Here is a 70,728-nt window from a genome sequence, read left to right on the forward strand (position 1 = left end):
TCTTTGGCCCATACCCAGTTGAGTCTTGTTTCAGAGGATGCTCTCGGGCTCCCTTGGATCATACTAATTCAGTAGCATGTTTAGTGGCACGGCTCCTAACTCCTAATTAAGTAGGGTGTTCCTTCCGCACCATGGGAAAGTTGGCGATAACGTCCCAAACGCATCCGGAAACACACACCACGGAAGTACTAGCCAGTATTTTTCACGACCCAGCTGTTAAATCAAGGACCAACCTCTGGGAGCCGTGCGTGTGCTCAGCCTGTGGGTGGTCCAGCTTCTATCCCTGGAAGTGCCCCCCTCCCCCCAAATAAAGGACACATCATTATCTACACATGGATGTACTAGGAAACCCTTCATTCATTCTTTCTCACAAGTGCATCTCCTCGGCCATTCGAGGCATTCTTCATAGAAATGTCCGTTTGATTTGGGGAGAATCCAAATCCCATAGCAATCAATATCTACAAATAAATTGAACGTCGAAGCAAGATGCCAAAATAGCTGGACCCACTGTGAGTCACGCCACGCACGGCCCCCCGACTCCAACATCCGCTTCTCTCAGAACCTGATGGATGGTCCCTGAGTCACGTCCTGCCAACCGAACCTCTCGTTTTGCACAAATGAAGGAGAAAAGAAAATCCGAAGAGGCCAAGCAAAGCCGGAGACCGACTCGATGGGGACTGTCGGGAGGAACAAGGAACTTTCCGACAACGGAAATGGGCTTCAAATCTCTCTAGACTCAAGGAAAGAGGAGGATGGAGCTTTTGTGTCATTTTGATTTCAAGCGGGACTGTTTACGAAAATACTTGAAAGAAGGAAAGCAGGCCGGAGCAATAGCACAGTGGGGAGGGCGTTTGCCTTGCCGACCCGGGTTCGATCCCTGGCATCCCATATGGTCCCCCCGTGCACCGCCAGGAGTAATTCCTGAGTGCAGAGCCAAGAGTGACCCCTGAGCATTGCTGGGTGTGACCCCAAAAAAAGCAAAAAAAAAAACTAAGAAGGAAAGCACTTTTGTCAGGGGCGGGGTATGGGGGTCTTTGCTGATTATTAAGAGGGGGGTCTTTGCTGATTATTACCAGGTTCTAAAGAAAATGTAAGCAAACTACATTCTTCTGCAGGATTAAAATGGGGGAGGGCTCTATAAAACACACTTTTGAGTGAGATTATCCTATTATGAAAGTGCTTTGGCTGACTGACTTCCTCTGCTGTTACGTAGAAGCACATTGAGACATCTTGGGCCATCCCTGACATTTCTTGGCAGACCAGAGTAAGATCGGAATAGCATGTAAACGACTGGTGGCACCGAGCTTCCCGTCTGAGGGTGCGACCTTTAGCCGGCCAGGCAGGAGGTTGGGGAGACACTCTGAGAAGGCAAGAGAACTGCTGGGCACTGGGCGCTGGGGACGGGGGACGAGAACTTTCTCCCTTTCGGCTCCATCTCCGTGCGTACAGAAATGGGCTTTCGGGAGTTGGTACTTAACGACTGCGTTCACACTTGCACATGTCGGTGAGGAAGGCAGGAATTTACAGGGTCCCATATTTGGCAAGTAATCTGCATCTCTTTTCTTTTTTTTTTTTTTTTGCTTTTTGTGTCACACCCGGTGATGCTCAGGGGTTCCTCCTGGCTCTACACTCAGGAATGACTCCTGGAGGTGCTTGGGGGACCCTAGGGAATGCTGGGGATCAAACCCAGATCAGCCATGTGCAAAGCAAATGCCCTACCTGCTGTGCTATCGCTCCAGCTTCAATCTGCATCTCTTGAAGCAAGTGTCCGATGCCACGGCTGCTGCTGGCAAAGGCACCACTGGCCTTTAACGGCCGGATCAGAGCACATCCACGGGGGAAGCCAGTCTACTGATACCTTGTCTTTGGAGAAACGGCTGGGTAGAGAACCCAAAAGCTGTTGGTTTACCTGTCTCTGTTTATCGAAGGCAAGGTTTTTTTTTTGGGGGGGGGAGAGTGGGAGGTGAGAGGAATGATCGAGGTGGTGATGGAACGTTCCAGAACTTGTGCTCTTTATTAAGCTCTGAACAAATTGAACAGGAGAATGTTATTAGGTGGATTTTAAGAATGAAAACGGAAACCCAAAGATTATAAATCAGGAGGGAGAGAAAGAACAAGGGGGGGAGGAGAGGGTGGGTTAGGGTGCTTGTCTGGCATGCAGCCGACCCTGGTTCAATCCCCAGCACCATCAGTTTCCTCAAGCAGAGCTGGGTGTGACCCAAACCGCCACCCCCTAACCCCCCCTCCCCCAAGATCCTACTATTTGCATAGATGTCAAAGAAGCAAGGGTGGTTTTTGTCAGATCCTGTTAACACTGGCATCTGGGAGTTTGATCAGTTTAAGGTAGATGACATTTAAGCAGTACAGTCCTCCAATCTGTTTACATGATGATAAAAATTCATTTTGGGACTCACTTCCAAGAGTGTCAGGACAAAGGAGGTCTGAGCGACAGTGCCACGGGAAGGAGCTGGCTCGTACACCGCCTCAAACCCAGACCTATCCCCTGCATCCCCCGTGGGTCCGCCCGCCTGGAGGAATTCCTGAGTGAGGAGAAGGCAGAAGCCAGGCATTTGGGTGTGGCCCCCCAAACCAAACACCTCAAGAATGTCTGGACATGGGGCTGGAGCAAGAGCACAGCGGGAGGGCAGGAGGGCGTTTGCCTTGCACGCGGCCGACCCGGGTTCGATTCCCAGCAGCCCATAGGGATCCCTGAGCACCGCCAGGAGTAATTCCTGAGTGCATGAGCCAGGAGTAAACCCTGTGCATCACCGGGTGTGACCCAAAAAGAAAAAAAAAAAGAATGTCTGGGCACTGGACCCATACTGGGAGAGACAGTACACTGGGGGTTACTCTGTGTGTGTGTGTGTGTGTGTGTGTGTGTGTGTGGTGGGGGTGGACATAATACAGAGATCATGGTGGAAGGGAGTGGACGGTCTGGTGGAGGACATGGCGATAGACCGTGTTGTGTGTGAAATCCCGTGTCCACGGGGATTCAAACCAAACCCCACTGGGCCTCAAATAAAACTTAGAGCCTGATGAAAAAGGGTACCACTACGACGATGCAGCCGAAGGCGTTTGAGGTGTGTGTGTGGGGGGAAGGGGGCAGTTCAGAGGGCCACAAGGGTATGTTCGGCACCAGAGCCCAGATACCATCCTGGCACGTCTGGTCCTCTGATCATCCTGGGGGTGGGTGGTGGGGCGGCTGTGCACCCCACCCTCAAAAAATACACTTTTGGAATGATGAGAAACAGCTTGTCTGTACAAAATAATACACAAGGTCCTTTCTGTAATCAAAACATTTCCCCCCACCCCTATTTTCTCTAAAACAAGCATCCTTTTTTTAGAAGGATAACTGGGAATCAAACCCGGGTTGACTGCGTGCAAGGCAAATGCCCTCCGCGCCGTCCAATCTCTCCAGCTCCTGCCAAGCATCCTTTAAAGAGTCCATGTTCATCAGCTTTCTGTGTCTGACTATCCTTTGGGGGTGCGGGTTGTGGGCAGGCCTGGAGTGTGCTTCCAGGTGACTTCAAGTTCGAGCTGGGGGAGGGGTGCAGGCCTGGTGCACGCCCCCCTTCATCCCTCCCCTGCCCCCCGGCAGTGCGCTGGGGACCAGGCAGAGTTCCTGCATACAAAAGACCTGGGCAGTCAAAGGACAAGTGCAGAAAAGAAAACGAAAAGCAAAAGCCTTTCAGCCAACAGTTCGAGAATTTCACTGTCCAGCAGTCACCGCTGCCCGGACATGGCTCCTGAGAAGAAAGAAGGGGCTGATTGGGCTCTCCCGGGAACTGGGGGGCTGGCGGCGGCGGGTGTGTGTGTGTGTGTGTGCGTGTGCGCGCGCGCGCACACACACGGGGCCCGGCAGTGGGACACTTTCCTCGCAGGAGGAAGGCCCTGGGATCACCACCGAGAAAGTAACAAAACTCCACCCCCTCCCCCCCCAAAAAAAAATCCACAAAAAGGGCAAAATGACTTGTAAATCAACTTTTTATACTGGTGACGTGATAAATCTGACACTAGGGGATTGAGGCATCCTGGTCTGGACCAAAATATCTGTGTTTCCTAAGATTTTTTTCTTCCTGACCCGAACTACGGCAGCTCACATTTTGTGATTTTTTTTTTGGGGGGGGGCAGCGGGTGGGGAGGGGGGCCGCCGGTTACTCCTGGCTCAGGTCTAGCTGGGGGGAGGGGTCACCCTTGATCCCGTAATTCCAGGGATCAAATTGGGGTCTCCTGCAGGCCAAGCGGAGTCCAGTTCCCTAAGCTCCCCGCAGGGCCCTTCTGCTTTCCGTGTGCATTTTGGGGGAGCGCCCAGTGGTGGCAGGGCCCATCTCAGGCCTTCAGCATTCAGGGCACATGCCTGGCCCCCTGTGTTCTCTCTCTCTCCAGCGGTCCACTTTTTACCCTCCTGGATTGTTCCTCCTGGGAAGTGACAATCGCTCTAGGGCTCACATTTTGTATCTACCAGACAGCACTTGTTGAAGGACATGAAGAGCTTTGAGGCGTTATATGCAAGGAGGCTAGATGCCACCTGCTCACCAGGACACACTTAGCGGGAGTTTCCTGAGGCAACATTGTTGATGGCCAACAATGGAGTCTTGGCCGTCCTGATCCCGTGTTTTAATACTCCAGTCATTTTATTTTTAAATTTATTTGCTTTTTTTGGGGTCACACCCGGCGATGCTCAGGGGTTACTCCTGGCTCTGCACTCAGGAATTACTGCTGGTGGTGCTCGGGGGACCCTATGGGATGCTGGGAATCGAACCCAGGTCGGCCGCGTGCAAGGCAAACGTCCTACCTGCAGTGCTCCAGCCCACTCCAGTAATTTTAGATTATACACGAGAAAAGCACTAACCGTAGTGAGACGGTTGTTCACTTCCGCCTCCAAGGAGAACAGTATGAATTTTAGTTCCCAACGAGCACAAAATAGCACAGGTCATCTGGTCATTCTCTTAAAATGGCAGCTCTAAACCTCTGTTACAGTACAACTTGTCAAGGACACACAATTGGAAATTACGACTATTCAAAAATAATCGCTGCACAGATGCCCAGCTAAACAAATTTCAAATGAATTGAGCGTATGGCTTTTGGCTAATATACCAAGCAACGACAATGAAAACATGAACGTAAAAGCCTGGTCTTGGTAATTTTTTTTCCCCTCCAATAAAGTGACAGTCCAGAACTCAAGCCCCCGCTCCTGTACTCTTTCAGCTAAATTCATATGTCCATGTCTTTAGATAAAACTAAGTATCTGAGCACAGAATTTGAGTTCAAGGAGAAAAGTCTATATGGAGCACCTCGGATAAGCAACAGGAAGTTGCCCCTGGCTGAGCGGGGCTGTGTTCTGTAGACACGTTTCTCTAATACTTCTTTCCTCCTCGATTGTAAACAGTTGGGAAGCAGATCCAGTTTTTGTGAGATTTTTTAAAGAGACAAATTGCTTCTCAAGCCTTTTTATTCCCCAAACAATACGCCTTGAATAATCTGGCTGAATTGTTGGGCCTCCAATATACGACTGCCAATGTAAAACTTAGAAAAGTGTAGGACATTTTAATAACTTTTTTTTTTGGCTTTTTGGGTCACACTCGGTGATGCTCAGGGGTTCTTCCTGGCTCTACACTCAGGAATCCCTCCTGGCACACCCTATGGGATGCTGGGGATCGAACTCAAGTCGGCCGCGTGCAAAGTGCCCTCCCCGCTGTGCGATCGCTCTGGCCCCAGCTTCTCAAACGGTTCCATGACCCAAGATGGAGGCATTCTGGAACTCTCTGGTTTTACAACCGGAATGTAGTGAACAATGACCCTTGTGAGGTTCTTCAATATTGCCTCAGGCTCACAGAATGTCACAGCACATCATCTTTGGGATATCCATAACATGTCTATGATAAATGTGATTTTTTTTTCTCCATAATACAATAACATCTGTAGTCTGAACAGGCTTGGCCTAACTGAAGAGAAATAACTTAAGTTTGGGCCTGAGTTAAATATGGCAGAGAAAGAACCCGGGACCCTCCCGATGCACTCAGGACCATATTCTAGTAGAATATGCTTCCTAAGGGCTGAGGGTCTGGCTCGGCGCAGAGCACCTGCCTTGGATGCTCAAGGCTCTGGGTTCAACCCTCAGAACCAGGAAGGGACTGGGGGGGAGAGAATAATCTAAGCATCTCATTGAGTGGACTTTTAAATAAGCCAAAATTGTTTTTTTTTTAAAAAAAAAAATCTCACAATGCATTCTCTCTCTCTGGAAAGTGCAATGTTTCCACATGTGTGTATTTTCTAGAATTCCATTTTATTTTATTTTTTTTGCTTTTTGGGTCACACCCGGCGATGCACAGGGGTTACTCCTGGCTCTGGACTCAGGAATTACCCCCGGCGGTGCTCAGGGGACCATATGGGATGCTGGGAATTGAACCCGGGTCAGCCGCGTGCAAGGCAAACGCCCTACCCGCTGTGCTATTGCTCCAGCCCCTAGAATTCCATTTTCAATTAGGATACTTAACGTCGTGTGAAGGAACCGTGGCCTTTCGGAAAAGTTGCACACTTAAAAGAGTGAGAAAAGATCACATACACGTGCTCTTGGCGAGGTGAGAGGAAAGCTATAATAGTAATATTGCCTTCACGCTTCTAAAAAAAAAAAATCACATAAACACGATCATCTTTGTTTGATTGCCATTTTCATGAAGCTTTCCTCGGGGCGGGATACCATCTGTTCCTGAGTGACCGTTACTCACGGAGAACAGACGTGGGACAAATACTCAGAAATCAATCGTTCTCATGAACTTAAAAAAAGACTCTTAGAAGATTTGTTTAGCGTACAGTACTGAAATGCTGGCTACGGGAAATACATAGAAAACCTTCCGGAGAGGAAACTGCGCCATCAGAGGCCGTATTGCATCGAAGGGGTTCGGCTCTGAGCGCACGCACGCCTCGGGGGAAGCATCTCGGGCAGAGAGACTCCACGGTACAGTGCTCTCTCCGAGCATGGCGGGTTAGCAGCTTACCATTCGGACATTGTAAAAAATCAATCACTCTTTTTTTGTTTTTAATCCTTTGGTTCCCAGTGACAAATAATGCGGTTGTGACGCCCCTGGCTGTCACTTCCTCTTGAGCCGGATCTAGCAGCAGAAGTCGGATGCTTCAGCTGAAATTCGGCAGTCCGAGAAGGGCACCCACTGCTCCAAAGTAGCCCTGCGTGAGGTTGAAAGAACGATTAATGTGGTAGCATCTTGGGACTGGAGCCATGGCACAGCGGGGAGGGCGTTTGCCTTGCAGGTGGCCGGCCCGGGTTCGATTCCCAGCATCTCATAGGGTCCCCCCCAAGCACCAGCAGGACTAATCCCCGAGTGCAGAGCCAGGAGTCACCCCTGTGCATCGCTGGGTGTAACCCAAAAAGACAAAACAAGACAAAGCAAAACACAACCAGGGCTACATCTCTGAAATTAGGTGAACGCAACCCATCGCTATAAAAGCACATTTATGTGACCAATCTATTTTCACTTATTGTTTTGGGGGGGTGGTCACACCTGGCAAAGCTCAGGGGTACATTACTTTGGGCTCTGTTCTCAGGAACCACTCCTGGTACGTCCCCGAGATGCCCTGGGATGCCAGGGAACGAACTCAGGTTTCCTGTCTGTGCAGCAAGCGCCCTCCCTGCTAGGCTCTCTCCAGCCCCTATTTATTTATGTATTTATTTATTATTTTCTTTTTTGGGTCACACTTGGCAATGCACAGGGGTGACTCCTGGCTCTGCACTGAGGAAATACTCCTGGCGGTGCTCGGGGGGACACTATGGGATGCCGGGAATTGAACCCGGGTCAGCCGTAGCACTATAGCACTGTCGCTCCCATTATTCATCGATTTGCCCGAGCGGGCACCAGTCATGTCTCACTGTGAGACTTGTTACTGCTTCTGGCATATCGAATACGCCACGGGGAGCTTGCCAGGCTCTGCCGGGTGGGCAGAATACTCCCAGTAGCTTGCCGGGCTCTCCGAGAGGGCCGGAGGAATCGAATCCAGGTCGGCCGCGTGCAAGGCAGAGGCCCTACCTGCTGTGCTATCGCTCCAGCCCTGCACCTCTTTATTTTTAAATACCATTTTGGGAGTCTGAAAGGGCGCTCGGTGGGCTGAGAGCATCTCTGTATGTGGGAGGGCGGGGCCCCATCCCTGACCCCGTATGCATCTGGTCCCTTAAGCACCCACCAGGTGTGACCCCCCAGACTGAGCGAGGAGTGGTACTGTTTTCTTAAACTACACCTTAGGGATATACATTTGGGGGTGTGTGTTTGGACTACCAGGGATGGGGGTGGGGTGTGGCTTGGGGCCCTGCAGTGCTCAGCCCTTGGAGGCATCTCTGCAGCCCGGGACACGGTCTGTACACGCGGCTTTCAGACCTACAGCATCTGGGGCTGCTGGGGAATTCCGGGGCCCTCACCCCTCTGGTTTGCCTGTGCCATGGCTCTGGTCCAGGTAGCGGCCAGGACGGCACCGGCAGTTGGTAAGGAAACGGCTCATCTGGAGGGAGCAAGTGTCTCCATAGTGCTACCGGGGGTCGTGGACTCTGCTTCCTCTCCTGAGGAGGGCGCTAAGTTTGTTCGTTTGATTGGTTGGTTTCATTTTTTTAAATTTTTGTTGTTGCAGTGCTGGAGCGATAGTACAGCGGGTAGGGCATTTGCCTTGTACACGGCCAACCCGGGTTCGATTCCTCCGTCCCTCTCGGAGAGCCCAGCAAGCTACCGAGAGTATCCCGCCCACATGGCAGAGCCTGGCAAGCTCCGCACGACGTATTCGATATGCCAGTAACAAGTCTCACAATGGAGACATTACTAGGCCCGCTAGAGCAAATCAATGAACAATGGGAGGACAGTGACCGTGACAGTTGTTGCAGTGCTCAGGGCTTAGTCTTGGTGTAGGGCTCAGGATCACTCCCCGGCGGGCTCAGGGGACCCTATGGGGTGGTGGGGATCAAACCCAGGCTGGCTGCAAGGCGAGCATTCTACCCGCTGTCCTCTCGCTCCAGGCCCTGAGATTCCCTTCTTCATGGGACGCCTGCCAGGCCAAAGGCATCCCGGTTCCCCCAACGGAAAGTCAGAGGGTATACATTTATTTTGGGGAGGGAATCAGAGGGGCTCAAGCAGGAACTGGGGTCCCGGGGGCCAGCCCCACTGCTACTCAGAGGGGCCTTGCAGTCAGCTTGGGTGCACACCCAGAGTCCGGCGCTATCTTCTCGGTCCCCAGGGGTCAACGTAGGAGGCCAAGTGTAATTTTATTTATTTATTATTATTCATTTGGGCTGGAGCGATAGCACAGCGGGTAGGGCGTTCGCCTTACAAGCGGCCAACATGGCCGACCCGAGTTCAATTCCTCCGCCCCTCTCGGAGAGCCCGGCAAGCTACCGAGTATTCGATATGCCAGACACAGTAACAACAAAGACGTTACTGGGCCCGCTCGAGCAAATCGACGATCAACGGGAGGGCCTTTACCTTTATTATTATTCATTTATTTTTTCTTTTCGGGTCATACCCGGTAATGCACAGGGGTTACACCTGGCTCTGCTCTCAGGGATCACTCCTGGCGGTTCTCAGGGGACCCTGTGGGATGCTGGGAATCGAATCTGGGTCAGCTGCGCAACGCAAACACCCTCCCCGCTGGACTATCGGTCCAGCCCTGCAAGTGCAATCTTTTTGTTTGTTTGTTTGGTTTTTGGGTCACACCCAGTGATACACAGGGGTTCCTCCTGGCTCTGCACTCAGGAATTACTCCTGGCGGTGCTCAGGGGACCATACGGGATGCTGGGAATCGAACCCGGGTTGGCCGCGTGCAAGGCAAACGCCCTACCCGCTGTGCTATCGCTCCAGCCCCTGCAAGTGTAATTTTATAAGCACAGTACAGGCAGGTTTGCACGTGGGAACCCTGGGTTCGATCACCAGCTCTGCATGATTCCCGAACATCATCAGATGTGCCCACCCACCCACCCACCCACCCACCCTTATCCCCAAGGCGCCTCCACATAAAGGCTCGCTGTTAAAAATGCGCAAGACAGTTTTTCTCTTGCCGTACCTCATGCTCCAGAAACAGGGCTTTGAGCTGGCCTTTTGACCAGTAATCCAGTGCGTAGGCCAGAAGTTTCATGGAGAGCGTGTTGACCCGTAAGAAGTTCCCCACGAAGACAACTCTGTTTATTTTCTAAAAAGAGAAGAACCAAGGAAGTGATTTTTAAAAGGAGCAACTTACAAACTCTCCACTTGAGAATGCAAGTACCGCCAAAGTTTTGGTGGGTTTTTTTTGGGGGGGGAGGGGAGTGGTTTGGGGTGGGATTGGAGGGGGCTAAAGTCAAGGCAAGGGTTGAGGGTGTGTGACTCCGGGTCTTATTGTATTCCTGGCATAGACCTTTATAATGCCACGGCTGAGAACTCGTTTCAGAAGTGATCGTTACATGTTCACTAGAATAAGCACGGACCCAGGCGACTGAAGCAATAGCATGGCGGGGAAGGTGTGTGCCTTGCATGCGGCTGACCCGGGTTCAATTCCCAACATCCCACAGGGTCCCCCGAGCACCGCCAGGACTGATCCCTGAGTGCAGAGCCAGGAGGAACCTCTGTGCATCACCGGGTATAACCCAAAAAGCAAAAAAAATAATAATAACAAGAAAAATAAAAGAACACACCACAAGGCAGGGATGCGGTTCTGAGGGTCGAGCATGCATCCAGGAGTCAGCCCTGCACATCGCCGGGTGTGACCCCAAAAGAACAAAAGACCAAGGGGAAAAAAACCATATCCCAGTGGAGATGGAGTAAGGCTGAGTGCTGAGCTTTGGGGTGGTCCTGAGCTAGTGATGTGGGTGGCCAGTCCATTGGGTGTTGGCTGTACCTAGGGGAGGAGGGCGGGGATACAGGGCAACTCCCCGTACTTTCCACACCACTTTACGGTGAATCTAAACCTGTTCTCGGTCCAGTTCACGTTAGCGCTGAAGAGACCTACCACCAGGCAGGTTTGGGTCTGACATGGCAACGGTCAGTCCCTTAAGCCCTGCTGGTCCCCGCCCCCCCAAAAAAAAGGAGCTGGAGCGATAGCACAACGGGTAGGGCGTTCGCCTTACAAGCGGCCAACATGGCCGACCCAGGTTCGATTCCTCCGCCCCTCTCGGAGAGCCCGGCAAGCTACCGAGAGTATTCGATATGCCAGACACAGTAACAACAAAGTCTCCAATGGAGACGTTACTGGGCCCGCTCGAGCAAATCGACGATCAACGGGAGGGCCTTTACCTTTACCTTTATGTAAAAAAAAAAAAATCAAATGTTCTAGGACATGATTGAGAGGGTCGAAGAGAGAACACAGGGACCAAGGCGCCTCACTTGCACCCACATAACTCCAGTTCGAATCCCGTATGGACCCCAAGCACCGCCAGGAGTGGGGGGCACGGGGAGGGGGGTCCCTGTCTGGAGCAGATCCAGTGAGCGCCCCTGAGCACAGAGCTGGGAGGGGCCAAACCCAACTCCCAGCCCTGCCAAGAACAAAACTAGCACTGTCCTCCCGTTGTTCATCGATTTGCTCGAGCAGGCACCAGTAACGTCTCACAACAAATAGTGAGACTTGTTGTTACTGTTTTTGGCATATCAAATACGTCACAGGTAGCTTGCCAGGCTTTGCCATGCGGGCAGGATACTTGCGGGAGCTTGCCGAGCTCTCCGAGAGGGACGGAGGAATTGAACCCAGATCGGCCGCGTGCAAAGCAAATGCCCTACCCGCTGTGCTATTGCTCCAGCCCCAAGAACAAAAAAAATAATATTATATGTGTGTATATATATACATATATTTAAATTGAAGGGCCAGGGAGATATTTCCAAGGGCTGAAGAGAGCCTATGCCTTGCACATGGAGACCCCACGTACAATCCCGGGCATCACCTGGTCCCCTAAATGGGGCCCCCTTAGCACTGCGGGGTCAGGGAATTACAGCAGTGACAGGAGTGGTCTTGCCCACCCCCCTCAAAGAAATTATTTACCCGGAGGATGAAACCAGGTCTCTGCACAGCTGGTGTCTCTGCCGGAACATTGCTTCTCCTGCCTCCCTCCCCGGGTCTAGGCGTCCAGTCTTTGCCATGCAAGGGCCTGGCATGTCACTGCTAACACCCTCTGGTCTAGCCTCAGTTTGTTTTTATTTAGGGGCCCTGGGCAGTGGTGCTGGCAGACCCTGTGGTTCAGGGGACGAAACCCAGGCCCACCCAAACGCCAGCCATGCGCTCAGCCCATGGAACTACTGCTCTGAATCTGCTTTTATTCTTATCCTTTAAAAATTTGCTTTTTGGGAGAGGGGAGGGGCGGTCAGCAGGGAGGGCATTTGCCTTACACATGGCCGACTCGGGTTTGAACCCCGGTACCCCATATGGTCCCCTGAACACCGCCAGGAGTAAACCCTGAGCACTGTCAGGTGTGATCCCCCCCCCAAAGTAAAAATTAAAAGCAACAGCTTCTCGGGGGCCAGAGCTATAGAAGAGCGCTTGTCTTGCTCATGACTGGTCCTGGATTGATCCCCGGCATCCCATAGGGTCCCCTGAGCACTGCCAGGAGTAATTTCTGAGTTCAGAGCCAGGAGTCCGCGCTGAGAACATTGCAGGATGTGACCCAAAACTCCACCCCACCCCCAGCCCTTCAAAAACATTTCCAGAGTCAGAGAGAGAAAGTAGAGCAGGTAAGACACCTGCCTTGCACCCAGCTGGCCTGGATTGGACCCCTGGCATCCCATAGGGTGCCCTGAGCGAAGTCCAAGCCAGGGACGTGCTGCCTTCCTTAACAGATCCCAAGCGCTGGTGCTGCAATGAAGGAACAACGAACCCTTCCTTTAAAAAGCAAACTTCGGGGCTGGAGCGATAGCACAGCAGGGAGGGCCATGGCCTTGCACGCGGCCAACCTGGGTTCGATTCCCAGCATCCCAGAGGGTGCCCCGAGCACCGCCAGGAGTGCAATTCCTGAGTGCATGAGCCAGGAGTAACCCCGCCGGGTGGAACCCAAAAAGCAAATTAAAAATAAATAAATAAAGCGAACTTCCTTTGGGCCCAGGTGATACCATCAAGAGCTAAAAGCAGGCTTGCCTTCACGCATTAATATCCCAGGGGGGCATATTAATATCACCAGGTGTGACCCCAGCCCCCCAAACTCAACGATGCCAACTTTCCGAGTCGCTGAAAGGGTTTGACATGCATGAAAATCCACAGGCACATAAATCTATTCACAGGAAGGCACAGACCCTTCCCCCCACCCCTCCTGGTAAAGGCGTTTCTGAGCGCCTGCCCCGGTCCGCGGTGACGACAGCTCCCAGTGCCTTCATAGCCCTGTACAATGCTGCTTGATCCATATGCAACAAGGCAGCACTGTAAAGAAGCCGAAGGCAGCTGAGGAAACCCCCCCGGCCTTCGCCCGCCAGGCCATGAGCGCCGCCGACTTTCTCCCACCCGGGGCCTGCGAGCGGAGTCAGGTCCAGAATCATTTTCTCTCTTGAAGAGACCTGGAGACTACACGTTTGGAAGGGGTCCCGGGTGAACACGACACGGGACATATTGGTCCTGTTTCTGATGTGAACTATCGGCTGCTTTTACGGTGATCTCACAGGGCTGGAGCGATAGTACAGCTGGGAGGGTCTTTGCCTTGCATGCGGCGACCTGGGTTCGATTCCCAGCATCCCACAGGGTCCCCTGAGCACCGCCAGGAGTAATTCCTGAGTGCATGAGCCAGCAATAACCCCGAACATTGCAGGGTGTGACCCAAAGAGCCAAAAAAAAAAAAGTAAAAGTGATCTTACAATAATTAGAAACATGACCTGTACACTCTGAATGAAACTTGCAATTTAATGAATTAGGGGATTTGGTCCTAGGGCTGTTTAGGGAACAGGAAAGGCTCAGCTATGTGAACATAAATCATCAAAAAAATTTTAATAAGAAATTAAAAAATACAGAGATATATATATTTCTCAGGTGATTTTTACCTCGTTAACAGCGCACATCCGTGCCACAGAGCCGATGTTATTGGTGATAGTAACTAAAGTAGCTCTTGCGAGATCTTCTTTACTGACAGTTTCTCGCTTCTCCTTATAAATCATATTTCCAAAACTGGAGAGAAACAGAAAGACGAAAAATCAAATCTGCAAACATTTCACAGGTGGGGTAAATTTATCCTAGAGACAGCTCGGCACATAGACAAAACAGAGCAGGTAAAGAGAGATTACGCACTGGCCAGTGGGACTGGACAGAGACGAATATTTAAAAGGAGAGAAGAGGGGCTGGAGCGATGGCACAGCGGGGAGGGCGTTTGCCTTGCCTGCAGATGACCCGGGTTCGATTCCCAGCATTCCATAGGGTCCCCCGAGCACTGCCAGGAGTCATTCCTGAGTGCAGAGCTAGGAGGAACCCCCGTGCATCACAGGGTGTGACCCCCCCCCAAAAAAAAACAAAACAGGAAGGGGTGAGAGAAAGGAGAGAAGAGAGAGAGGGAACAACCAGAGGGAACAGGGGGCAGGGAGAGAGGCAGAGATTGGGACATAATGAAGACTATATACATTATGTAATATCAAGATATAGAACTACATCGCTTCCCCAAGAAGGTGAAGATAAGAATCTACATTAGTATCTTTAGGGGGATAGAAAGGGTCACTCAAGAATTAATAAAAGTGGGGCTGGAGTGACAGCACAGCAGGTGGGGCGTTTGCCTTGCATGCGGCCGACCCGTGTTCGATCCCCAGCATCTCATTGGGCGCCCCAGAGCACCTCCTGGAGTAGTAATTCCTGAGTGTATGAGCCAGGAGTAACCCCTGTGCATTGCCGGGTGTGACCCAAAAAGCAAAATAAATAAAGTAAAAAAGTGGTTTCCAAAAGAATGTCTACTCGAGGTCGACATTGTTTTTTTTTCTTTAATTTCTTTCAACCATACCTAATTTTGAAACATAATGTTCCAAACTTGGAAGTTCCAGCTGGAATATCAAAGCTTCCCCACCACAAAGCTCGATGAGCAGGTTTCACTAGGTCTCAGACAGCCCAACTTACCTGGATGCAACGGCCCAGCCCGGCAGCCCGAATCGCTCATAATCTCCCCCGTAGATATCCCGGACCAGCTTGTCCGCCTGCGTGCTGTCCCCTTTGGATGCCATTTCAAGCGCCTCTTCAAAACTTTCACAGCCAGTCAATAAACTGCATAAACCCAGGAAGGTACCGCCACCCAGGCTGGAGGAGATAAAGAAAATGGACTCGTCACACTGTTTCTCCCCCCGGAGCAAATGAAAGCATCAGACACACACGCAGCACAGGGCTGATACCAACTGCTGAACTATTATTAGCATTATGGTTGGCTTTTTTTTTCCTTTTTGGGTCACACTCCGTGACACTCAGGGGTCACTCCTGGCAGTGCTTGGGGGACCAATTGGGATGCCGGGGATCGAACCCAGGTCGGCCGAGTGCAAGGCAAACGCACTCCCCACTGGACTATTGCTCCAGCCCACTATTATTAGCATTATGGAGCAGAGAAAAATCCTCAGCAAGACCAAGCTAGGCGGCAGATGAGCCTATGGGGTGGAGAAGGAGCGGGCAGGAACTCTTCCTTCTCTTCTAGTATCTCTCCTGCTGCCTTAGTACCTGGAGATCGCTTAAATAGAAAAAAAAACCCTTTCTCTGCACGTGAAAAGCAATGTGAACCTGTACCCTATGAATATGGAAGAGGAGGGGCTGGAGCGATACCACAGCAGGTAGAGTGTTTGCCTTGCACACAGCTGACCCAGGTTCGATTCCCAGCATCCCCTAGGGTCCCCCGAGCCAGGAGTGATTCCTGAGTGCATGAGCAAGGAGAAAGTAACCCTTGTGAATCACTGGGTGTGACCCAAAAAAAGAAAGAAAAATGAATATGGAAGAGGAGAATAAGGGTGAGCCCCAGACAGAGATGATGGATCAGGGGCCGAACTGTGCAGTTACCCATGCCTGACCCCCTCCCCAGCACCACATGGTTGTCCAACAGACCCTCAAAGGGAGACCCCCACCTCAAAAAAAAAAAAAACCCACAACAGGGGTGGTGGGGGAACAGAAGAAAACTGTTTTTTCCCAACTGGCTAAGAAGGTACTGGAAATCATTCCACATAAAGAATACACGCTATGGTTAGGGGAATTTCGAATTGGGGATACAACTCAGTATTATAGTTTATACCTCATGGTTTTTAATCCCTGGCCTAATGTAAAACCAATATAAATACTTTATGATTCTGTCGAGTCCTGACATACACGAGCCTTAGAAAATTCTATCTGAAGCACTTTCATACCCATATATCTATGCTTTTTATTTTTTGGGGGGGAAGACGGGGGTGGAGGGATGGTGCCAGAAATCGAATCCAGGGGCTGGAGCGATAGCACAGCGGGGAGGGCGTTCGCCTTGCACGCGGCTGACCCGGGTCGATCCCCAGCATCCCATAGGGTCCCCTGAGCACCGCCAGGAGTAATTCCTGAGTGCAGAGCCAGGAGGAACCCTGAGTGTCGCTGAGTCTGACCCCAAAAAGCTAATAAAAAAAAAAACAGGACAGACCTCCCCTAAAGGACAACTAACGGTACTCGTACTTCCTATCCCAATTTCTTCATCTTTTGTTTATTTATTGTTTTTAGTGGCCTGAAAATGAAATATGCATTTTTTAATTTTTTTCTTTTTGGGTCACACCCAGCGATGCAGTGGGGTTCCTCCTGGCTCTGCACTCAGAAATGACTCCTGGCGGTTCTTGGGCGAACATATGGTAATGCTGGGGAATCGAACCCGGGTCGGCCGCGTGCAAGGCAAATGCCCTCCCCGCTGTGCTATTGCTCCGGCCCCAATATTCATTTAATGCAGTCATCTCATAACTTCCTTCTTTTGGGTGAGGAGCGTGGGGAGGGGGCTTCTTGGCTCACACCCGGCGACGTTCAGAGTTTACTCCTGATTCTGTGCTCCGGGGACCTGAAGGGATGCGGGGGATGGAGCCTGGGGTGGCCACGCCCGAGCTGTCCCATCGCTCCTGTGTGGACCCAGAGGAGCATCGCGGTGGGCGGGTGTGGAGGTCGGGGTGTGGGGTGGGGGAAGGGCGGCCGACTACCTACCTGGTCCCGGTGACACGTTTGTAGTTGTCTTTGGAATGCACGGCGAGAATACTGACTCCCGAGCCGATGTTCACCACCAGCAGCGGGTAGGGGTCGTCCAGGGTGAAAGGCATCTTTTGGCAGCGCTCGGGCTCTGAGGCGTTGGCGAAGTAATAGCACTCGGCCTGGCCGTTGAAGCTGACAGAGTCTATGTACAAGAGGCCCGTGACCAGGCAGTCAAGTTCGTCCAGTTTGTGCAGGTGGAGGTTTCCGATCTGTTCGGGGACAAAATACCAAAGCCGGCCCGTCATGCCCGCCCCCAGCAAACCCTGGCTTCCTGCAGACAAAAACGTTCTCTCCTCTTTACAATAGCCAGAATCTGGAAAAAACCTGAGTGCCCAAGAACAGATGACTGGTTAAAGAAACTTGTTGGTACATCTACACAATGGAGTACTATGTAGCTGTTAGAAAAGACAGAAGTCATGAAATTTAGGAACAAGTGGTACCACATGGAAAGTATCATGTTAAGCAAACTGACTCAGAAAGAAAGAGATAGACATAGAAATGTTGCATTCATCTGGGGAACATAAAGTAACAAAATAGGAGACTAACACCCAAGAATGGCCGAGATTAGTACCAGAATTTTATTCCATGGCTTGGAGGCCAACCACACATGCTAGGGGAAAAGGGAGCTCAGATAGAGAAGGGAACACCAAGTAAAGGGTGTTGGGAGGATCCTCCCAGGATGGGAGAAGCATGCTGAAAGTAGACTATAGACCAAACATGATTGTCACCCATTGCCTCTTTTGCAAACCACAACACCCAATAAGAGAGAGAGAACAAAAGGGAATGCCCTGCCACAAAGGCAGGGTGGTATGGGGGGTGGGAGAGATACTGGGATCCGTGGTGGTGGGAAATGGGCACTGGTGGAGGGATGGGTATTTGATCATTGTATAACTGAAACCCAAGCACAAAAGATTCTAAGTCTACAACTGTACCTCATGGTGTCTCACTAATAAAAATTAAAAAAATAAACAAAAAAAGTGCTCTCGAACCCACGACACTCCCTCTCCCGTCCCCTTATCGACCACCGCCACCCATGCACTGAGAGCAGAAGTGGAGGGCAGAGTCCCTGGGACACACCCCGGCGCCCGGGCCAGCTGGCTTTGGACCCTTTGGTCTGTGCCAGCTCTCTGAGGCGGGGGTCCGAGCCTAGGGAGCGTTCTGGAGATGTAGGATGGCGCTTTAATTTTCACACCCGTGAGGATGAGGGAAGGGCCAGCCTTGGGATCACAGGGGACCAGGGACACCAGACAGAGAGTGAAAGCAGAGAATTAGCACCTGTCTATGTTCTTTCTCCCCAGGGATTCTTTTTCCTTTGGGGAGAAGGGGGAGGGTCACACCTGGTGATGCACAGGGGTTCCTCCTGGCTCTGCACTCAGGAATTCCTCCTGGTGGTGCTCAGAGGACCCTAGGGGATGCTGGGAATTGAACCTGGGTCGGCCACATGCAAGGCACACGCACTCTCCACCGTACTATTGCTCCAGAGTCAAAGTTTTTTTAATGTTGAGGCCTTGACCTGTTTAGCTTCTCGGAAAGCTGTATTACCCACATAATTACGGCTTCACTTACACCACTACATTCGCTGGTGACACGTTCGACCAGCCGACACGTCCTTGCCAGTGCTCTGTGATGCCTTTTTTTTTTTTCCCTTTTTGGGTCACACCCGGCGATGCACAGGGGTTACTCCTGGCTTGTGCACTCAGGAATTACTCCTGGTGGTGCTCGGGGGACCATATGGGATGCTGGGAATCGAACCCAGGTCGGCTGCGTGCAAGGCAAACGCCCTACCCGCTGTACTATCGCTCCAGCCCCTCTGAGGTGCCTTTTCTTACCGTACCGGAGAATTCCTATCTTTATAGCTCGCAAGTGAGGACAGGATGATTAAAATTCATTTTCACACTTAAAATATTTTTTGGTTGTTCCGGCCATACCCAGCTGTGCTCGCCGGGCTGACTCCTAGCTCTATGCTCACAGATCATTCCTGGCAGTGCCAGGAACCCAACTGTGATTGGCGGCTTGCAAGGCCTACGCCTTAACCCCCCGCACTATCTTGCTGGCCCCCAAATCACATTTTTTTGTTATTATAAAATTTTTTTAAGTAAGTAGTTCACAACATTTCTTCACAGTTAATATTCAAACACCAATCCCACCACCATATTTCAGATGGTTCCATCCCAAACCCCAATCCCTGCCCCAAACCAGAACCAAAACAACGCATTTTCTATTGTTTGTTATGAAAAAAACCACTGAAAATGCTACAAAAAAGAATCCTTAGAGGAAAGAGTGTGGAGGTTGTTGTGTTTCACCCGGGGGCCATTAAGCCCATCTATAGATCACTAACGTGTTGTTAAAGGTTGAGCCTTGTGTGCTTTTTTTTTCATACATACATATATATATCTGTAAAAAAATATATATATATATAGAAAAATCCCTCTAAGATTGGTTACCTCCTACTTTTTGAACCCTGGTGTGGTAACACTGGAGTATGGGTGGGGTGTGTGGTTCAGTATCGCTTGGTGTTTGATTGTTTGGGTCACTCCCGGCTATGCTCAGGGCTCACTCCTGGCTCCTCTGTCTTCAAGGCTCTCCACTCCCGATGGGTGCTGGGGACTGAAACGGAGCTGGCAGCGTGCAAGGCAAGTGATCTACTCGCCATAGTCTCCAGCAGCCTTCAAACATTGTTTGATTTGGGGCCACGCCCCAGGGTGCTCAGAGATCACTCCCAGCAGTGCTGGCGGACCACATGTGATGCTGGGGATCAGACCAGGGTCCAGCCCCTTAAATATTTCTTATGTTTGGGGGGGAGAGAGAGAGAGAGAGAGAGAGAGGAGAGGAGAGAAGACAGGGGGAAAAAGGGGAGAGAAGGAGAGAGGGAAAGAGAGGAGAGAAAGGAAAGGAGAGGGGGAGAGAGAGAACAGAGAAAGGGGAGGGAGAGGAGAGAGACAGAGGAGGGGGGAAGAGAGAGAGAGAGAGAGAGAGAGAGAGAGAGAGAGCGTGCTCAGCAATAGAGCACTTGCCTATGTGCGCATATATGAGGTCTTGGGTTTAATCCTCGGTACAGCAGAAGAAAACCCCCAAACCGCCCCCAAACCAACTTCCGGTGCAAGCTCGGGTATCAGCTGGAGAGAAGCCCAGCGGGCTGAGCACAGCCCCAGAACTGCCTGCTCCTCTGAGCACCAGACCAGGAGTAGCCCAGTGGCAATGGTCCAAGGTCAAGATGGAACGAATAAGATTTGGATCAGGCCGGAGAGATTGGACGGCAGGGTCCCATCCCAGGGACCCCACAGTGGTCCCCTGAGCCCAGAGTCAGGATTAAGCTCTGAGCACCACCAGACAACACACATACACACACACACACACACACACACACAAACAGAGATTTGGGCCAGAGAGAGGAGGTGGTGCTGGGACACAGAGATTTGGGCCAGAGAGGAGGTGGTGCTGGGTTTGAGCCCCAGCACGGAGCTAGGAGCACTTGGTAGGGTGTTTCGTCTTGCACGCGGCCGACAAAGGTTCAATTTCCAGCATCCCATAGGGTCCCCCGTGTACCGCCAGGAGTAATTCCTGAGTGCAGAGCCAGAAGTAACCCCTGAGCATCATCGGTGTGACCCCCCACAAAAAAAATATTCTATCCCAATGACACAATACACTATATTCATATCAGTCTTCTCCATTAAAAAACAGCAGTTAACTTTCAGACCTTCTGTTACCCTGCCAACAGGGGGCACAGCCCTTAAACTTAATCCCTGGCTCTGCAAACAACTCCCCGCCCTCCCCCCCACCAATGGGCACAAACCCAAAGGCCCCAGAAGCAGTGGGTCTGAGCAGAGCCAACCAACTAGGCCCTAAATTGAACCCTCAGGACTGGTTAGCAGAGTGTCACTGGAAGTGGTCCCTGAGTCTTATGAGCACTTTTTAATTTATAATAGCACTGTAGCACTGTCCTCCCACTGTTCATCGATTTGCTCGAGCGGGCCCAGTAACGTCTCCATTGGAGACTTTGTTGTTACTGTGTCTGGCATATCGAGTACGTCACGGGGAGCTTGCCAGGCTCTGCCGTGCGTGCGGGATACTCTCAGTGGCTTGCCGGGCTCTCCGAGAGGGGCGGAGGAATCGAACCCGGGTCGGCCAGGTCGGCCACGAGCAAGGCAAATGCCCTCCCTGCTGTGCTATCTCGCTCCAGCCCTTATTTACAATAATTGTTAAAAAGGGGGGGACCAGAGCCATAGTCCAGAGGGTAGGGCATTTGCCTCGAATGAGGCCACCTGGGTTCTATCCCCTGGCATCCCATAGGGTCCCCCCAATCCCCGCCAGGAGTAACTCCTGAGTGCAGAGCCAGGAGTCAGCCCTGAGTATTGTGACCCAAAAGGCAAAACAAAACAAAACAAAAAACTGGGGGGACGGGGTGCTGGAGTGGTCAGACAGAAGGAGGGTGCTTGCCTTGCATACGGCCACCCGGGTTGGATTCCCAGCAGCCCAGATGGTCCCTGCAGCCCCCACCAGGAATGATTCCTGAGGGTACAGCCAGAAGGAAACCCTGCACACTGCTGGGTGTGATTCCCCCACCCCCCAAAAAAAAAACAAAATAAGGAGCTGGTGCTGGTAGTGCAAGTGGGTAGGGCATTTGCCTTGCATGCGGTAGATCCGGGTTCGATCCCCAGCATCCCACAGGGTCCCCTGAGCACCACCAGGAGTTAATTCCTGAGTGCAGAGCCAGGAGTAACCCCTGTGCATCGCTGGGTGCAACCCCCCCAAGAAAGCAAAAAAATAAATAAATCCATAACTAGGCCTGGGGGCTGTAGAGACAGCACAGTGGGGTCGATCGCTTGCCTGCAAGCCACTGGCCCAGAATCTCGTCCCGGCACCCACAGAGTCCTGCTACCTGCCGCCCCCACTCTGCCAAGATTGATCCCTGCCTGGCCTGGCAGCATGTGGGTGGCTGGTACAGGCTGGGCCCTGCGCCCTACTCTTTTTTTTTTGCTTTTTGGGTCACACCCAGGGATGCACAGGGGTTCCTCCTGGCTCTGCACTCAGGAATGACTCCTGGCGGTGCTCGGGGGACCCTATGGGATGCCGGGGATCGAACCTGGGTTGGCCGCGTATAAGGCAAATAGCCTCCCCGCTGTACTGTCACTCCAGCCCCCCACCCCTCTCTCTCTCCCCCCTGAGCAAACTAACTTCCTTCCTTCCTTCCTTGTCACACCTGGCAACTGTCACTCCAGCCCTCTCTCTCTCACTTGAGCTTGCTTACTTGCTCTTTTTTTCTTTCTCTCTTTTTTTCTCTTTCTTTCTCTCTCTCTTTCTCTCTTTCTTTCTTTCTCTCTTTCTTTCTTTCTTTCTCTCTTTCTTTCTTTCTTTCTTTCTTTCTTTCTTTCTTTCTTTCTTTCTTTCTTTGTCACGCCCCGTCACTGTCACTCCAGTCCCTTCTCTCTTAAGCTAGCTTGCTTGCTTGCTGTTTCTTTCTTTCTTTCTTTCTTTCTTTCTTTTTCTCTCTCTCTTTCTTTCTTTCTTTCTCTCTCTCTCTCTCTCTCTTTCTTTGTCACACCAAAGGCGATGCACAGGGGTTCCTCCTGGCTCCTGCACTCAGGAATCACTCCTGGCTGTGCTGGGGGAACCCTCTGGGATACCCGGGATTGAACCCAGGTGGGCCAAGTGCAAGGCAAACGCCCTCCCCGCTGTGCTATGGCTCCAGCCCCACCCCACCCCCCATCTTGCAATCGGCGCCAGAGACCCGTGGCCGTGGGGACGGGGAAGGCGGGAAGGCGGTGCGGGGGACCTACCGTGCGGAAATCCTTCTCGAACTTGTACGCGCCGCCCCCCGTGGCGCAGAGCACCGTTTGTAAGGTCGAGAAGTTCTTGTCGCGCCCCATCTGGATGAAGGTGGGCAGGTCCTGGGTGGGGAAGCGGATAAAGTGCAAGTTCCCTCGGCGGCCAAAGAGGGTCAGGTCCTTGAGTTCCAGGTGCACGTCCCGAATGCCCGTGGACCCGTAGGCCACGTTGGACGTCAAGTACTTGCGGATGCTCTTCAGGCTTTCGACTTCCTCTTGTTCCTCCTCGGCCGTGATGTCGATGGGCTCGAAGTACGAGAGCTTCACTAAGGTCCCCCCGATGTCCATGCCGAACCAGGGGAAAGCTGTGAGCGGGGGAGGGGCAGAGAAAGTCAATTAGGGACCCGACAAGTCGCCGCGACCCCAGCTCTCTGCAGAGCTCACGGGCCCCACTCGACAGGGTCACGCCAGTTGGGAATTCTCGAAAAGCCCTTAACACGGGACGGCTGGAACGGACCCAGGGTCTTTTAGCTCCTGGTCTGACAGGCGCTCCTTTTTCACTTTAACACATAAGTCTGTACTGGGGGCCAGAGAGGTGGCAGAGTGGGTAGGGCGCTTACCTTGCATGGGGCAGAGTCACCCCTGAGCACTGCAGGGTGTGGCCCAAACCCCTTCTCCCTCAAAAATTAAGAAAAATAAAAATGCATTGTGGGGTTAGAGGATTTGGACAAACTTTTAAAAAATAGACCAGGGGCCGGAGCGATAGCACAGCGGGTAGGGCGTTTGCCTTGCACGTGACTGACCCGGGTTTGATTCTCAGCATCCCATATGGTACCCTGAGCACCGCCAGGAGTAATTCCTGAGTGCAAAGCCAGGAGTAACCCCTGAGCATCGCCGGTGTGACCCAAAAAGGAAAAATAATAATAATAATAATCACGGTCACGGTCCTCCCATTGTTCACTGATTTGCTCGAGCGGGCCCAGTAACGTCTCCATTGGAGACTTTGTTGTTACTGTGTCTGGCATATCGAATACTCGCGGTAGCTTGCCGGGCTCTCCGAGAGGGGCGGAGGAATCGAACTCAGGTCGGCCATGTTGGCTGCGTGCAAGGCAAATGCCCTACCACTGTGCTATCGCTCCAGCCCCAATAATAATAATAATAAATAAAATAAATAAAAAATAGTCCACCACCTATGGTATGAACATCTTTTGCTTCGGAAAAGTTTCTCATGCCATAAGTTGGCCTATAATCACGTCAGACAACCAAAGGGGAAAGGGTCTTCTCGAAGGAAGTCTTTCTGGGGCTGGAGCGATAAGGGGAGGCATTGTCTGCCTTGTATGCGGCAGACCTGGGTTCGATCCCCTGCATTCCACAAGGTCCCTCTGAGCACCGCCAGAAGTAATTCCTGAGTGCAGAGCCAGGTATGGCCCTAAACAAAACAAAAAAAATCTCTTTGCTCATTGAACTTATTAGGTCTTGGGGCCGGCCTGATAGTACAGCAGGGAGGGTGTTTGCTTTGCATGCAGTCAACCCGGGTTCAATCCCTGGCATCCCATAGTAGGGTCCCCAAAGCACTGCCAGGAATGATTCCTGAGTGCAGAGCCACAAGAATACCCCCCCCCCCCCGAGCATCACCAGGTGTGACCCAAAAAGAAGAAAAAAAAGAAAAAACAACCATATTAGGTCTCTTTCTTTCTTTTCTTTTTCTTAAAAAAAAAAACTGAGCACACCCTGCAGTGTTTGGGGCCTATTCCAGGTCTCTGGACTTGGGGTTCAGCTCAGGGGGCTGAAGTTCTTGAACATTTTCTCCAATAACCATTCCCTATGAAAACGCTGTTTTGGGGTTTTTTTTTTGAGGGAGGAGAGGGTTGGGCCACACCTGGTGGCACGCGGGGCTTACTCCTCCTGGCTCTGTTCTCAAGGGTCACTCCTGGTGGCACTTGGGGACGCCGGGGATCAAACTCAGGTTAGTTATGTGCCAAGCCAGCATCCTACCCGCTGTACTATCGCTCTGGCCCCAAATGCTGGCATCCTGAAACAGACTCAAGAGAAGAAGGGGTTCTGGGGATTGAACCCACGTCTGCGGCGTGCAAGGCAAGTGCCTTCCCCGCCGCACTGACTCTCGGGGCCCCCAGTCTCTTCGGTTTCTGTGGTACATCTGGTTAATAAAATTAGCTGCTGCTGGAGCCGAGTTTATCTGGGGACAAGCACACAGGACCTGGTGTTCTGGGCTGCGATTTTGGAAAAGCCATTAACTCGATGACTCAGTCCCCCCCCCCATTCCCTTCCGCGGAGGCTCTCTGGAAACCGCGAGAGGGAATGTAAAAGCAGTCCGAGACAAACCTGGCCCTGGAGAGTCTACCAATCGAGGAGAACATCAAAATAATATTAAACTGGCTGGAGCTCCGCGGCAGAGCACCCGCTCTGTGCAGCTCCTGCCCGGGTCTGCACCCTGAGCACCGCCCAGCGGGAGTGAGGGGGGCGGGGGAACGCAGGGAGGGGAATGTACCCTCATTATGAGAAGGGATGGTAGGGGGCTGGAGCATAGCACAGCGGGGAGGGTGCTATTTGCCTTGCATGTGACTGACCCGGGTTCGATCCCCAGCATCCCATAGGGTCCCCCTGACCACCGACCGCCAGGAGAAATTCCTGAGTGGCAGAGCCAGGAGTAACCACTGCGCATCTCCGGGTGTGACCCAAAAAGCAAACAAAAAAAAAAAAAGAGAGAAGGGATACTAGCTAGGGGGCTGGAGTGATAGTACATGGAGTGGTAGCACAGCGGGTAGGATGTTTGCTTTGCACGCAGACGACCCGGGTTCGATCCCCAGCATCCTATATGGTCCCCCCGAGCACCACCAGGAGTAGTTCCTTAGTGCAGAGCCAGGAATAACCCCTGAGCATCGCCGGGTGTGACCCAAAAAGCCTCCCCGCCGGCCGCCTCCAAAAAAAAAAGATGCTAGACTCTCTGTCTGTGTGTCGTGTTGTGGGGGGTGGGGATTTACCCAGAGGAACAGAAACCTTGAGTCCCAGCTGCGGAACTAACCGGGAGTCAAAGGCAGCTGAGGGGGACTCTGGGCGGAACCAGCAGGTTCTGGAGAGGGGCCATCAGCACAGGGTGGCGATGGCAAGGTGTGCCTGAGAAATAGTGCAGTGGGCAGCACACTATTCAGGGTGAGCCCTGTGCATGGCTAGCAGTTAGCCCCCTGGATTGGCCTAGCCAGGGGCAAGCTGGCCTTGCACATGCTGGTTCGATCCCCTGCACCTGGAGAAAGCCCTGAGCACCACAGGGTGTCCATCCCCCACCTCCACCACCAATTTCTTTTCTTTTTTCTTTCTTTGGTCTATACAAGCCAAGCGGGCTGGAGCGATAGCACAGCGGTAGGGCGTTTGCCTTGCCTGCAGCCAATCTGGCCGACCTGAGTTCGATTCCTCCGCCACTCTCGGAGAGCCCGGCAAGCTACCGAGAGTATCTCGCCCGCACGGCAGAGCCTGGCAAGCTACCCGTGGCGTATTCGATATGCCAAACACAGTAACAAAGTCTCCAATGGAGACGTTACTGGGCCCGCTCGAGCAAATCGACGAACAGGAGGGCCTTTACCTTTACCTTTACCTATACAAGCCAAGCAATAGCACAGCGGGTAGTGTGTTTGCCTTGCATGCGACCAACCCGGGTTCGATTCCTCTGTCCCTCTCGAAGAGCCTGGCAAGCTACTGAGAGCATCTCACCTGCACGGCGGAGCCTGGCAAGCTCACCGTGGTGTATTCGATATACCAAATACAGAAACAACAAAGTCTCACAATGGAGACGTTACTGGTGCCCGCTCGAGCAACAACGGGAGGACAATGCTAGAATGCTACAAAGCCAAGCTATCTGAAATAGAGCTCAGGATGACTTAGGCACATTCTAAAAAGATGCTTGAGTCCTGGTCAGGGAGACAGCTTGGCTCAGAGGGGTGGTGTATATTGTGATTTGTGTGTGTGTGGGTGTGTGGGGGGTGGTTATGCGTCACATCTGGCAGAGCTCGGGGGACTTTTTTTTTTTTTTTGCTTTTTGCGTCACACCCAGCAATGCTCAGGGGGTGACTCCTGGCTGTGCACTCAGGAATCACTCCTGGCGATGCTTGGGGGACCAGTGCAGTGCTAGGGAAGGAACCCAGGCCACATGCAAGGCAAGCACCCTAACCATTGTACTATCTCTCTGGCCCCCTGAGGTCATTCCTTCAAAGCAATGACGGCATTTATAACCTGTACACACATAGGCTACAGATGCTGTATGTTTTGCACTGGTCAGGACAAAAACTTGGGATTACTTCGCTGGGCTGGCAAAGCACACAAGCGAACAGTCTAGACTAGGTCAGCTAGACTGGATCAGAATTTCAGAAACTTCAGCTCTGAGAGGAAGCTGAGAGAGAAGAGTACAAAGCTATGGCTATCACAATTTCCCTCCGGGTGCCGTCTTAGTCCAGCCCTGGCCCAGAAACTCCCTATTGAATCCCAAAATGGGTTAGTGCCCTACAGATTAGTCTCTGGAACCCAACCATCTACAATCTAGAAATTTACATTTTACAATCACGGCCCTGCAAGCTCTCATGATATTCAACATAAGGAATGGAAAACAAATTATCTAGCCCGGCAGGTAGGCTTGAATGGTGGTGGGAAATTTCTAGCAAAACATAAGGCCCAGCAGCTGGAGCACAGCGGGTAGGGCATTTGCCTTGCATGCTGCCGACCCAGGTTCGATTCCCAGCATCCCATATGGTCCCCTGAGCACCGCCAGGGGTGATTCCGGAATGCAGAGCCAGGAGTCACCCCTGTGCATCACCAGGAGTGACCCAAAAAGCAAAAAAAGAAAAAGGTAAAAAAAAAATGTTTGCCATGACCTAACATAGGTTTCTCTGGTTTAAAAAAAAAAAAGAAATATATATAGTGCCCAAAATTAGAAAGAGTATTAGGGAAATTGCCACAGAGAAGGGTGAGGACTGGTGTGTGTGTGTGTGTGTGTGTGTGTTGGGGGGGAGGGATACGGGTTGGTGGTGGAAAATGTGCACTGGTGGAGGGATGGGTGGTCCATCGTTGTATGGCTGAATCTCAAACAGGAAAGCTAGGCGATTCTATCTCACAGTGATGCAATAAAATAAAATAAAAGTAATGTGGAGTTCATGCCCAATTCAATCAGCTTAATCAATGGCTACACAAATAGCAGTACTCCTACATTATTTAACCCCCCCCAAAATAAAAACAAAAAACCCAAAGCAGTGGCTATGTTAAAGGATCCAAGTACATCCTTTTCATGAGGAAGCTCGCGGGATTTCCCCTCCTCCCCCGCCACCCTGCCTGGCACCCCTACCCAGCCAGGAGAAGCCCCCAAGCACTGTGCCATCAGTCCTGGCCCCAAATCCCCCACTGAAAGCAAAAAAACTGCGAGATCGTGTTGGCGGGAGGGAGCGCCAGCTTAGCAGGTGGAGAGAATGCTGCACGAGTGGCCGACCCTGGCGTTATGAGCCCAGGGGAGCCCCCAGTACCTCTGGGTGTGACCCCCCCAAAAAAAAACAAACAAACAGGGGGCTGGAGCGATAGCACAGCGGGTAGGGTGTTTGCCTTGCACGCAGCCAACATGGCCAACACAGGTTTGATTCCCAGCATCCCAGATGGTCCCCCGAGCACCGCCAGGAGTGATTCCTGAGTGCATGAGCCAGGAGTAACCCCTGAGCATCGCTGGGTGTGACCCAAAAACCAAAAAAAAAAAACCAAAAAGAGATGTCAGTAAAAGGGTTTTGGATTCCATGATTGTGCGGGGTTTCTGACACCCAACACATAAGCAAATTAGTGGGAAACTCGAGCCACTGCAAACACACGGTTCCTTATTTTGGCTTTCTCATTTCTTTTCTTTTTTGGGGGGGGGAGGAGTTACTCCTGGCTCTGCATGCAGAAACTGACTCCTGGCGGTGCTCAGAGGACCATATGGGGATCGAACCTGGATCAGCGGCAGGCAAGGCAAACGCCCTCCCCACTGTGCTATCGCTCCAGACCCTGATTCTCACAGTTTAAGTAGCAATATATATATTTTTTGCTTTTTGGGTCACACCCAGCAATGCACAGGGGTTACTTCTGGCTCTGCACTCAGGAATTACCCCTGGCGGTGCTCAGGGGACCCTATGGGATGCTGGGAATCGAACCCGGATTGGCTGCGTGCAAGGCAAATGCCCTACCCGCTGTGCTATTGCTCCAGCCCCAATATCTATTTTTTTTAAAATGAATGTTTGACTTCCCCCTCCGCCTGGTGTTGAGTGTGTGGTTTCAAATGCTCACCCTTTGGTTATACAATCTATAGATTCAATATCGGTCCCTCTGTTTCTGGTCAAATGCCATGCACTCGGGATAAGACCTTAAAGAGTATTCTGGTGTTTGTATGTAACTGAAAGCAAACTTCCCGACACTTTGATGAGTAACAAAGCACATGAAGCAAAACAAAGATACCCAAAAGATAAAAATAAAGAAAAGCAATTAGCAGGCCTCGAAAGGGCTGGACTATGAACTCGGCAGAATACTTGGGCCAGCCAGGGAAAGGCCTTGGGTTGGATACCCAGCATGACAAGGGGACAGAAAATGAAGCAAATACCTTCCTGAACTACACGAGAGAAATCCCTCTGGTTGCCAAAGCTGCTAAAGGGTTAAATGATGCAATGCATATAAAGTAGGGCCTTACACCTGCTCAATATTTAAGATAGCTTAAGGGGCCAGAGAGAGAGCATAGTGGGTAGGACACTTGCCTGTAAATAGCTGACCTGGGTTCAATCTCTGGAACCCCATAGTGTGCCCCCAAGCCCCACCAGGAGTATTTTTTTGAGCAGAGAACCTGAAGCCCTGAGTACCACCTGGTATGGTCCTCAAACCAAAACAAAACAGTTACTCAAAAACCTGATCTATCTTCAATTAACATGAATGTTTTCTCGAGTACTAGGAATGGCATTTCCTGTCCTAAATGTTTCTCGTTGTCCATCATTTAAATACTTCCCTATGTCACAAAAACAAACAAAAAAATTTTTTTTTTTTTTGGTTTTGGGGCCTTACCCGGTGATGCTCAGGGGTTATTCCTGGCCCTGCACTCAGGAATCGCTCCTGGCGGGGCTTAGGGATACAGTATGAGATGCGGGGTACTAGGAATCGCAAGGCATGCTCGCTACCAGAGGTACTATCTATCTCTCCAGCCCCAAGACTTTTTTTTCTGGTCTTTTTTCTTTTAATTGGAGTTTTTGGGGCGACAGGCGGCAGTGCCCAAGCTGGGGGGATGTCGTGCTCAGAAGCAAACCTCAGGGGACCATGCAGTAACCCGGACCAAACCCAGGAGCCCTGAGCAAAGCTAGGCAGGAGAATCCCGTAAGCCACCTGCCTTGCATGTGACCAGCCTGAGGCTCTGTAAATCCCTGAGCACCTCAGGGCAATCCCCAAGGAGAGAAAAAATACTTAATAGACCCCAGGGAGAAAAAATAAACAGGGTCATTAGGGTCATTAGCTGGGCTGCACAGCACTGGTCTTGCAGTGAAGGGGCCTATGTTTGATCTCTCTCTCTCTCTCTCTCTCTCTCTCTCTCTCTCTCTCTCTCTCCCCCTCTCCCTCTCCCTCTCCCTCTCCCTCTCCCCCTCTCTCCTCCATCCCTCTTTCTCTTCTTTCTGTGTTTCGGTCTCTGTTCTTTCTCTCCTCCCCTCTTCCCTTCCTCTGTTCTCTCTCTCTGAATGAAGCAGTTAAAGTCAACTTCTTGCAGGCAAGAAATTAGAAACGTTTTATTTCAGACTTCTAAATCATATTAACTGCCATGTCCCACGTGGCTCTTAACATTAATGGGTCTTCTAAAAAATCTTTTATTATTTGGCTTTTTTTTTCAGGTCACACCCGACGATGCTCAGGGGGTTCCTCCTGGCTCTGCACTCAGGAATCACTCCTGGTGGGGGCTCTGGGGATCATACCGGGGCTAGGCCAAGTGCAAGGCAAAGGCGCTAACCCGGGGGACTATCGCTCCAGTACAATATTTAATGGGTAGTAGTAGGAATAAGTAATACTTTGGGGAAAAAAACAGGTGTTCTCCACCGGATGTAGCCTGGAAGGGTCCAAGCAGGATAACACCGAACTATCTAGCCGGACATAGAAAAAATAGCCGGAAATGGTTCTGGGCTGGGTGCTCCCTGCCTGCACGCCTTCACCCCCCTCCCCCACCCAAAAGGTGCTCAGCCTAGAGTTTATCAATTTCATTTATTTATTTGGCTTTTTGGGTCACATCAGGAGATGCTCAGGGGTTACTCCTGGTTCTGCACTCAGGAATCACTCCTGCCCGGGATCGAACCCGGAACGGCTCTGTGCAAGGCAAATAAATGCCCTACCCGCTGTAACTACTGTTCCTGCCCCAGGTTTATAAACTTTAAATGATCTTCTCTGAAATATCTGACAGGGGTCATATGCTCCTGGTTAATAGTTTGCCTGAATACCAGCAACCAAATCATTATCTCATCTAAAAAGAGATCAATGCCAAAAGAGAATTATTCTGCTTTTTTGTTTGTTTGTTTTTGCTTTCTGGCTCATACCCAGCCATGCTCAGGGGTTGCTCCTGGCTCTGCACTCAAGAATCAATCCTGGCGGTGCTCAGGTGACCATATGGGATGCCAGGGGGTTGAACCTGGGTCATGCAAGGCAAACGCCCTACACAACCCCAACCCTAATTATTCTGTTTTTCTGTTTGTTTGTTTTTTGGTTTTGTTTTTGGGTCACACCCGGCAATGCACAGGGGCTACTCCTGGCTCATGCACTCAGGAATTACTCCTGGCGGGACCCTATGGAATGCTGGGAATGGAACCCGGGTCAGCAGCCTGCAAGGCAAAAAGCCCTACCCGCTGTGCTATCACTCAGAACCCAACATTAATTATTCTGAATGGAAGTTCTAAGACACACCAAAAATGCACAGATTAGGGGCCAGAGAGATAGCCCAATGGATAGGGCACTTGCCTTAGATGTGATGATGAGGGTTCAATCTCTGTACCCGTGAGCTCCGCCAGGAGTGATCCCTGAGCAGAGCCTGGAGTAATAAGCCCTGAGCACCACTGGGTCTGGACCGCCCCCCCATCAAACAAAAATAACAGAACATAAGAAAATGCACACGTTAAGGGAAGATATTCAAGTGCCCTAACATCAACTGTGTGGGTTCAAAGATTAGCTTGATTCAGCAAAAGTTTGGAAGTATTCCTACACTGTCTTGTATTCTGTCCTGCCTCTATCTATTTGAGAACCCCGTAAACAAAAACTCTTCATCTCTCACAAGAAATCATTTTATTTATTCCTTTAATTTTTGGCTTTTTGGGTCACACCCGGTGACGCTCAGGGGTTCCTCCTGGCTCTGCACTCAGGAATTACTCCTGGTGTTGCTTGGGGGACCCTATGGGATGCTGGGGATTGAACCTGGGTTGGCCATGTGCAAGCCCTTCCCGCTGTGGCTCTGGCTCTGGGCCATTCTTTTTTTTTCTTTTTGGGTCACAACCAGTGATGCTCGGGGGTTCCTCCTGGCTCTGCACTCAGGAATTACTCCTGGCGGTGCTCGGGGACCCTATGGGATGCTGGAATCGAACCTGGGTTGGCCATGTTCAAGGGCAAACACCCTACCCACTGTGCTATCACTTTAGCCTCAAGAAATCATCATTTTAAACTAATCAGATCAGGAAGGCTTCTGTGTATCAGGGCGGTTAGACTATGCCCCCAGGCGCAGAAGCAAGACCCAAGAACCATGGAACCTGAGTCGCTGACCCTGGGCCCAGCGCGCGGGAGTACCAGGGGGCCGTCTCAGAAAGTTACTGTGGGCCCATGCTCCAGGGGTAAAACCGACACTGCATGAACTGATATAACTCGATAACACTTAAATAATCCAATACAAAAAAAAATACTTTTTTTTTCCAGAATCCGTTAGCTTGTTCCTTCTCAAGGTAGACCTTGAGAAGTGCCACAGCTTTTAAAGCAGATTTCTTAGCCAAGGCCATAGTACAGCAGGGAGGGTGCTTGCTTTGCACATAGCAGACCCGGGTTCGATCCCAGGCTATATCGTGTGCCCCCCAAGCCTACCAGGTATGATCCCTGAGTGCAAAGTCAAGAGTAAACCCTGGGCATCATCATCAGGTGTGACTCCAAAACCCCCACCCCACCCAAATGAAAGGAGATTTTTTTGCCCTAAGTTGTAGGGAGGATCAATGTAAAAACTGCAAAATATAGATACAATTCTAAGACACAAGGTAACACCCCCCACACAGACACACATTCCAAGAAACTCTGGAAGCACAGCTTAAAAAAAAAAAAGCATGCCAGTCACCATAGCTGGATCACTGACACTAGTGAAAGGGGTTTTTTTCTGTTGTTTTTTTTTTGAGAGACTGAAAAGGAAAAGCCAGTGGAAGTAGATTTGCTTCCAGCCTGAGGAACACTTGAAGAACATGCATAAAGGTAAAGGTAAAGGCCCTCCCGTTGATCGTCGATTTGCTCGAGCGGGCCCAGTAACGTCTCCATTGGAGACTTTGTTGTTACTGTGTCTGGCATATCGAATACTCTCGGTAGCTTGCCGGGCTCTCCGAGAGGGGCGGAGGAATCGAACTCGGGTCGGCCATGTTGGCCGCTTGTAAGGCAAACGCCCTACCCGCTGTGCTATCGCTCCATGCATATAACTATGTATCCCCATCTCTCTACTCACCCATCCACCCACCCATCCATCCATCCATCCATCCATCCATCCATCCATCCAATTGTAGAACAAATCCCAGTGGATGCATTCACCAAAACAGTGACAGTGGCTAGCACCAAGTGAATAGGAATGAAGGCGGCGTTCTAAACCTCTCATTTATTTACTGAATTTGTTTTCAATACCTAAACTGGCTCATGTTAATCCTCCCACCACTAGAACAGCCTCAGGACCAGGGCCTGGGGTGGGGGTGGGGGGTCCAGCACGTGTGTCCTGCAGCCAGCCGACCTCACTGTGACAGGCATGCAAACTCCCTGCAACTCTCTGGGGCTTCAAGGGCAGGGAGCAGAGAGACCAGCTAACTTTGCAATTTGGACGACCCCGCACCCCCACCCCACCCCACCCCATCCTTCCCACCCCCACCCCCACCCCCACCACCACCACCACCACCACCACGCCACCCAGCCCCACCCCACCAATCCCCTTGGCGACCTCAGGAAGGGGTTTTGTGGGGGAGGCTGGGAGGACCAGCCTGGCAGGGCCCAGCCCAGAGCCTGGGTTCCCTCTTGCACCCCCAGGATGTCCAGGAGGAGGAGGAGGAAGTGAGAGGAGGAAAGGGGGAGAGTCTTGGGCGGGTGGGTGGGTGGGGGTGAGGGGTGGCCAGCAGGTATGCAGGTATAGATCGGGGTGCCAAGGAAGGGTAGGGGCCTTGGGCCCGGATCCCTGCATCCTTGCAAAGGCCTCTCCGCCCCCACCCGGAGCTGAGCACCAGCAGAGCGCGACGGGGCTGGGAAAACCAGGCCGCTGGACACGGGGGGCTGGGGACGGTGTCCCCAGGGCGCTTCCCTTCCACTCGGGACCCCCCCCACACACACCCCAAGCTGCTCCCCTCTCCAACCCCCCCTCCACTCTCAGCCAGCACCCCCCACCCCCCCAAGCCAGCCCCATCTTACAGGGTTTCTTGGCATCTTTGATCTTCATGGTGGTCTGCCCGCGCGGAGTAGGGCGGCCTGGGGTCCGGTGCACGCGCGCAGGGGCCAGGGGCAGCCAGTTCCGAGGTGGCCGGGCCACAAGGCGCCGGTGGGGGGGGGGGCCCGCGGGTTCCTCCCCCACGGGGCGGGCCGAGGGCGGGGCGGGGGAGGGGGCCGAGGGTGAGGCCCAGCCCCGGGGGGGGGAGGCCTGCAGGTGTGGGGGGGGGGGGTCCGGCAGCAGCCCCCCGGGCCCCCCGCGAGGGGCAGCCGGGCTCCGGGAGGGTGTGGGGGAGTTCACCCCACCCCCCCCCAGCACCGCAGCTGCTGCTGCTGCAAACAAAAGACCCGGGCCGGACCCCCCCCACCCCCCCAAGACGCCGCCGCCGCTGCCGCCGCCGCCACCGCACTAAGCAATAGCCCGCCCAGCCCCGCTGGCCCACGTGACAACGATTCTTCTTCTTTTTCTTCTTCTGCTTCTTCTTCGCCTTCTCCCCTCCCCCTTCTTCTTCTTCTTCTCCTCCGCGCCCGCGGGGGCTGCTGGGAATTGTAGTTCCCCGGGCGGGCCGGCGCGCTTCTCGGCCGGCAGCAGCGCCGCGGGACTACAAAGCCCAAGATGCACCGCGGCACCCTCCCCCCCAACCTCGCCACCCCCTCCCCTCACCGCCCGCGCGCGCCGCCCGCCCGTCAGCCCCCTCCGCTCCCGGAGATCGGCCCAGAGTGGGCCCAGGAGGAAGTGGGCGGGGCCTCGGTCACGCCAGTGGCGCGGCGGCCAATTAGGGGCCGAGGAGGGCGGGGCCTCGGGAGTGCCTGGCCCGGGCCCCCTTCCCGGCCTCCCCCCTCCCCACGCAGCTGCACCGAAGAGGAAGGGGGTCAAGGCTGGGGGGGGGGGGGCGAGGGGGGGAGGTTTCCTCCAGGGCTCCCTGCACAAGGCTCAGCCCCCTTCTGCCTCGCGCGTCCCCAGAGGGGGGAAATGGGAAATGGTCCCTACTGAGCAGCTCTGCAGACACAGCAGGGAAGGGGCGAGGGGGTTACAGTAGCAGCGGTAGGCACGGGTTCGAGTCCCACCAACCCCTGAGCAATGAGCCTGGAATAAGCCCCGAGCAACAACGCTGGGTGTGCCCCCACCCCCAAGCAAACAAAAACAAAAGCCCAACAAGACTGGCCCATGGAATGCCTTTTTTTGTTTGTTTGTTTGTTTTTGTTTTTGCTTTTTAGATCACACCTGGGGATGCTCAGGGATTACTCCTGGCAGTGCTCAGGGGACCCTATGGGATGCTGGGAATCGAACCCAGGTCAGCCGCGTGCAAGGCAAACGCTCCAGCCCCCATGGAATGGTTTTGTAAATCAGGCCTAGTGACCCTGGATTCCAGGGGAACTTGGAGATTCAGAATTCCCCAGCTGGAGAGGGAAGGAGGGAAGGACTGATAGTGAAGCATCTTCTCCACCACATTGCTGGCCTCTTTTTTTTTTTAATGTTCCCTCCGCTAGCTGGACATAAATTCAGTGAGTGGGGCTGGAGTGATAGCACAGTGGATAGGGTGGGTTGCGTTGCATGCGGCTGACCCAGGTTCGATTCCCAGGATCCCATAGGGTCCCCCGAGTACCGCCAGGAGTAACCCCTGTGCAACGCCGGGGGTGACCCCCCCAAAAAAAACCCTCAAAAAATAAAATAATAAAAATAAAGTCAGTGAGTGTCACACCAGGTAGCTCAAGATGGCAGTGGGTGTAGGATGGTAGTGTGGCACTGCACTGTCCTGCCGTTGTTCATCGATTTGCTCAAAGCGGGCCCAGTAACGTCTCCATTGTCAGACTTGTATGTTACTGTGTTTGGCATATCGAATAGGTCACAGGGAGCTTGCCAGGCTTTGCCGTGCGGGCGAGATACTCTCGGTAGCTTGTCGGGCTCTCCGAGAGGAGTGGAGGAATCGAACCCGGCTCATCCAGGCTGGCTGCACGCAAGGCAAACGCCCTACCGCGGTGCTATCGCTCCCGAAAGGCTATTAATTTTGCTTAATGTTAGTGGCTATGGATAGAATGCAGACAATCTTTTAAGGAGCGTGAAACCAAACTGGCACTTTACATGGCAGGGTGTTTTTTTTTTCAATCTTATTTATATATTTATATATCGAATCACCATGAGTGACAAAATGTAAAGTTGGTCATGACTGAGTTTCGCCTCCAGTCCCTTCACCAAGTGTCCATGGTTTCCCTCCTGCCCCTCAGCCCATCTCTAGAGCAGGGACTTTCTTCATTTTTCTGGTACGCACTGTGGTTTACAAATCCCGCTACTGATAGGGCATCGTGCATATGCCTCGACCTCCTTTCTGCACCCCATCCTTCTCCAGAGTGACCACTTCCCCCCCACCACCGTCACTGCATTTCCTTTCCTGACCTATCTATCTGCCCCACCCCCACACTGAAGACCAGTTCTCAGGCTCTTCATTTCTATTGTCTTTTTTTTTTTTGGCTTTTGGGTCACACCTGGCGATGCACAGGGGTTACTCCTGGCTCATGCACTCAGGAATTACTCCTGGCCCTGCTTGGGGGACCATATGGGATGCTGGGAATTGAACCCGGGTCGGCCGCGTGCAAGGCAGATGCCCTACCCGCTGTGCTAACACTCCAGCCCTCTATTGCCTTTTGTTACTCTCCTCTTATGTTTCTTTATACCCGCCTGTATGAGAGAGATCATCCTGACTAACTTCACCTGGCATGGTGCTTCGCTCTTCTGAATGTTAAGTTCAACCTTCAACCAACCTTAGAAATGTAATTGTTAAGAGGGCAGCTTAACAGGGCCAGCTGGGTAGGGCACGTGCCTTGCATAAGGTTCACCTGGTTCAATTCCCATCACCCCATACTGTCCCCCTACTCTCTTCAGGGGTGATTCCAGAGCACAGAGCCAAGAGTAAGCCCTGAGCACCAATGGGTGTGGCTCCAAGACAAAACAAAAAGTTACATGACCTCATGGGTGGCAGCTTACAGTTTAAGAAGCTAGGGTCGGGGGCTGGAGTGGTAGCACAGCGGGTAGGGCGTTTGCCTTGCACGCGGCTAACCTGGGTTTGATTCCCAGGATCCCATAGGGTCCCCTGAGCACCTCCAAGAGTAATTCCTGAGTGCAGAGCCAGGAGTAACCCCTGTGCATTGCCGGGTGTGACCCAAAAAGCAAAAAAAAAAAAAAAAAAAGTTAGGGTCTAGTTAGTTTAGGGGGTAGGATGCTTGCTTTGCATGCAGCCAACCCAGGTTCGATCCCCGGCATCCCATATATATGGTCCCCTGTGCATGGACCAGGAGTGATCCCTGAGTACAAAGATCAGGAGTAATCCCTGAGCATTGCCAGGTGTGGCCCTAACCTGCAAAAAAAAAAGAAAGAAAGAAATTGGACCACTGCTGTAATTCGTACTTTGTGATTTCTTCTCTTTCGTGATTTTTGACCCCAGAGTTCATGCACCCTATTTAGAAATTTAGGGCTGGAGCGATAGCACAGTGGTAGGGTGTTCGCCTTACAAGCGGCCAACATGGCCGACCCGAGTTCGATTCCTCCGCCCCTCTCGGAGAGCCCGGCAAGCTACCGAGAGTATTCGATATGCCAGACACAGTAACAACAAAGTCTCCAAATGGAGATGTTACTGGGCCTGCTCGAGCAAGTCGACGATCAACGGGAGGGCCTTTACCTTCTCTTTTTTTTAATTTTATTTTCATGAAAGTAGTTCACAATAGTTCATTACAGATAATATTCAAACACCCACCCCACCAGTGAGCATCTTCCCATCACAGCAAGAGAGAAGTGTGTGAAGGTTGCTGTATTTCATTCTGGAGCCATTTAAGCCCGAATGTAAGAGAATACAAGCAAGTATGTTAAAACCAAACAAATGTGTGCGACTTTTGATAAGTAAGCTTGAGTGAAATTCTGCATCGTTCTCTTCTGGGAGCTTTGGTTTATAGTCTCTGGGTCTTGGCTGTTAATGAAATTACATGGCACATGGGGGTGCGGGGAGGGTGGTTTGCGGGTGTAACTGCCAAGCTACTGGAAAACTGGGGGGCTGGGGGTAGGAACCCCAGTCCCGATCCGAGCGAGCTTGGAGATCTCAGTCATGGGTTCCTGCATACCTGGGTTTTTCTTCAGGTCCGCTCTTTTTTTTTTTTTTTTTTTTTTTTTTTTTGCTTTTTGGGTCACACCCGGCAATGCACAGGGGTTATTCCTGGCTCTGCACTCAGGAATTACTCCTGGAAGCGCTCAGGGGACCATATGGGATGCTGGGAATTGAACTCAAGTCGGCCACGTGCAAGGCAAACGCCCTACCCGCTGTGCTATTGCTCCAGCCCCTCAGGTCCACTCTTGAGGGAGGTTCGTCCCCTCTTGGGTGAGGCTCGTCCAAGCATGTGGAGAGTGGCCTTGAGCATGGAGGTAGTTGGATTCTGAAGGTTTTCAGCTTCCGGGGTTCTGTTTGGGAGGGAAACTCAACCCACATCCCCCTCCCAAGGTGCCCCAGTGAAGACAGCCTGGTGCAGGGTCAGGAAATTCTGCTAGAAATTTTCTTAATTATGTTTCTTGGTGCAGTATTCCTCTGAGCTCCCAACTTTGAACCTTAGGTAGGGGTCTCTTCCTTTTCCTTTCCCCCACCCGCTGTAGACTTTGAGGTGCTCTCGAAGAGTCCCAATTTCCCAGAGTCTTCTTGGGTGGAAGTTGTGATTGCTGATCTAACAGCTGGAAACGAAAAAGCCCACTGAGCTATTTCTAGAGAGGCAGAGGAGAGAGTGTTAGTGTTCACGCCCGCGTGATTTGCTCCTGCCTGCATCCGTCCTGGGCCCTGTTGAGTTTTCAGCCACAGTCTCTGAGGGCAGCTTCTTGCCTCTTTCCAGGCATGGGCTTGGAAGTGCAGGAGAGGGAAAGCGAGATCAATGCCTGATGGGAAGTGGCCCGAGGACTGAGGGGGAAGGGAGCTAGCACCGAGAAACCAGAGAGCTGTGGGTGAGTTTTGGACACCTCCCTTGCTGATTTCTGTGGCCACAGAGGTGAACGAATGCATGGATAAACTACCGTTAATTTTTAGTTTAAAAATTATTTAGTGGGGCTGGAGCGATAGCACAACGGGTAGGGTATTTGCCTTGCACATGGCTGACCCGGGTTCGATTCCCAGCATCCCATAGGGTCCCCCGAGCACCGCCAGGAATAATTCCTGAGCACATGAGCCAGGAGTGCATCACCGTGTGTGACCCGAAAAGTAAATAGTAAATAAATAAAATTATTTAGTGATTTTTTAGTGATTTAAAAAAAAATATTTTGGTTTTGGGGCCATACTCTGGCAGTGCTCAGGTATTACTCCTGGCCTGGAACTCAGGAATCACTCCTGGCAATGCTTGGGGAACCCTACAGAGTGCCAGGGATAGACCCTGGGTTTGTTGCTTGCAAGGTAATCACCCTACCTGCTTTACTTTTGCTCTGGCCCCTGTTTTTGTTGTTGTTTTGTTTTTTGTTTGTTTGTTTTGCTTTTAAAGAATGCTGGGGATAAACCCAGGGATTTCCTTTTCATTTTATTTGTTTTTTTGCGTCTGTTTTGTTTGGGGGCCACACCTAGTGGTATGAAGGGGTCACACCTGGCTCAGCACTCAGGAATTACTCAAAGCTGTGCTCAGGGGGACCCTATGGGATGCCGGGAAGTGAATCTGGGTCGGCTGCATGCAAGAGGAACACCGTATCTACTGTTGGATCTCTCTAGCTTCCCTCAAAGCTAGGGACTTTTGTGGAGCAAGGAGAGTGCTCCGCCGCTGACTTATAGCCCAGCATAAAAATTACCCTTTTTTTGGGGGGGTGGGGATGGGCCTCATCCAGCATGCTCAGGAGTTCCTCCTGGCTCTGCACTCAGGAATTACTCCTCGCAGTGCTCCGGGACCCTGTGAGATACCAGGGATTGAACGCTGGTTGACCGCGTGCAAGGCAAATGCCCTCCCCATTGTACTATGGAGCTGACCCTAAGATTACTTTTTTTTTTAAAATTTTTATTAGTGAAACACCATGAGGTACAGTTGTAGACTTACAAATCTTTGTGCTTGGGTTACAATGATCAAGTACCCATCCCTTCACCAGTGCCCATTTTCCACCACCACGGATCCCAGTATCCCTACAACCCCCATACCCCCATCCCACCCTGCCTCTGTGGCAGGGCATTCCCTTTTGTTCTCTCTCTCCTTTTGGGTGCTGTGGTTTGCAAAAGAGGCATTGAGTGGCAATCATGTTCGGTCTATAGTCTACTTTCAGCATGCTTCTCCCATCCTGTGAGGATCCTCCCAACACCCTTTATTTGGTGCTCCCTTCTTTATCTGAGCTGCCTTTGCCCCCTAGCATGTGCGGCTGGCCTCCAAGCCATGGAGTAAACCTCCTGGTACTTATTTTGACTATTCTTGGGTGTTAGTCTCCTGTTTTGTTTCCTTATGTTCCCCAGATGAATGCAACTCAGATTACTTTTGAAAGAAGTACGGCATAGCATTGCACCTCTGAGGGCAGGAGAGATAGCTCATTTTCTGCAGATTGAGTACTCAGCTTCTGCGTGGTGCCCTGAGCACTAGTGGGACTCATCCGGGAGCACAAAGCTGAGAGTAACCTCTGAACCCTGCCAGCGATGGCCCCAAAACTAATAGAAAAGAAAAAGTCTGTAGGATCCAGAGAGATAACTCCATAGGCTGGAACACATGCTTTGTTTTTGTTTTGTTTTGTTTGTTTGTTTGCTTTTTGGGTCACACCCAGCGATGCTCAGGGGTCACTCCTGGCTCTGCACTCAGGAATTACTCCTGGTGGTGCTTGGGGGACACTATGGGATGCCGGGGATCAAACCCAGGGTTGGCCACGTGCAAGGCAAACGCCCTACCAGCTGTACCATTCCTATGGCCACTAGAACGCATGCTTTTTGTGCAGGAAGCCCAGTTCTAATTCTGGGCACTCTGTGGGCTCCTAAGCACCCCCAAAACAATGAACTGGGAGTAGACCTTGAACACAGCTGGATGTGGGCAAAAAAAACATAAGAAGGGCCTGGAGAGGTTCTGCAGTGGGTGGGGCGTTTGCCTGGCTTACGGGTGACCTAGATTCAATTCCCAACACCACATATGGTCTCCCGAAAGAACCCCTTTGGGAATGATCCCTGAGCACAGAGCCAGGAGTAAGCCCTGAGCACTCCCACACCAAAAACAAAAATGAGAGAAAAGACAAACAATAAACAGTGTCCTTTGAAATGCCAAGTACCAAGGGCAAGCATAGCTAGAGGCTAAAGCAAGATGATGAAGGCCCTTTCGGAAATCCAGTTCCTCAGCTGGTAACAAGGTGGGCCTGGTGGCCGGAGCGCGTTTGCCATGCACGCGGCCGACCCGGGTTCGATTCCCAACATCCCATAGGGTTCCCTGAACACCGCCAGGAGTAATTCCTGAGTGCAGAGCCAGGAGTAATCTCTGAGCTTGGCCAAGTATGACCCTCCTCCCCCCCAAAACACACAAGCCAGACCTGTACTATGTGTTGCCTATTAACCCGCTCCCTCTGGCCACCCACCTCGGGGCATGCAGCAGGGAGCTCATGCAAGCACTGCCGGGGACTCAGCTCTAATAACCCCAAAATGTTACCACCCCAAATGTCCAGCAAGTCTTGGCATGGTTAAAGGGTCGGCTTCCTTCCACTGGAGCCAGAGTGACAGAAGCATAGGCAAGAATGGTGGGGGTTGGGGGACATGAGTTTGTGACCCTGGGCACCTTGGGTCCCTGTGAAAGCTGCCAGACCCGGGGCTGGAGTGATAGCACAGTGGGGAGAGCGTTTGCTTTGCACCTGGCTGACCCAGGTTCAATCCCCTGCATCCCACAGGGTCCCCAAGCACCTTCAGGAGTCATTCCTGAGAACAGAGCCAGGAGTAACCCCTGAGCATCACTGGGTGTGACTCAAAAAAATGTCCAAAAAAAAAAAATGCCAGACCTAGAGGTCACGTTTCTAGGACTCAATTTGCATGTCCTTTAGAAGCGAAGTAGGACAAGGGTGGGAGAAGGGGTGGTATGAGTGGTATGAGATCTAAAGGGTTCTGGAGAAGGTGGGGGCGATGGATCGGTTTGACTTAATGCTTCCTGATAGATGAGAAGGAAAAAAAAAAAAGGTCTATGGCTGGAGAGAGAGAGAGAACTCACAGGGCCAGGCTTTTGATGCAGGAGGCCCAGATTTGACCCCCTGTATTACACAGTCTTCTGAGCACTGAGCTTGGGAATAACTGCAAAGCATCCCCAGGTGTCTCTCAAGTACCAATTTAAAAAAAAAAGTCTAGGGGCTGGAAGCGATAATACAGCGGGGAGGGTGTTTGCCTTGCATGTGGCTGACCTGAGTTCAATTCCCAGCATCCCATAGGGTCCCCCAAATACCGCCAGGAGTTATTCCTGAGTGCAGAGCCAGGAGCAACCCCTGAGCATTGCTGGGTGTGACCCAAACAGTCATGAAAAAAATAAATAAAAGTCCGTAGCTGGAGTGGGCTATTGCAGAAAAGCCCTGAGCAGTGAAAATTCCCATCTTTGTTGGCCACGGGATTCCTCTGGGACCTTGGAAAGGCCTCTCTGGCTTCAGATGACCCATTTGTAAAATGATGTAATGGGGATTTTTTCATCCCCGATTTTTGGGGCAAAGCCTAGCAAGCTCCCCGTGGCGTCTTCCATATGCCTAACACAGTAACAACAAGTCTCACAACGGAGATGTTACTGGGCCCACTCGAGCAAATCGATGAACAGCGGGAGGACAGTGCTATCAGTGCTATACTTATTTTGAACTTAGGGGTTAGATTGAATTGGTGCTCAGGGCCTACTTCCGGCTGAGCATACAGAATTGGGGATCGAACCCAGCACTCTGGGGTTGGAGACGCAGTGCAGAGATAGTACAATGGGGAGAGCGTTGGCCTTGCACGCGGCTGACCCTGGTTCAATCCCGGGTACCCCAGAAGGTCCCTGGAGCCTTGTCATGAGTAAACCCAGAGCATGGCTGGGTGGGCTCAAATCCCCTCCACCCCCTACCCTACCCCCCAAAAACAAACAAACAAAAAAACTCTGGGCCTGGTTCGATCCCTGGCATCCCATATGGTCCTCTGAGCTCCGCCAGGAGTGATTCCTGAGTGCAGAGCCAGGAGGAACCCCTGAGCATCGCCGGGTGTGACCCAGAAAGCAAGCAAGCAAACAAACAAACAAGAAAAAACCACCCCCCAAAAACCAAAAAGCCAGCCCTGGCTTTCTGGCACGCAAAACTTGAGGTCCAGCGCTTGGGGCCAGTTCCCCTTTCCATTATCTAATTTTTGAGGTCCACTAAAGGATGTCTGCTTATCAGAACAATTAGGGGATGTGTTCAGCTGATTCATCTTTACTCCCCCCCCCCCAGCGTTACTGAGAAGGACAGGTGACTCCAAGCTGAGTTTCTGGCAAGATCTTCCTCCCTGGCTCTTATCAGCCCGTGTCCTGACCCTTCGGTCCAAAGACCAGCGGTTTCCCCAGGGGCTCCTCTAGCCCTTGCCTGGCAGGGAGTGTGGGCGCGGGGAAGCGCCTTGAGAGGGGCCCAGAGAGGCTCCCTGTTAGCATCTGTATGCTCTGCCCGCCCTGAGCCCTGAGCCCCAGAGACACACCACACTGCCTCCTTTTGCCTTTCCTGAGTGGGTATCCATGGAGACAGGTGGTAGGTTGTACCAAGTGATGAGAGGGAGGGAGGGAGGTCTGGTGGTGCGAGGTACGCGCGCATGCACGCACACACACACACAGACATACACATGCATCCCTGGGTGCCTTGTGGAAACCCTGACATGGGGACATCGTCTTAGCCCAGATGGAGCTTTGGAGTAGTTTTGGGCATTGGACTCTGTGCTGGGGGTTGGGGTGCCAGGAGGTGGGGTGAAGGAGAGAGGGAGAGGGAGAGGGAGGGAGAGAGAGAGGGGGGGAGAGAGAGAGAGAGAGAGAGAGAGAGAGAGAGAGAAGGGAGGGGAAAGAATTACAAAAAGCCCATGAACAAGAACTGGCTGAATGCTGAAAGTAGACTATAGACCAAACATGATTGTCACCCATTGCCTCTTTTGCAAACCACAATACCCAAAAGGAGAGAGAGAACTAAAGGGAATGCCCTGCCACAGAGGCAGGGTGGGATGGGGGGCTGGGGGGTGGGAGGGATACTGGGATCCGTGGTGGTGGAGGATGGGCGCTGGTGGAGGGATGGGTATTTGATCATTGCATAATTGAAACCCAAACACAAAAATTTGTAAGTCTACAACTGTACCTCATGGTGTCTCACTAATAAAAATTAAAAAAATATATATATATATACACATATATGATAACTAAAAAAAATCTGGCTGAGCAGTGAAGGAGATAATGGATAATGGGGTGGATGTGCTAGAAGGTTCTGGGGGTGATGGTAGGGGGCAGGAGGGGGCTTCCCTCCCCCCCCCCCCCTGCAAGCAGTGGCCTCAGCCCTTGGCTGGGAAGGACAGTGGGGAGGCAAGGAGGAGGATGGGAGTGTGGGATGAGAGTGGGAAGGAGAATATGGAAAGTGAAGCTCAGGACAGGGTGTGTGTGTGTGGGGGGGGTGGTCTTCAGTCACTGGAAAACTTGTTGGGGGGGAGGGGGCAGGCCACATCAAGTAGTGCTGGGAGCTGCTCCCAGCTCAGTGCTCAGGCATCATGCCTGGTGGGGGTGGGGAGGGGGGCGGTCAAGGATGAACCCGTGGCTTCCTGCTTGCGCAGTGGGTGTTCAGCCTGTGGGGAGAGCGAGTTTTGGGGGCCACCCCCCAGGATTTTAAGCTGGCGAGTAGCCGCTGTATGGTTCCCCAGAGCCACTGTGAGCTTAGCAGAGAAAGGGAAGACGCAGGACTGGGAAGTGGACCAACCGGGCCTCCTCCTCCTCCTCCTCCTCCTCCCCCCCTTCCTTCCCAGCCCACTGAGTCCAGGGGTCCTCAGGGAGCACTCTGGAGGGAACCGAGGCAGGGCTGCAGGGCTGGGGAGAAAGGCCTGGGTGCAGAGCTTCCTTTGGGAGTTGTTAGTGAGTTCCTATTTGCAACACCCCTAACCCAGGACCCTCAGCCAGCAGGAAGCTGACGGGGTGGGGGACATGGGGTGTTCGTGGTGAGGGGTGGGTCTCAGAGTGAAGAGGCTGATTGACAGCAAGTTGCCAAGGACCAGCGAGAGGAAGCGGAGGGGGAGGGGCAAAGGGGGGTTCCCAAGGGTCTGAGTGTCCGTTTGGAGCTTGGATGTCATTTACCAGAGAGCGGGAAGGCAGGGAACGCGGGGTTCTGCCCGGGCTTGGTGTGGGGGGTGGGGACATGGGTGGGGTCTACCGGGCTGCATTTGAACAGGATAGTCCCTGACTGTCCCATCTCCTGTCACTTTCCCGTATGTGATGGGGTTTGGGGGTCAGCCCTGGCGGTGCTCAAGTTTCCGCCCTGCTTGGTGCGGGTTGGGGCCCCGTGGGGTGGGGGTTGGGGGGGGTCCCTCTAGCCGCTGCTCCAGGAATCCCAGCCCCTAGGGGCTGGCGCGGGAAAGACGAGAAGCCCCAGGTCCGACCCACCCACCCACGGCCCCAGCCCGGCTCCTGGGGTGGTAACTCGTCCGACTGGCTGGGCGCGTCTCCCTCCCACCTGTCCTCCCCTGGGCTCGGGCTGTGATGCGATGCGGCAGTTTCCCACGCACAGGTGTGCGTCATCCCGACAGCGCCTGCCCGCGCCCGCCGCCCGCGCGGAGGAAAGTCTCTTCCTTTATCGCCCTCCCTGGCTGCTCGGCGACCTCCTGCGTCAGGGTCTCCTCCCGACCCCCCACCCCTTTGAGCCCAAGGGCCTCTGCTGCCTTTTTCTTATCTCCTCTCCTTGGAAATGCCAGAAGGAGTGAACGTCTGTTTGCCCTTGTGCTTTGCATTCTTTTTCTCTCTGTCTCTCTGTCTCTCTGTCTCTCTGTTTCTCTCTCTCTCTGTCTCTCTCTCTCTCTTTCCTCCCTCTCTCCCCCTTCTCTCTCCCCTCTCTCCCTCCCTTCCTCCCTCTCCCTCTCTCCCTTCCTCCCTCCCTCTGTCTCTCTTTTCTCTCTCCCTTCCTCCCTCCCTCTCTCTCTTCTCTGTCTCTCTTCCTCCCTCCCTGTCTGTCTCCTTTCTCTCTCTCTCTGTCTCTCTTCCTCCCTCCCTCCCTCTCTCTCTCCTCTCTCTCTGTCTCTTTCTTCCTCCCTCCCTCTCTGTCTCTGTCTCTGTCTCAGTCTCCCTCTCCCTCTCCTTTTCCCTCCCTCCCCCTGCCTGGTAGTGGCTTGGTACTCAGGGATCACAGTCAGCAGTGCTCAGGAAACCATGCCAGGGCTTAAACCTGGGGCTCCGGGCCCAGAGCGATAGCATAGAGGGGAGGGCAATTGCCTTGCACTTGGGCAACCTGCACGTGGGCTGCTTTGATCCCCAGCATCCCATGTGGTCCCCTGAACACCGCCAGGAGTGATCTCTGAGAGCAGAGCCAGGAGTCAGCTTGAGCATCAGGGCACCCCTGTTCACCTAGCCCACTTCCTGGGCCCAGCACCAGTTTTTTTGTTTTTTAAATAGCTGATCAGAGGCTGGAGCGATAGTGTGGTGGGGAGGGTTTTGCCTTCCACATGGCCTATCTAGGTTCAGTTCCCAGCATCCCATAGGGTCCCCTGAGCCCTGAGTACCACCAGGAGAGATTCCTGAGTGCGGAGCCAGAAGTAACTTCTGAGCATGGCCCGGTGTGACCCAAAAGGAAAAAAACAAAACAAAACAAAATAACACCCCAAAAAAGCCCAAAAAAAACTCAACAGATCAGACAAGATCTTTTTTTTTTTCATCTGACTTTACCTTACTGGCACCCTTGTCCTTGTCACCCCATAGGACTGGTTGCCGTGAGCCTCTCCTCTTCCTCCCTGCATTTCTTGCAAGGGTGAGCCCTTCATTAGGAGCTAGCCAGATAGAAATTGCTCAGGGCAAGCATGCTTGTGCCCGCAGGCGCTCCCCGAGTTCCTGCTCAAGCTCCCCGAATATCCTGGGTCTATTGCATGTCTATGGCCAGCCCCCAGGAGCAGACGAGCCAGCTTGACCATCCCAGGGAGCACTTCAGACGCCCAAGGCATGAGTGATCTGGGCATTGCACAAGGAGTAGCACTGTCCTCCCGTTGTTCATCGATTTGCTTGAGTGGACACCAGTTATGTCTCACAACAAATTGTGAGACTTGTTGTTACTGTTTTTGTCATATTGAATACCTCACGGGTAGCTTGCCAGGCTTTGCCGTGTGGGCGAGATACTCTCAGTAGCTTGCTGGGCTCTCCAAGAGGGGCAGAGGAATCGAACCCGGGTTGGCCATATCGGCTGCGTGCAAGACAAACGCTTTACCCCCTGTGCTATTGCTCCAGCCCAAGGAGTGTTTTTTTTTTTTCTTGTTTGTTGGCTTGGGGGCCACACCCAGTGATGCTCAGGGCTTGCTCCTGGTCTCTGCACTCAGGAGTTGCCCCTAGTGGGGCTTAGGGGACCACGCTGGATGCCAGGGATCCAAGCCAGGTTGGCTGAGGGCCAGGCAGGCCCCCACCCTGCTATGCTCTCTCTTTCACCCCACACTGTGTTTCCCTGTGTGGCTCTTGTCACCGCTTCTCTTTGCATCACGAGACAGAGCCTTCTCTGCTTGCTTGCACTTGGAGAGCAGATGGAGCCTCTCAGGGCGGCGGGAAATTTTCAACCTGTTTGGTTTTTTTTCAGAGGCTTCACTAAGGGTTGCTATGTACCATTGTATGGGGCAATTTTAAGTCAGCTAAGGCAATAACCTTATGCATGAATATTTCCCAGATTTCTCTGACTCTGTTGAGGTCCTAGGGGCAATTGATACAGTGGTTATGACAAAGCATGTCACCTAAGTCTCCTTTACTTCGTAACACAGATAACTGACATGATAGGTAGCTCTTGACTTAAGGAATGATGACTCGATTTTATTTATTTATTTATTTATTGGCTTTTTGGGTTACACCTGGTGATGCACAGGGGTTACTCCTGGCTCTGAGCTCAGGAATTACCCCTGGCGGTGCTCAGGGGACCCTATGGGATGCTAGGACTCGAACTCGGGTTGGCCACGTGCAAGGCAAACGCCCTACCTGCTGTGCTATTGTTCCAGCCCCACGATAACTAGATTTTACAACATGTTACTCAAAGTGGCTGAAACAAATCGGTTGATATCATAAATTGGTAACCTTGCTCCTCTGGTATGTCCTTCAGGATTGTTTCACTAAAGTTTTATTTATTTATTTATTTATTTATTTTTGCTTTTTGGGTCACACCCGGCAATGCACAGGGGTTACTCCTGGCTCTGTGCTCAGGAATCACCCCTGGCAGTGCTCAGGGGACCATATGGGATGCTGGGAATCGAACCCGGGTTGGCCGCGTGCAAGGCAAACGCCCTATCCGCTGTGCTATTGCTCTAGCCCAAAGTTTTATTTTGTTTTTAAATTTACATTATTGTACATTATTGTATGTCAGTAGTCACTTGTCAGTGTTCCAGATGTATCTTAGCTAAAGCTAGTGTATGCCCTATTGAGATGGTTTTTGAAGCCTGTACATTTGGTATTGTTAGACCCTTAAACTTTTACATCTCTTAGCATGGAGGATGAAGAAAGGCTGTCTATTGTTGCTTAAGGGTCTGTACATTTAGAGCAAATTTGTATTTGCACTGTCAGTATGGTAAAATGAGTGAAAAAATGTTAATACACTATTGGATTTATTATTATTATTATTTTTTAATTCAGCTTAGATCAGGGCTGAAAACCTTGATTTATGTTCATGACAGTGGGCATTTTTTTTTTCTTTTTGAGTCACACCCAACAATGCACAGGGGTCACTCCTGGCTCTGCACTCAGGAATTACTCCTGGTGGTGCTCAGGGAACTCTATGGGATGCTGGGAATCGAACCCGGCTCGGACGCGTGCAAGGCAAACTCCCTACCCGCTGTGCTATTGCTCCAGCCCCAATTTTTTTTTTAAAGTCTACATTTTTTCTAATAAACTGTTGGAAGATTTCTAAATAAATAAATAAAGACTGGAGCTGTGTCCTTTTGCTGCGGAGGGGTTGTGAGGGACTGCTCGTGGCCTCCCTGGTCTGGGTTTGGACCCAGAATAGTGGCTCATGCATCATCGTTTCCCCAAGTCCTGCAGCCCCGAGAAGGCGTGTCTGAGCCTTCTTATAACTCAACGCAAGCCGAAACCGTCAAGGACAGAGGCAGCTGAGTAGGAGGGAGTCCTTGGACCTCACAGGGCTGATAGAGGAGTCGATGACCAAGAAGCCGCCCACCCGCAGGAAATGGGGGCCTGGGCTGATGACAGGAGCCTGTGAATCATCCCTGGGACTAGCTTAAGATGCAGCAGGCTGAGGGGTGCCCATGCCTGGGCATTTGTAGAGCAGGGTTGCACGGTCTGCCATGCCATTATTCAGCCTCTGTAGCATGAAAAGACTCTTTTTTTTTTTTTAATAAAGCAGTTTTAGAAGGGCTGGAGCAATAGCATAGCAGGTAAGGCGTTTGCCTTGCACACAACTGACCCAGGCCGATCCAGGTTCGATTCCTCCACCCCTCTCGGAGAGCCCGGCAAGCTACCGAGAGTATCCCGCCCACACGGCAAAGCCTGGCAAGCTCCCTGTGATGTATTCGATATGCCAGACACAGTAACAACAAGTCTCACGATGGAGACGTTACTGGTGCCAGCTCAAGTGCTACAGTGCTACAGTTTTAAAAAATTAAAAATATCTGATTACATTTAATATTCAAACACCAATCTCACCACCCTGATACCTTCCCACCATCATATTTTGGATGTTTCCATCCCAAAACCCCAATCCAAAATAATAAACTTTGTATTGTTTGTTATGGAAAACCGCTGAAAATCAAAAACAGTAGCCTTAGAGGAAAGAGGGTGAAGGTTGTTGTATTTTATTCAGAGGCCACTAAGTCCTTCTATAAGAGATCACTAACATGTTGTTAAAGGTTGAGCCTTGTGTATTTTGAGATATATATATATATATATATATATATCTGTAAAAAAAATATTTCCCTTTAAGATTGGTTGCCTACTACCATCCAATGTGGTGCAGTACTCTTGGAGTATGGGTAGGGTGTGTCCTGTGAAGTGTCATATTGCTGCATTTGCAGTCTCGTGGTCCAGGAATAGGTTCACTCATGGGTGAGGCTCGGCTGAAGCGTGTGAAGAGTGGCCGTGAGCATGGCAGCGGTTGAGTTCTGGAGGATTTTGGCTGCCGGGGCTGGGTCCCTTGGAGTGGGGAAGGGTCTCACCCAACCCCCTCTGGGGCGCCCCAAGTGAAACAGCCTGGCACGGGTTCCAGTTGACATGGTTATGGTGAGCGTCATGTTATGCTCCATTCTGGAAGAGAAGGATGTGTGATCTGGATGGGGGTGGCTGATGATGAGATTATCTGGCAGCAGCCAGAGGTGGCTTCTGGGCATGACTGCTGAGTTGCTGGGATGGGGGGTGGAATATGGGCAGAGGATTTCCATTCCCGGTTCCACTGAACCCAGAGTTCTCAGTCACAAAGTCCCCCAGGACTCTTGTTTCTTAATTGAATCACCCTGAATTACACAGTTACAGCGTGTTTATGATTGGGTTTCGATCATACAATGATCCAACACCTGTCCCTCCCCCAGTGTCCGTTTCCCACCACCAGTGACCCCAGTTTCCCTCCCGCCACCCTCCACATCGCCCAGCTTCTGCCTGTCTGTGGCAGACACTCTCCTCTCTCTCTCTCTCTCTCTCTTTCTCCCTCCCTCTCCCTCTCTCTCTCCTCTCTCTCTCCTCTCTCTCCCCCCCTCCCCCCCTTTTTTGACATTATGGTTTGCAATACAGTTACTGAAAGGTTCTCATGTCTATCCCTTTACCTACTTTCAACACTCAGTTCTTGTCCATTGTAATAATTTCCAATTATTATTGTCATACTGGGCTGGAGCGATAGCACAGCGGGTAGGGCGTTCGCCTTACAAGCGGCCAACATGGCCGACCCGAGTTCGATTCCTCCGCCCCTCTCGGAGAGCCCGGCAAGCTACCGAGAGTATTCGACATGCCAGACACAGTAACAACAAAGTCTCCAATGGAGACATTACTGGGCCCGCTCGAGCAAATCGACGATCAACGGGAGGGCCTTATTTTATTATTATTGTCATACTGGTCCCTTCCCTATCTTTTATTTATTTCTTTTTTTATTTATTTGGCTTTTTGGGTCACACCCAGTGATGCTCAGGGGTTACTCTGGCTCTACGCTCAGGAATGACTCCTGAAGGTGCTTGGGGGACCATATGGGATGCTGGGGATCGAACCCGGGTTGGCAAATGCCCTCCCCACTGTACTATCACTCTGGCCCCCTTCTCTATCTCACCTACCCTCTGCTGCCCACACACTTGAGGTTGATTCCAACCATTGACCAGTCTTCCTGGCCCCCCGTTTCCCGTTTCCCCTGGCCGTGGATTGGGGGGTGAGGGACACAACTCAACTAGCTCTGCTAATTTTTTTATAGCCCACACATGAGTGCAGTCATCCTGTACATGACCCTTGGAGAACCATATAATTTCACCTTGGCTTCCTGCATGCAGAGTCTGCCCTCAGCCCATAGACTGGTCTCTCCAGCCCTGTGGAGCAGCCATTTTTTTTTCTTTTCCTGTCCCTTTTTCTATAAAACACTGTTGTCCCAGGTCATATCTCTCAGGCCCTTGGGCTCAGGTTACCTGTTTCCGGCCTCCAGAAAGCAGCAATGCACTGGCCAACACTTCCGCTGGAGGCTGAGGTCATGGTTGGCTGAAGCTGAGGTCTGCACTTACCCAGGCCCTGGGGGCAGGTTCCCAGATCTCCAACCCTTTGTTGGTCTCTCTTCCAAGCCCTGGATTTCGCTCTGGAGTTGAGCCTTAGATGGGAATGTGAAGCGGTAGGTGGCCCTACAGGTGCTCCTGGCTTGGTGCTTGAGCGTGGTTGCTACTGGCGCTGGCATTGGTGTTGGCAGAATGGGGAGTCCTGTGTGCAGAGCTAGTAAAGTTGTCTCCCCCGCCCTCCAATCCCCCTCACCAGTGCCACCCACCTCTTCCAAGTTCAAGCTGGGCTCTTACTCCGGATTCTTCTTTCTTTCTTTCTTTCTTTCTTTCTTTCTTTCTTTCTTTCTTTCTATTTATTTATTTTTTGAGTCACACCCAGGGATGCTCAGGTGTTACTCTTGGTTCTGCACTCAGGGAGTGATTACTCTTGGCGGTACTCGGGGGGGGGGGGGGGGGGCCCTATGGGATGCTGGGAATTGAACCCAGGTTGGCTGCATGTAAGGCAAGTGACCTCTCTAGCCCTGACTCAGGATTCTTGGGGGATTTTTTAGTTATTATTATCATTTTTTCTTTTTAAGCCACACCCAACATGTTCAGGGCTGACTCCTGGCTCTGCACTCAGGAATTACTCCGGGCGTTGCTCGTGGGACCCTATGGGATGCTGGGGATAGAACCCAGTTCAGCTCATGTGCAAGGCAAACGCCCTCCCTGCTAGACTGTCTCTCTGGGCCCAGATTTTGCAGGATTCTTAGTGAAACTTTTCCCTCCCTCCAGATGGAAACCCGGGCCCACAGTTCTCGCTGTGAGTCCTTTTCTGCTTCGCCAGGCAGGAATTAAATAGGGGTGAAGTGTTCTGTTGAAAAGGGCTCATTGCAGGCCTTCTTCAACCTTCCTGAGGCTTTAACAAAAGTTGTCACCTGGGCCCTTTGCGGGAAGGCCACTTTGAGAATACTTTGTCCTGAGCAGCAGGAATGGAGAATGTTTTCTTGTCAGCCCTGTTCAGTCTGTGGCTTTTTCCCATGCCCTCTATAAATACTCCTTCAGAAGGAAAGCAAACTATGGGGCTGGTGAGATCATAACAGCGGGTGGGGTGCTGGCCTTGCACGTGGGCTGACCCAGACACAGCACGGGACCCCCTGAGTCCTTCCAGGATTGATCCCTGAGTACAGAGGAGTAGACCCTGAGTTCTGGTGTGGTCCCCCAACCCCCAAAAAATAATTCCTGGGGGCTGGAGTGATAGTCCAGCGGGGAGGGTGTTTGCCTTGCATGCGGCCGACCCAGGTTCAATCCCTGGCATCCCATAGGGTCCCCCAAGCACTGCCAGGAGTAATTCCTGAGTGCAGAGGCAGGAGGAACCCCTGAGAATTGCTGTGTATGACCCAAAAAGCAAAAAAAAAAATTCTTTTTTATCTATCTTCTCTTTTGCATCTCTATAGTCATATTGACCAAGTCACATTCTTTAGAACATTTCTTTTTCTTCTTTTATTTTTGGGGAAGGCCATACCTGGCAGTGCTCAGAGCTTCCTCCTGGCTCTGCACTCAGGAATCACTCCTGGTGGGCTCAGGGGACCCTATGGGGTTTGGGGGATCGAACCCCCACACAGCCGTGTGGAAGGCAAACACACAGTGACTGTTGTATTGCTCCAGTCCCACTTCTCTGAATTCACTTTCTTTCTCTTCCTTCCTTCCTTCCTTCCTTCCTTTCTTTCTTTCTTTCTTTCTTTCTTTCTTTCTTTCTTTCTTTCTTTCTTTCTTTCTTTCCTTTTTGGATCACACCCAGCAATGCACAGGGGTTACTGTTACTCCTGGCTCTGCACTCAGGAATTAGCGGTGCTCGGAGGCCCTATGGGATGCTGGGAATCGAACCCAGATCGGCCACATGCAAGGCAAATGCCCTACCCACTGTGCTATCGCTCCAGCCCTCGAATCCTTTCTTAACTCTCCATCTCAGAGGAATGTCCCCAAACCTCCCAGTGGTCATGGGGGGTGCATTGTCCTCTGCCCTTCCGTTGCCTCAGGGAGACTGCAGCACAAGGATGCTGGCGAGGTTGTGACATCCTAAACACAGCCTCAGTCTCCGGAAACGGCTCCCACGTGGGAGCCCAAGTGGAGCGATGACACATCTGTAGGTGTCCCCGAAACCAGAGCTGTGTCAGGAAGCTCCCCAGACAGGAAAAGGGCGTCCCAGTCTCGACTTGCTGTCAGTCTGGCGGTCCCTGGCTCTCTGGACTCAGGACGTTCCTCTGTCCAGTTCTCACCTGGACTTGGGGAGGCAGGGAGGGAGAGAGAGATGTGTGTGTGTGTGTGTGTGTGTGTGTGTTTGTGGGGGAGTCCTGCTCCCCGCCAATCCCCAACCCTTCTCCTCTCTGGAGAACTTGCTTGGAGTTGCTCCTTAACTCAGGAGGGCCGGGCAGAGGCTGGGGACACCCAGGAGGAAACTGTGGGGGTGAGGATGCTGGTATGCCAGACCATTCCGTTGTGCCCTCCCCTGGGACCAGAGCCCTGGAGAGATACTGTGATGGTTGAGGTGGGGCAAGGAAATGCACCCAGGCCCTTGGCTCCAGCAGCTGTTTATTCCTGTATGCCCTGTGCAGCCTCCCAACACAGCCCTGCCGGGCTCTGGGGTTCCAGAAGGGACGAGGCGAGCCAAGGTCTCTGCCCTCATGGAGCCCAGAGTCTAAGACTGACATCCTCCTGGACCAAAGGTCATTGTCCTTCCCTGCTAGTCACCAGCTGGGCAAAGTCCCCACTGAGCTGGGGGTGAATTGGCGTGTGGGAGGTACCATTTCTTCTTCTGGAAAATGGACTTTGTTTTGTGATGTTAGCATGAAAACAAAACACTCTTCTAGGTGTATTATTTATGCTCAGAGAAGGTGGCGTGGGAAGAATTGGGTCCTTTTTTTTTTTTTTCTTCAATGCGTGTTTTCTTTTCTTTCTTTCTTTTCTTTTTTTCTTTTTTTTTCTTCAGTTTTTTTGGGTCACACCCCGTGATGATCGGTGTTCCTCCTCGCTCTGCACTCAGGAATTACTCCTGGTGGTGCTTGGGGGACCCTATGGGATGCTGGGAATCAAACCCAGGTCAGTTGCATGCAAGGCAAACGCCCTCCCCGCTGTGCTATGGCTCCAGCCCCAACATTTCTTCGGGTTGACATTTGGGTTGGAGAAGAGCTGCTGGGGGCTGGTCTTGAATGCTTTGCACTGTTTAGCAGCACCCCTGGGTGACACGCTGGTAGCAGCCCTCCCACCCCCTCCCACCCCATTATGAGGATCAGAAAAATGTTTCCACATATCGGCACATGGGGCACCAGGTGGGCAAAATCCCTGCCAGCTGCAAACCAGGAATTTCGATAGAAGGCCATGGGCCTCTGCTTACAGCTTTCCACCTCTGGCATCTCAAGACATCTACCTTTGCATTTTTTTTTTTTGCTGTTAATTTTTCTTTTATTTCTTAATTAAAAAAATTTTTTTGTTGTTGTTGCTTTTTAGGTCACACCTGGCAATGCACAGGGGGTTACTCCTGGCTCTGCACTCAGGAATTACTCCTGGAGGTGCTCAGGGGGACCATATGGGATGCTGGGAATAGAACCCAGGTTGGCCGAGTGCAAGGCAAACGCCCTACCCACTGTGCTATTGCTCCAGCCCCCAATTTTTTTTTTTTAATGTAGGAGTACTGCTATTTATTCAGCCACTGATTAGCTGATTGAATTGGGCATGAACTCAACCTTACTTTTTTTTTAATTTTTTATAATTTTATTTATTGAATCACCATGAGAGCAGTTACAAAGCTTTTGGGTTTAAGTCTCGGTCATACAATGAAACACCCGCACCTTCACCAGTGCCCATTCTCCACCACCCAAAACCCCAGTATCCCCCCATCCCACGTCCTCCCCCTACCTGTGGGGCAGATAATTCCCACATTACTCTCTCTCTACTTTGATTACATTCAATATTTTGACACCAGACCCACCCTTATTATTTAGGATTTTACCCCAACACTCAGATCTGCTGAAAAGGCAACAGTGCATTTCCCTTTCGACTCAAGCACAGCGGGTAGGGCATTAGCCTTGTACGAGGCCGACCCAGGTTCGATTCCTCCACCCCTCTCGGAGAGCCCGACAAGCTACTGAGAGTATCCTGCCTTCACGGCAGAGCCTGGCAAGCTCCCTGTGAGGTATTCGAGATGCCAAACACAGTAACAACAAGTCTCACCATGGAGACGTTACTGGTGCCCGCTCGAGCAAATCGAGGAACAACGGGAGGACAGTGCTACAGTGCTAACTTCCCCACTCACCGGATTCCTTTTTGCCCACAGCCCTCACCCCTAACCCCCTCCCCAACTGAAGGGGAGCAAGCAGGGGGCGAGAAGTGGAGAGGAAAGACAGTCTGGCTGTGTGGTGTGTGTTGGCTTGTCCCTCCCCTCCTTCCCATCTGGCCTGTTCCGTTCCCCTTCCAGTGACCTGGCATCAACCAGGTCTGTTGAACCACCTTGGCTTGAAAAACAAGAGCCCGGGCCAGATCTGATAGGGCCGAGAAACCTCAGCCTTGGGTGCTAAGTTGGCGGCGGTGGGGGATGGGGAATGGTGGTGGTGGGGGGAGTCCACTGCAGCTGGGGGTTGAAGGTTCCTGGCTGGAATGTGCCAGAGTCACCCCACCCCACGGCCCCTCCTATTAAGAGGGAGGTGGAACTCAGAACTCCCCCAACCAGAACTCCACCCCAGGGTGTGGGGAGGATGGAATTTTATTGCGTGTCCAGGTGGACCGTGAGCTTCGCTTGGGCAAGAGTCAGTCACGGAGCTATAAAAAGAGGGCGCTTTCCTAGAAGGGCCTTTGTTACACTGTTGGAGGAGATGCCAGTTGTTCATGGAAAATATGGTGGCGGCTGGAACCGGAACCAGCGTTCTGGCTTGGAGAGATGGGGCATCCGCCTAGCAAGCTGGGTCCCAATGTCCTCCCTGCCCCCTGCGGTGACCTACTGGCGCCCAGCAATGTGGGCTCCTCCCCACACAACCCCCCCTCCCACCAGCACTCAGCCTCTAGACCCCCAAGGCAGGGCTGTGGACTGCAGGGTGTGGCCCCCCTCTCTGCTGGGTGTGTGATCACTATAAACAAAACAATGATAAAGGTAGATTAGGGTGAAGGCATGACCTCTAAAGGGCACTGCCCTGGTGGAAAAGCACCTGAGAGAAGGTGGGATAGCTTTGGGGTGACTCAAAAAGCTTCCCTCTGGGGGCTGGAGAGATAGCACAGCAGGTAGGGTATTTGCCTTGCACGCAGCGGACCCGGGTTCGATTCTCAGCATCCCATATGGTCCTCTGAGCACTGCCAAGAGTAACTCTTAAGTGCAGAGCCAGGAGGAACCCCTGTGCATCGCCAGGTGTGACCCAAAAAGGAAAAAAAAAGCTTCCCTCTGTCTTGCTGGGGTTCTGGTGGTCCCTGGGGGGGCTGGAGAGATAACACAGCAGGGAGGACGCTGCCCACCCAGGTTGGATCCCCAGATCCCCTAGGGTTCCCAGGGCCCCACCAGGAGTGATCCCTGAGTCAGCTCTCAGTGTCTTGGGGTGAGGCCCCCAAAGCAAACCAACAAAATCAAGGTCATTGATTAACCTTCTGGAGTTATTGCATGGTCAGTTACTGACTGACCTCTGGTCCATGACACCAAGCTGAACTTTGCCCCCTCCCCCACCTGCCAGAGTGTCTTTTCCCTCCCACACAGGCTGGCGTTGTTACTGTTGCCCCAAGCGTGGGAGGCTGCCCAAACCACAATCACAATCAGGAGTTTTCTGTTTCGGGGGCAGGAAGGATAGTCCAGCAGGGAGGTCAAAGTTTGCCTTGCATAAGGCCGATGGCTGCAGTTTGATGGTTTGATTCCCCCCTCCTCCTGGCATCCCATAGGGTCCCTGGAGTGTCACCAGGAGTGATTCCTGAGTGCAGAGCCAGGAATCAGCCCTGAGCCTCACTGGGTGCGACCCAAAAAGAAAAAAAAAAAGAGGAAAAGAAAGAAAAGAAAATTAAGGGGCCAGAGCAATAGCACAGCCAGGAGAGCGTTTGCCTTGCACGCGGTCGACCCGGGTTCGATCCCCAGCATCCCATAGGGTCCCCTGAACACCGCCAGGAGTAATTCCTGAGTGCAGAGCCAGGAGTCAGCCCTGAGCATCACTGGGTGTGAAACCAAAAAGTCAGAGGAGCGGGTTGGAGATTTTTTTCTTTTTGTCTCTGAGCCCTTTGACTCCTATCCTCACTCAGGGCTCGGGGGTAGAAAGCAGGTTCTCAGGGGCACTTGGGGGACCCTCTCAACTGTATTTAAACTCGGCTGGTGCTTCAGTGCCGGGGACTGGGAGAGCTGAGGGGCCCCCAGTAACCTTCAGGTATCACTCCTGGCCATGCTTACGGGACCACAAGGTGTCTGACTGGAACTGGGCATGCACCCTAACTGCTGTATTATTATTTTTTTAATTTTTGTTTTATTTATTATATATATATACTCATTTATTTTAATGAATCACCGTGAGATATAGTTACAGACTTACAATTTTTCGTGATTACATTTCAATCAATGTTCAGAGTACCCATCCCTTCACCAGTGCCCATTCTCCACCACCAGTGTTCCCAGTATTACTCCCACCTCCTCCCCCACCCCTTACCCCCACCCCACTTCTTATTCTTTCTCTCCTTTTGGGTGTTGTGGTTCAAAATGCAGGTATTAAGCGGCCATCATGTTTGGTCCTTAGCCAACTTCAGCACGCATCTCCCATCCCGAGCGAGCCCTCCAAGCATCCTTTACATGGTGGTCTCTTCTCCATCCCACCTGCCTTTTTCCCTAGCACAGGAGATCAGATCGGCTCCCAAGCTTTGGGGTCACCCTCCTGTCCCTTATCCCTATTATCCTTAAATGTTATTCTCCTCTTATGTTACCTTATATTCCACAAATGGGTTAACTGCTGTATTTTTTTTTTTTGCCTATGGATTTTTTTTTCAGTTCTCTATCTCCCCACCCCCACCGTTCCTCTTTTCTTTTGGTGGGGGGGGCGCAGAGGAGAGGGGACACACACCTGGAAATGCTCAGGGATCACTCCTGGCAGGGCTTGGGAGACCAAATGGGGTGCTAGGGATTGAACCCAGGTCTGGAGATATACCTATAGAAAGAGAATGAGAGCGAGATATAGATTTTTATCTAGATTAAAAATGTCTATATTTTCTGTAGCTAAAGAGATATATTTCTATAGCACTGTAGCACTGTCTTCCTGTTCATAGATTTGCTGGAGTAGGAACCAGTAACGTCTCTATTGTGAGACTTGTTACTGTGTTTGGTGTAATGTTTCCATTGTGAGACTGGTTGTTACTGTGTTTGGCATATCAAATATGCCATGGGGAGCTTGCCAGAGTCTGCTGTGCGGGTGGGATACTCTTGGTAGCTTGCCGGGCTCTATATAAAATATATATATATATATATATATAGATACTATTTTTTTCTTCTCCAGAGAACCTCAGATAGCTTTGGGGAGGGTTATCGACATGCTCCCGAGTGCCTCAGCCTGCAGTTCCCTGCAGACAAAAGCATCAACCCAGCAGTTGTCACAGTGAACACTTTGACTCTGATTTCCCGTCCTAGTGCCTGGCATTGCTTTTGCTTCTCCCCAGACGTCTTCTTTGTTTTGCTTTTTTTTTTAGGCCACACCCAGGATGCTCAGGGGTCCCTCCTGGCTCTGCGCTCAGGAATTACCCCTGGCGGAGCTCAGGGGACCCTGTGGGATGCTGGGAATCGAACCTGGGTTGGCCACGTGTAAGGCAAACGCCCTACCTGCTGTGCTATTATTGCTCCAGCCCATGAGCAGCTTTTTTAACTTGCGGTTTTCCTTCAGCGCAAACCTTGTTGCCAGGGACCCCCCTGGCCACCTGCTGGCCACACTCTCTGCTGCTTTCAAGAGGCCAAGAGGCAGCTGGAATTCTGCCGTGGCGGGTGGGATGAGGACCGATCAAAGTCTGCACAGCTCCTGCCTGGCATGGACACCAAGGTCACCTGTGGTCACTCCTGCCATCCCCTGGCTCTGCAGGGCCCGGAGAGCTTTCTGGAAGCTGTGTTTAAGCGGCCAAACGGAGTTGACGGGGGTCCGGCAGGGTAGGAAAGAGCTTCTGGAAAAGACAGAGATGTTAAGTCAATTTAATTCAGAAACGCGAGCGAGGGAGAGAGCTGCTCTGGGGAACTGGGAGGAGGTGTGCTTTATTGCCGAGGTTCTGCGTTATCTGTTGATGACAAGGTCAGGGATCAAACCCAAGGTCTCGAGGGCAAGCACAGCATGTACTGTACCTCTGAGTTATTTCCTCAGCCCGGTTCCGTTGTTGTGGGAAGCCACAACGCACTGTACAAAGTTTAATATTACACTGTGCTCTGTTGTAAGAATGTGTTGTGATTAGGTGTGCGTCATTACAAATCAGCACGTGCTTATTCTACAGCAAATCCACCACCCTCAGCCCAATCCCATCTTTTACTCTGTGCGCGCGTGCATGTGTGTGTGTGTGTGTATGTGCATGTGTTGTTTAAAGGACATAGATGGCAGTGCTTCAGGCTTACTCCTGGCTCAGGAGACCATATGGGTTGCCAGTGATCAAACACAGATCAGCCATAGGCAGGCAAATGCCCCATCCTCTCTGCTATCTCTAAGGCTGTAGCAATAGCACAGCGGGTAGGGCGTTTGCCCTGCATGCAGCGGACACCGCCGACCCGAGTTCGCTACCTCCTCCCCTCTCAGAGAGCCTGGCAAGCTACCAAGAGTATCTCGCCCACACGGCAAAGCTTGGCAAACTCCCCGTGATGTATTCGATATGCCAAACACAGTAACAACAAGTCTCACAATGGAGACGTTACTGGGCTCACTCGAGCAAATTGATGAACAACGGGAGGACAGTGACAGTGATTTTTTTTTTTTTTTTTGCATTTTGGGTTACACCCGGTGATGCCCAGGGGTTACTCCTGGCTCTGCATTCAGGAATTACTCCTGGCGGTGCTCAGGGGAACCATATGGGTTGCTGGGGATTGAACCCAAGTTGGCCAGGGTGCAAGGCAAATGCCCTACCTGCTGTGCTATGGGTCCAGCCCCCTGAACTGGGAGTTTCTGGACCAGGGCTGTTGGTGCGCTAAGATGGTGCTCTGTGGAAGTTTGTGGGCATGACAGCCAGGCTGAGAAGCGGGCAGAGAGCTGAGGAGGGACAACCTGGCACTTTTGCTGCCATGCGGCTTGGAGATTTTAGTCCTGGAACTCGCATACCTGGACCTTGCTTGCAGAAGCTCTTGGTCGCCGGGATTCCATCTGGAGTAGTCGGGGAGACTGCACCAGCCCCATCTGAGGTGCCCCAGGGTGCCTCCTTTCTCTTTGTGTCCAGTATTCACGGGCCCCACCTGGATGCCTGTGTCTGCCCTCAGGCTGCCCCCTGCTGTCTCTTGGGGCAAGTGGCTCCGTCCCTGGACCCAAGGAGTCTGACCCCTGTACACTGCTGTTACTTCAAGGTCACATTTGCGTCATGCATGCCGGGTACTATGTGTGGCTCTGGTCTACTTGGACAATCCTATGGGGACAACGCTGGTGCTCACACTCTGGGGGGCTCCCCTCGAAGCAGAAGGGGAAAGGTTCCTCACTTCAGTGCCTTACTGTGATTATTATCTTTGTTGGGAGGGGGGGAGGGTGGGCACCGCTGACAGTGCTCAGGGCTTGCACCTGGCTCTGTGTTCCGGAATCGCTCCTGCTAGGGCTCAAGGGACCCTATGGGATGCCGGGGATGGAAGCTGGGCTGTCTATTACTATTATTACTATCACTGTATCACTGTCATCCTGTTGTTCATCGATTGCCTCGAGCAGGCCCCAGTAATGTCTCCTTCGTCCTAGCCCTGAGATTTTCAAAAGTGCCACATTCGAGTCTCTTTCAGGGTCAGGAGAATGAGACCCATCACTGATACTGGTTTTTGGCATATTGAATATGCCACGGGGAATTTGCCAGACTCTGCCGTCTGGGCAGAATAATTTTGGTAGCCTGCCAGGTTCTCCAGAGTAAGAACTAGGTGATAAGATGTCGCATAGCCACGAGGCCCCAGTCCCAATTCGAGCAGGCTTGGAGATCTACACCCTGGGCCCCGCACACCTGGGTTCCTCAGGCAGTTCCTTCATGCGTGAGGCTCGTCTGAATGTGTGGAGAGTGGTCTTAAGCATGGCTGTGGCTGGAACCGGAGGTCTTCAGCTGCCAGGGCTCTGCTCAGGGTGGGGAGGGAAACTCAACCCACCCTCCTCCAAGGGGCCCCGGTGAGGACAGCTGGGGCGTAGATCTCCAAGCCTGCTCAGATTGGGACTGGGGCCTCCTCCACCCAGATCTTCTATCTTCCAGTATGTAGGCGTTACACCCACCAACTGCCCCCCGGCGCCGTGTAATCCCATCAATGGCCAAGACCCAGAGATGATGATGATGATGATGACGATGACGACCATTGTTGTGCTGGTGTGAGTCGCAAATGAACAGAGAGACCACTCAGGGTAGAATGGTGAGTTTATCAGAGGCTTAGTGCTGAGGGCCCCAAGTCAGAAGAGAAAGAAACTTGGAGCCACGTCTGCTGAGAGGGTCTCTCTCTTTTTTTTTTTCCTTTTTCTTTTTGGGTCTCACCTGACGATGCACAGGGGTTACTCCTGGCTCATTGACTCAGGAATTACTCCTGGCAGTGCTCAGGGGACTATATGGGATGCCGGGAATCGAACCTGGGTCAGCCACATACAAGGCAAACGCTCTACCCACTGTACTATCACTCCAACCCTGAGAGGGTCTCTCTTTTTTTTTAATTTTTTTTGCTTTTTGGGTCACACCCGGCGATGCTCAGGGGTTACTCCTGGCTCATGCACTCAGGAATTACTCCTGGCGGTGCTCAGGGGACCATATGGGATGCCGGGAATCGAACCTGGGTCATCCACATGCAAGGCAAACGCCCTACCCACTGTACTATCACTCAAGCCCTGAGAGGGTCTCTCTTTTATCCTCGAATGGTGGGCTGCAGTCTATGTACATTCTTATCAATAAAACAGGAGATACAGAGGGAATAAATGAAAGAAAAACAACCAATGCCTCATTTTCCCACATGCTAAGGCCTTCAGTTGCTCAGAAGGAAAGCAGTCAGGGTCCGTATCTCTGGCCATTTTTGGTGTGGCCTTCAGGTACCATCTCCGAGCATTCCTGTCAACCTGGTGGGTTGGCGGGGCCCCTAACACTGTTGACTGGGGTCACAAAAGAAACGCTTCTCCCTCCCTTCTCTTGTTCAACTTAGGGGGTCAGTTTCAGTTTCCTGGTCCCCGTCCCATTTTCTTAATTTTCATTACAGTTTCATAGTTCTCATCACATACAGCTTCTTATTTGTCATTACAGCCATCATTATTATTATCATTATTGTTAGAGGCAGGCTGGAGAGATGGCAGAGCGGGTAGGGCGTTTGCCTTGCATGTGGCCGACCCGGGTTTGATTCCTCCGTCTCTCTCGGAGAGCCCGGCAAGTTACCTAGAGTATCCTGCCCACATGGCAGAGCCTGGCAAGCTCCCCGTGGCATATTGAATATGCCAAAAACAGTAACAACAAATCTCACCATGGAGACGTTACTGGTGCCCACTCGAGTAAATCGATGAACAATGGGAGGACAGTGCTACAATGTTAGAGGAAGCGAGAAAGCCAGGAAATGAAGAGGAGAGCAGCTGGGAGAGAGTTCGGTGAGGTCCAGGCCGGCCTCTTAGATCCCCGAGTCCAGCGGCCACCGGTCATCTCTTCCTCCCTCCCAGCAAGGCCAGTCACAGGCCGGCCAGACTTACCCTTCTGGTTCTTTCTTAGAAACCAGCTCTGGGAAAGGAACTTCAGCTTCTCGGGAGAGAAGCTCAGAGAAGACTTTGGCCTCTGCCCAGTTTCTCTGGGAGAAAAAAAATAAATAAAAGGCCACGAGCTCCTTTTCCGTGGCTGGGGTTGTAACTCACCGCCGGGTGAGTCTCGGAGGGCTTCTGGGGGCAGGAGTGACCGGACACGTTGCCAGGCTGTGCACTTGGTCCCCCTTTCCTGACCCCTGTGTTCGCTCAGTAGGGAACGAAACTTGGGGGTTCTTGAGAACTGATTTTTTTCTTTCTAGGGGGCAGGATTTTGCTTCCAAGAGAGCTGGCCTTTTTTTTTTTTTTTTTATTGAATCAGTGAGAGGCACAGTTACAAAGTTGTTCCTGATTGGGTATCAGTCATGCAATGTTCCAACATCTGTCCCAGTGTCTATTTCCCACCACCAATGTGCCCAGTTTCCCTCCCACCACCCCAACCCCCCACCTGCCTCTCTGGCAGGAGCTACTCTTCCTCTTCCTCCTCCTCTTCCTCCCCATCTTCTTCCTCTTTCTCTTCCTCCTCCTCTTCTTCCTCCTCCTTGTTTCTTCCTCCTTTCCTTTGGACCTTATGGTTTTCTTCCTACCCATTTGCCCCCGCCCCCCACACTTTTTGGTCACTCCTTTCTGGATTTCTCTTTTATTTTATTTATTTATTTTTTTGCAGGGGGTCGGGGGAGCACACCCATTGGTGCTCGGGACTTCCTCCTGACTAGGCTCATTCCCGACGGGGTTCAGGGGACCCTTTGGTGTGCCAGGGATTGAACCCGGGTCAGCCACATGTAAGGCAAGCGCTATCCATTATACTCTTCAGGCTCTCTCTCTCTCTCTCTCTTTAATTTTTTTTTTATAACTTATTGAATCACTGTGAGAACAGTTACAAAGCTTTCGAGTTTAAGTCTTGGTCATACAACAATCAAACACCCATCCCTTCACCAGTGCAAATTTCCCTCTCCCTCTCCCTCTCTCCCTCTCCCTCTCTCTCTCTCTCTCTCTCTTCCCCCTCTCTTCTCTCTCTCCCTTTCTCCTCTCTCTCCCTCTTTCTCTCCTCTCTCTCCCTTTCTCTCCTCTCTCTCCCTCTCTCTTCCTCTCGCTCCCTCTCTTTTCTCTCTCTTTACTCTTCTCTCTCTCTCTCTCTCTCTCTCTCTCTCTCTCTCTGGCTCTCTCTCCGCCTGCCTCCCCTCTCCCCTCCCACCCTTCCTTTTGGGCATTATGGTTTGCAGTACAGGTACTGAAAGGTCCTCATGTCTGTCCCTTTTGCCTCCTTTCACATCACATTCTGTCTTGTCCAGTGATCATTTCTAACTATTGTCATGGTGGTCCCTTTTCTGTCCTCACCCTCACTTGGTCCAGCCCTTCTTTAACCTTCTTAATCCTCTCACAGAGGTAGCTATTCCCCCACCTTTTTTTTTTTTTTTTTATAAAAATTGGGCTGTAGCGATAGCACAGCAGTAGGGTGTTTACCTTGTGCTCAGCCAGCCCGGCCAAGCCCGGTTCGATTCCTCTGCCCCTCTCAGAGAGCCTGGCAACCTACCAAGATTATCTCGCCCGCACAGCAAAGCCTGGCAAGCTACCCGTGACGTATCCGATATGCCAAACACAGTAACGAGTCTCACGATGGAGACATTACTGGACCCGCTGGAGCAAATCGACGGGAGGGCCATGACCGTGATAAAAATTCAGTTATGGAGTCACAAACAGCCAAGCCCACAACCAGGTGGCATTTCTGGGACTCAAACCCTGGCTTTCGACGCACAAACATGACCTCCAGGTCCTTGGAGCTCTCTCTCTGTGGGCTCCCCTCTCCGTTTTTAGCTATTGATAAGGAACAGCTTCCCAGCTGAAGCAGGAGCTGAGTATGGTTCACTGGTGCTAAAATCGAAGTGGGTGGGCCATGGCACTGCGGTTGAACAGTCCCCCACTGTCCCCCCTGAACTCCCCAAGAGTGAGCTCGCAGAGGAAGGGTGCTGAGACAGCTTCAGAGAAGGACTGAGCCCCCCATCCCCTCACCCGGGGTGCAGGATTGGGTTGCCCAGTTGACATCCCAAGAGGGACGAGTGTGAAGCCATCTCCCACCCTTTCCTGATGCTCCTTTGCAGTTACTGGGGAAGCAAATGCTGGTTTCCCATGGGGAGTGCGCCAAGGGGGGTCTCAGCATTGATTAGGAGACAGCATAGAATCACTTAGCAAAAAAAAAATAAATTAATTAATAATGTTATTTCTGGTCATTGGGAAACATTGGTTTCCTTGGCTTTTTTTTTTTTGGTGGGGGGGTCACACCCGGTGATGCCCAGGGGTTACTCCTGGCTCTGCACTCAGGAATTACTCCTGATGGTGCTCTGGGGACCCTATGGGATGCTGGGAAACGAACCCGGGTCAGTTGTGTGCAAAGCAAATGCTCTCCCTGGTCTGGAAACATTGGTTTTCTGTGTATTCTTTTTTCCCCCTTTGGCTTTTTTTTTTTTTGCTTTTTGGGTCACACCCGGCAATGCACAGGGGTTACTCCTGGCTCTGTGCTCAGGAATTACCCCTGGCGGTGCTCAGGGGACCATATGGGATGCTGGGAATCGAACCTGGGTTGGCCACGTGCAAGTAAACGCCCTACCTGCTAACTATTGCTCCAGCCCCATCCCACCCCACTTTGGCTTTTTTGTGTCACACCCAGCAATGCTCAGGGGTTGCTCCTGGTTCTGCACTCAGGAATTACTCCTGCTGGTCCTTGTGGGACCTTATGGAATGCCGGGTATTAAACCCTGGTTGGCCATGTGCAAGGCAAACACTACCTGCTGGACTATTGTTACGTGAATAGAGGCGTCCAGTCAGATGTGCTGAGACAAGGAATGTGAAAGAAATTTATGTTATGGAGAGCCCAGGTTCTCTCAGACCTGTGACCAAGGTAGAGAGCCCCGAAAACTCCTTTTATTACCATCCTACAGTTTATACTCTAAAGGGTTTAATCCAGCGAGGTCATCAACAAAGGGTTTACAGGAAGAACAGAACGTGCAAATCTGAAAGCTTTTCTGCATATGGAAAACAAACAGGCTAAGTACCTAGGATCTGCATACTGGCAACAAACAAAAAGTAAACATCAGGGATCCGTGAGAAAAGGACAACTGGCAATTTCAGTATACTGAAATTTATGAAATTTACTAAGGCAGCCAAAAGAAAAAGATGTCCAGTCTCATCTAAACCAGTCAGGACACACGAGAAATCTTGCCCATTTTCATGGGTCCCTGTGTTCCTGCCCGTTGTGCAGTACAGTCTACATGGGCTCACCCTGATGGCTCAGTCCAGCCCAACAAATTATCACTCCAGCCCGAAACATTGGTTTTCTGTGTATGGTTTTTTTTTTTTTCTTTGCTTTTTGGGTTACACCCAGCAATGCTCAGGGATTGCTCCTGGTCCTGCACTTAGGAATTACTCCTGGTGGTTCTTGGGGGACTCTAGGGGTTGCCAGGGATCAAACCCTGGTTGGTTGGCTCTGTGCAAGGCAAACGCCCTCCCCGCTGGACTATTGGCTTGGCCCTTGACATTGATTTTATACTCACTTGACATTTCTGCAACTTTGACAATTAGATAAGGAAAAAATGTTATGCTTTTATGTTCCTTCCTTGTTTGTTTTGGGTCACACTCTGTATTCAGGGATCACTCTTGGTAGGGCTGTGGGGGGGAGGTAGTGTGTGTGTGTGTGTGTGTGTGTGTGTGTGTGTGTAGGGTCATAAGTGGTGTTCCAGATTGAACCTACTTTGAGCTGTGTGCAAGGCAAGTGCCCTACTCTCTGTGCTCTCTCTCTCCGGCCCCCAGGTAGAAAAAAAAGCTAAATGGTTGGGCAAAATGATCTTCACTATGTGTTGTGATCAGAGATGAAGGTACAGCATTGTGTACAAAAATGCAGGAAAACAGGGGGCCGGAGTGATAGCACAGTGGGGAGGGCGTTTGCCTTGCAGGCGGCCAAACCCAGGTTCGATTCCCAGCATCCCATAGGGTCCCCTGAGCACCACCAGGAGTCATTCCTGAGTGCAGAGCCAGGAATTACCCCTGAGCATCGCTGGATGTGACCCAAAAAGCAAAATAAATAAATAATTTTTTTAAAATGCAGGGAAACAAAAATCTGCCAGACAAGTAAATCTGCAGGAAATGACTGGCCTCAATGAGGGCCTCAGATATCTGATCGGAAAGTCTCCTTGGGGAAAAGGCCTGTGTTTGTGGGAAGGTGCCAATTTTCCCTGTGCGCTTCTTACTCTTTGCCAAGAAGGCTGACTTTATTTATTTATTTATTTATTTATTTTTCTTTTTGGGTCACACCCACCGATGCTCAGGGGTTCTCCTGGCTCTGCACTCAGAAATCACTCCTGATGGTGCTTGGGGGACCATATAGGATGCTGGGTATTGAACCCGGGTCAGCCTTGTACAAGGCAAACGCCCTACCCGCTGTGCTATCGCTCCAGCCCCAAGACGACCGACTTTAAATACCCTTAAATACCCAGGCTTCTCCCGGTCCTTCACCTTCCCGCACGGGCGAGAATTTCAGGGGAGAACACGGGCTTCTCCAGAGTGGAAAAGGCAAGTTCACATCCCCAGAGGACATGTGGGGGCCGGAGCAATAGTCCAGTGGGGAGGGCGTTTGCCTTGCATGCGGCCGACTGGAGTTCGGTCCGTGGCATCCCATAGGGTCCCCCAAGCACTGGCAGGAGTGATCCCTGAGTGCAGAGCCAGGAGTCAGCTCCGAGCATCACTGAGTGTGAGCCCGGCAAGCTACCAAGAGTATTTGATATGCCAAACACAGTAACCCAAAAAGCAAAGCAAAGCAAAAACACAAACAGGTGGGGATATGGACCACTTTCCCAGAGTGGGGAATGCGTCAAGAGTAAGGAATTTCACACCTGAGGATTGGGGGGATTGGGGGTGGTGAGAGGTAAGAGAAAGGAAATTAGGTAAGGTAGCACTGTAGCACTGTCCTCCCATTGTTCATCGATTTGCTCAAGAGGGCACCAGTAACGTCTCCATCGTGAGACTTGTTGTTATTGTTTTTTTGGCATATCGAATTCACCATGGGGAGCTTGCCAGGCTCTGCCGTGTGGGCGGGATACTCTCAGTAGCTTGCCAGGCTCTCTGAGAGGGACGAGAGGGACGGAGGTATTGAACCCGGGTCAGCTGCGTGCAAGACAAACGCTCTACCCGCTGTACTATCACCCCAGTCCAAGGTAAGGTAAGAGAAAGGAAATACACATGGCAGGCAGAGATGGGGGCAAATGCCTACCTTTTCCTAACTTTTATCCACAGTTCTAACTGCCCCCAATCCCCAGAGTCAGTTGCTAGGGCCGTTGTCAAGGGGAAGAGCTCGGAGCTGTTGATGGTCTTTGGTCATTCTTTTTGTTCTTGTTGCTGTTGTTTGGGGCCACACCTGGTGGTGCTCAGGTCTTACTCCTGGCTCTGTGTTCAGGAGGGCTCACCCTGGTGGTGCTCAGGGGAACATAGGGGGTACCTAGTAACGAATTCAGGTCAGCACATGAGCAAGCTAGGCAAGTCCCCTACCTGTTGTACTACCCCTGAAGTTAAGTAGCCTTTTTTGTTTTGTTTTGGGGGCCATGCCCAGCAGTACTCAGAGATTACTCCTGGCTCTGCGTGATTCCTGGCAGTGAGGGAGATCTTACAGCTACAGCAGGTAGGGCACTTGCCAGCTGGCTTTAATTCCTGGTATCCCACATGGTCCTTTGAGCAACACCAGGAGTAATTTCTGGGTGCAGAGGCACACCCAGAAATGCTCAGGGGTTACTCCTGGCTCGTGCACTCAGTAATCACTTCTGGCGGTGCTCAGGGGACCCTATGGGACGCTGGGAATCAAACCCGGGGCGACCACGTGCAAGGCAAACACCCTACCCGCTGTGCTACCCTCCAGCCCCTCGTCCTCTTGTTCTTTCTTGGTGTATCTGAGGTTCAATTTGCTTCTAAAACCTCTCTGATGCTTCACTCCAATGGAATGGGTGCACGAGAAGACTTTTATTTATTTGTTAATTAATTATCACATTTAGACCAAGGCATCACTTCCAATCTGAAGATTTCCCGCTGATTCTGGAAAATCACCAGTCCATTATAGAATATTGCATTTCCTTTTCCCTTTATTCTTGTTATACTCAGTACTCAGAGTAACCCCTGAGTACTGCTGGGGGTAGCCCCAAAGCAAACAAAAGGAATTATTCCTGGCGATGCTTGGGGGGACCATATGGGGTGCCAGGATTGAACCCAGGTTGGTTGTGTGCAAGGCAAAAGCCCCTCCCCCACCCCGCCTGTACTTCTCTCTGCCCCCCGAAGCAAAAAAGGTCATTTTTCCTTTTTTGGGTCATGCCTGGCGATGCTCAGGAGTTTCTCCTACATTCGGGACTTACTCCTGGCAGTGCTTGGGGGGGAACCTATAATGTTGGATATTAACCCTAAGTGTTTTAGGTCTCATCAGTGAATTGCCCCTTTCCCTCTTCC

The 70,728-nt window shown here is 51.8% G+C and overlaps 1 protein-coding gene across 1 annotated transcript; it reads right to left on the bottom strand.

Annotated features, from left to right (window-relative positions):
• Positions 1–4,779: 4,779 nt before the first annotated feature.
• Positions 4,780–34,702, bottom strand: PANK3 (pantothenate kinase 3). Its single transcript, XM_056107970.1, has 7 exons — positions 34,557–34,702; positions 22,911–23,263; positions 17,089–17,342; positions 15,028–15,204; positions 13,974–14,097; positions 10,054–10,179; positions 4,780–7,185 (listed from the first exon to the last, which is right to left on the bottom strand). The coding sequence occupies exons 1-7, from the start codon at positions 34,582–34,584 to the stop codon at positions 7,135–7,137; spliced, it is 1,113 nt and encodes a 370-aa protein (XP_055963945.1). The 5' UTR covers positions 34,585–34,702; the 3' UTR covers positions 4,780–7,134.
• Positions 34,703–70,728: the final 36,026 nt, after the last annotated feature.

This window comes from Sorex fumeus, unplaced genomic scaffold (assembly GCF_029834395.1).
Source record: "Sorex fumeus unplaced genomic scaffold, SorFum_2.1 ptg000187l, whole genome shotgun sequence".
NCBI lineage: Eukaryota > Metazoa > Chordata > Mammalia > Eulipotyphla > Soricidae > Sorex > Sorex fumeus.

Excerpts from the sequence above, each read along its gene's own strand:
- PANK3 (XM_056107970.1), bottom strand. The coding sequence starts at position 34,584 with ATGAAGATCAAAGATGCCAAGAAACCCT. Across the intron at positions 23,264-34,556 it reads CAAAGATGCCAAGAAACCCT|CTTTCCCCTGGTTCGGCATG; the intron begins GTAAGATGGGGC and ends CCCCGCTCACAG. Across the intron at positions 14,098-15,027 it reads GGCTGGGCCGTTGCATCCAG|TTTTGGAAATATGATTTATA; the intron begins GTAAGTTGGGCT and ends GTTTCTCTCCAG.